Genomic DNA, 72,089 nt, shown 5'->3' with positions numbered 1-72,089 from the left:
TATTGCCGGAATCGGAAATATTGCCGGAAACGGAAATATTGTCAGAATCGGAAATATTATCGGAATCGGAAAATAATTCCGGAAACGGAAATGTTAAATATTTGTTCGAAACGGAAATTGATTCCGGAATCGGAAATATTGAATATTGTTCGTATCGGAAATGAATTCCGGAATCGGGAAATTAATCGGAAGCGTATCGTACGAATTAGCATCGGACGAGGCCTGCCAGACGAAGGCCCAGCACGAAGCCGGGCCATCGCCCAGCAAGCCAGCGCGCCACAAACGCACCAGCCAAGGCTGCGCCAGGCCCACCGCAAGGCAGGCCCAGCGCGCGCCAAGGCTGCGGCAGCGTGTGGGCTTGCGGCAGTGGGCTGCGAGCTCGCGGGCTACGCGCGCGCGCGCATGGCGCCCCTCGTGGGCTGCTGTGCGTGCGTGTGTGTTTGTGTGCTACTCGAATCCTAAAGCTACCGGGATTTGTCATATGATTAAATCTAATCCTAAAAGATTTAGTTTCTTTAATTAGAGTCCTAGTAGGATTATAATTAAATAAATTAGTATCCTAATAGGATTCCAAATCCTTTTCCATAACTCTATAAATAGGTGCCTAGGGTCACATATTTACATAGAGTATTCAAGTATTCAAAGTGAGTTTTTGAGAGCAAAATTCAGTCATACAATTGCCTATAAAGTGCCGAAAATTCAGAGTACCTTAAGGGCGATTCTAGTTGGTCAATCTTAAGGCGGATCCGGACGTGCTGTGGACTATCTACGGAGGGACGACACTTGGAGTCCTAAAGACTTGTTCTTGTTCGGTTCGGGCGCAGCTAGGGAAGGCACGCAACAAAGAGTATGCATCTAAACTATGCTAAATGATTATGTGTAAATAATATGTTTTCCTGGCTTTATGGTTTTTCCGCATGATTTATGAATTGTCATATGTATCATAACCTAACAGTGGTATCACGAGCCTCTTATTATTTTCATAATCTAAATTGCATGAACTGGTTAAATATTACAAAATTGCAAGAATTAAAAGGGGTGATTAATTTTCGTAATTGTTAATTAATTGCAAATTGCGTTTATTTAATTATACGTACGCAGTTTTTCGGCAGTTTCTTCGTTACTCATCCAAATCGAGTGATTTTTGTGTCAATTCCGCATGTAAAAGGCATTCTAAAATTTTGACAAAAATAAGTATTTTTCTGCCGAACCCAGAATTCTCAAATTCGAAGCCTAACTATGACTTTTCGGAGGTTTTAGTTTTTCGAATGCAAAATTTCGTAAATTTAAGATGTTAAATTAAATATTTGCGATTCTTGTTGATAAATCTTGAATTTTTGATTGACCTACTGTATATGTTTAACAAGTTTGAATGCCTAGCCTTGTTAATTATGCAATCTAATTTGTAATTATGATTAATTTGTTGAAAATTAGAATAATTTAGAATTAATTTGATTTTCATAATTAATTATAATTTAATTAGATACCTATGATTAAAAACCACCATAAAAATTGTAAATTTATGTTAAATTTTAAATTTTTATGACCTAGACTTGAATCCATGTTAATCGGAAATCAATTGAATAATAAATTTTCGATTTTTCGCCATAAAATTATGAAATTAATATTATTTATTAATTTGTCATTAATTTTAAATATAAATTTTTTAAATTTTACGCGATTCGCTCATATAATTGCACGCACAAAGCAATGGACGCTACGTGTTACCCTTAAGGGGTGTTGTATAGTGCGGGCATGTGACGACGAGCAAGGGAGCTCGTCGCCCATGCGGCACGAAAGCAATAAGCAAGGCCATGGTGCACGAGCACAAGGCAGCAGCCCTGCCTTGTGTCGTGGGCTGTGAGCAATGGACGAATGGGCGAGGGCGAAAGCAAGGCAAAGCAGTCGCGTGTGGGCAGCAAGCGAGCTGCGCCACAGCGCGCACTACCTCGCGTAAGCGTGCGGAGCCTCGCGCGCAGCGAGCGCAAGCTCGCGTGCCACGAGTGCTACGCCTAGCGTCGATGCCTCGCGCAGCGAGCGATGGCTCGCAGGATCGAGCGCTGGCAAGCGCGCGCAGCGAGCAATGGCCCGCATAAAGCGAGCGCTGGCGAGCGCTGGCTCGCATGAAGCGAGCGCTGGCGAGCGAGCGCAGCGAGCGATGGCTCGCGTGCATCGAGCGCTGGCGCGCGCAGCGAGCACCATGCGTGAAGCTTTGCGATGGTGAGCAGCAGCGATGCAAGGCAGCGCATGGGCTGCGCGCACATGGCCAGCGATGGCTGTGTGCGTGTGGCCCATGGGCGAGCGATGCGTAAGGTTGTTGCGTTGCGATTAGATCGTTTTGAAATTTTAATTTGAAATTTTCAGTTTACGTAATTTTAATTAATTTTAAAATTAATAATTTAAATTATTTTCTTGGATTTTAATTTTGAATATTGTAATTATAATAAATTTTATTTATTCTAATTATTTTACTAAAATTAAAATCATGAATTAATTTAAATACGACTGAAATTAAATTAAACTTTTGGATTCAATTATAAATTTATATGAGCTTTAAATTTTAATTAAATTTGTATGTTTCCGGTTAGACTAGAAATACATTTTTATTTTTAAAATTAGTAAAGCATATGAATTTATTGGTTTAAGTGGGAGCCCTTTTAGTCATAAACTCTTGATTAGGTCTACAAATCCTTAAGGTTAAAACAACTTGATTAGAATTAATAAGGACTCAATAATTGGTAGATTATTGGTGCCCTTGATTAATTGCTGCAAATGTTTACGTGATGCATAATGTGTTTTACTAACCAGCTATGTGGGCCATTCATGATAATGAATGGGTGAATGGTATATATTGTATATGTACTGTTTTGCAGGTTATGAAGTGACTAGTATGGCCCAAATAGGATAGAAAATATGGTCTGCGTACCATTAATTTGAATGTAATTGGTCTAAAGTACCAAAGTTGTTTTTCAATTCAAATATGGTCTGCGTACCCTCAAATAGTTGTAATTAGTTTTAATTATAGCTTATCCTATTTGAAGAAAATGGTGCCTCCCACGGAGATTTTCAAGACGGACTTTGAAGTTAAAGCTTCAAGATGAAGTCGGGCCATACTAGATCACATTTATCTTATGCATGTTTTAAGTTATTTATTGCTTTTAAATATGTCTTAAAATGCATGAGATCAAAAGCTTGATTATGTTGCATGATTAAGGATTTTAGTTCACTTAAAATCTAACCAACATAGTAAGAGCCTTAAGTTCCAAACTTAAAAATTGAGTGAAAAGGTGCCATGCCAAAATATACACTTGCTTGGATATCCTTTACATCAATCTAGTAATAGTTTTCTCTTAGCGAGGTGTTACTTATTGGTCCTAAAGGGGCAAGGTACACAAATAATTGTGAGTACATGTTAGTTTTGGTGAAACTCAACGATATAAGTAAGGAGTCCTTTTATGTCGTGGCAAAATCGATAGGTTTAACTAATAAGTTCTTAGACGTACCTATCAACCAAGAATAGTTTCGAGACTATTAGCAAAAGGCTTTTGCTTACCTAAGATGTTTTAGGATTAAGTCGACAAACTGTGCTTAATTCTTCAATGATTTTAGGATCTTGGAATCATTTTATTCACACTTGCCGGAACAATAAATTCGAATAAAATGCTAATAACTTGTTGAAATTGCATGATTGCTTTAATTTTCAAGTTATTACTCATGATAAATGTTTAGACTTTGCATGCTTCAATGTATGTTTTAATTATTGTTTATAATTAAATATCTTGCACTGCGGTAAATCCTTTTAGAAAGGTAACAGTAAATTTCCTCGATTGGTAGTATAGTGAATCCAAGAACGATTCACGGAAATGAGAGAAAGTGAGCAATTTAAAATGTACGTTTCTTATAGCGACTTTTATGGTTGTTTTCGAACATCAAAGTCGAATGGCAAACCAATTGGTGCTTGTGAATTCAAAATACACTGATGTTTTGAGATCATAAAGCATTGAGTTTAATACGCTCAGCTTTACCAATGGTTAACAACCTAATATCTTTGTCCATTTAATTCTCGAATGAGTCTAGTCCCTAGACATTCGAATAGATCGATGCTTAGAGAACTTTAGAAGCTTCTGGTAAGATCATCTAGTTGAAACTTAATATTCAACATAAATTAAATGGTAAGAACCTTGTTGGGGTGACATTGGACATGTCTAACAAAGTATAAAAGTCAACACTAAAGAATTCAATTCTTAAGACTATAAGAAAGGGTACAAGAAATAGGAAAACGAGGAACAAATGAAAGGAATTTACGATTCCGTTTCTACCTATAAGTTTATGTTTAAAGAGAAGTGACCTAGCAATCAAACTTCCTTGGTATCATATACCGCTTGAGGTTCTTACTTCGGTAATAACTCAAACAATGGAAGCTAGGATACACTAATGACCTACAAGTGGGAAATGAAGCATGGCATTGCTACATTAATTGTAGGGTCATCTAAGTTTGTTTTAAGTCCTTTCAAAGGCTGGAACTTAATGGCTATTTTGTTCCATAATCAACATACCTAAATTTCTGCTTCAAACACAGAAAGACTCACATTCAAGAAAAACAAAAACAATGTTTGTTTGTTTATTTGAATGAAATGGTCAATTACAGGTTGAGTCAATATGCTTGATTAAAACAAACAACTCTTTAAAGAACTTTACTAGGTTCAAATCAACCCCTTGATTTGAGTTCCACTAATCTTTGGCATTGTTGCTTAGACCATATCAACAAGTTAACATTCATAAGCTCTATTTTGATGGACTTTTGAAAGTTGATTGATTTCTAGATCATTTTAAGACAACTAGTCTTACTTGTTGAAAGTAACAAAAGATATGAACTATTATTAGAATGCCTAGACAATAGAGTTCAAAGCTAAAGAAAGATTTTATGACTTTATTATTTCACATGGATTTGAGTGAATATAGGTTTATTTACTCAATGTGATATAAGTTGAATCTGTTTGGCTAGTTCAAAGATTCAGAAGTATAAAATCCACTTGGCAAGAAATCATAAAGATCTAGGTTAGATCATGTTGATGATTACTTGAGACCAAATATGATCATCAATGATTGTGTGTTGTAATTTCACAATCTAGGTCCATAAGATATGGCATATCTTAGTTGGAATAATCGAAGTCAATTAGTACTTGATTCGATCAATGATGGATCATAAAGACTTTTCCTATCATTTCTAAAACAAAATGCTCAACTACCACCAAACTAAACCAAATTCGTCAAAGCTATTGAAAAGTAATTTCAGAATAACTTATTCATAAAATATATCTAGAGAGTTGCAAAACTCAGTGGGAGCTTAGTGTTTGTCATTCGACAAACTAAGGCTCAAGTATAGATATATGTTTCATTATGATTTATTCAAATGAAACACAAGGGTATTGTTTCTACCACGAATTTTTGAGAACATAATGTTTGTTTGCTCGAAATAATGTCCTTTTGGAAATTCGTTTCCAAAATGACAAGTGGGAGAAAATAGACCTCGAAAGTTTTCGAGGCGAACAACAAACATAAACGGACATTCCGGAGGCTTTTCGAAGTGCTTCAGAAAATCCGAACTTATTCTTTAAGGACTTTAGAAGTGGCTTTAAAGAATAGACATCTCTTAGAAGACTTTACAAGTGCTTCAAAGAGAATAGAATATTCAAAGGACTCTCAAAGTGCCTGTTGATATTCTATTGTTTGATGTTCTATACCCAAGTAGGCATAGAATTCAAGTCACTGAAACTATGAGATTCTTCTATTAGATAGTGAAGAAACATAGAGATCAGGTCAATGAAACTATGAGATTCTTCTATTAAATAGTGAAGAAACCTACAACTTGCAGTCAAACTATTATCATATAGATTAATGAGTTTGTGACTTGTAAGAAAGCTATGACGAAATATAGATTCCCTAAAATGGTTAGAGGCCATATATAGACTATATGTTTAATTGGTTAAAGGCCATAAAACATACTCAATGTTTTGATGACAAAATTGAAATTTTGTTGATTTGCAAGAATAGTTTCACACCTATTGGTTGCAAGTTTGTTTTAAGGATAAAAACCATCAAACATGGAATTGTGTTCACACACAAAGCTAGATTAGTTGCTAAAGGTTACAAGCAAATTCATGGTGTGAATTGTGTTGAAACCTCATGCATAATCGTAATGCTCAAGTCTATAATTCAAGCAATGATTGCATATTGGTACATATAGCAATTGGATGACAAAACGTATTCCTCAATCAAATGTTGGAATAAACTATGTACATGGTATGTCATAGGATATGTGGATCCAAATAAATGCTTGAAAGAGAAAGCTAGCTTATAAAATCTAAGTACAGATTTAAGCAAGCAATTGGGAATTGGAATTATATTTTAATGAAGCTAATAAGTATTTTAGTTTCATAAAATATACATGATTCTTATAGATATATAAGAAGTTTAGTGGGAGTACTTAAAACTTAATTGGTCCTATGTGTATTACACACATATCTCTCTATTGTGAAATAACATTCAAATGCTAATGACTTAGATTTGAAATTATTCATCAATGATGGACCATGGAGAAACTTAGTACATACTGGGTATTAAGATCTATTTACAAAGATCTTATGATATTGTTTTGGATTAAGTAATGGCATTTACTAAATCAAACACGAAAGTCTCCATTGGAGATATTTGACCCATGTGAATAAATCTAAGTAAAGGATGTTTGAACTATGTATAAGCATTTACTAAGTTAAACATCAAAGAGTCTAAATGAGATTCTTAACCTATATTATATGTCAAAGAATTTAGCTGAATTTAGTATCTACTGAAACTAGATAAGCTAAAGTTACATGAATAGAATTCAATCGGGAATTATTCTGCAAAAGAATTTATCATGTATGATATAATATGAGGATCGCCAAAAACGTATCGTATGACTTTAGGCATGACGAACATATACCAATCTCTATTGATCTAAGTAAAGATCAACTAGATTGAGATCAAGAAAAACTTATGGTACTTAAAAAGGTACATAGGAATAGTTCTTGATTCAAGGAAATAAAGATATGCTAAATATTGATGCTACACGCATAAACACTGGCAAAGGATCAAGCAAGATTCCCTTGGAGTAAACCATTGATAAGGACGAGCTATAGAGCATCGTGTTTTGAAATGGCAACATGGGTTGGAGACCATGAGTTGTTGCGTGGGAAATTAAAATATTAATTTCTATGTTCTAAGATACAGCTGGAAAGTCTTCCACATGTCTGTGAACTGCTTGGATAAGTAAATCCAAACAAAGCATCACTAGCAACCTAAACAGTTGAAGTAAAAGTACTTATTGCCTAAGAAGCAATAAAACAGAGTTGTTTATATTAATGAGTTCTTCATTGAACTTTGGTGGATCACATGTCTGCTAACTTGATGGCTCTTCATTGCAAAATGCGTAGAACCACTATCGAAGTAAGAAAGACTAGATCACATAATAAACAAACTCAAAAGATCTTATCATCCTATCTCGAATATCATTCGATGAAAAAGATATTAAGATTGGCAAAGCATGATAACTAAACCTATGCAACAAGTGAGAAAGCAACACTCACATTGTAGCACTAGAAATCAAGCATAGCTTTGAATTCCATGAAATGTTTTAAAGATGGGTTTGAGGCCCATGGTTGTAAAACATTGGGGTTGAACATTTATCATATATGAAATGAATTTTCATATTCCATTTAATCTTGGTTTAGTATTAAATGATGAGTCCCTTCAATTTGACGATATATTCAAGATAGACTGTCAGGACCAGTCCTGTGACTAAGAAATGTCTATCAAGTGAACTTGAATGTCAAAGGTTGAAAATGGTCCCTAGTCGGAGTTTTCTATAAAATTGGACGCATAGAAAACGTTAGACGATTAGAATGCAAGATGACTAGTAGTTCTGTTTCTTAGACTATGTGGACATGGCAATGTCATAATCATTTGCATAGATACTTACTTTGGGAAGACTAGTATCGGACAAGACCTATGAAACTTTACTGTAAGAGATGAAAATCTGTCATAAGTAAATTTCATTAAAATTATTAGACACTAAATCCTCAATACCTGAGTGATTTGAGATTACTTGTTTGAGAACTGGTTGCTTTGACGTTGACCAACCGTCGCACCGTAAAAGGAGGCTATAAAGGCAACGCTCAGGTAATCACCTATCAAACGAAGTCTAATCTCAAGATCGCAAGATTGGGATTGTCCTCCCATAAATCGGGATGAGATGCTTAAAAGTTGTACAAGGCCACTCGGAGAGCTAGAAACTGTGAAATGCATGGCCGTGCTCGGATGAATCATAGGCTATGATTATCTGTTTATTTGATCAGTTGAACTCTGAAACCGAGAAACACCTCTGGACATAATAAGGATGACAACTCTTACCTTATGTTCAAGAGCAAGCATCGAGCGACAAAGGAATTAGGAAATGCACACTTGTCCCTAAGGACAAGTGGGAGACTGAATGAAATAATGCCCTTGGTCCAAGTATGCATTCAATGTTAAGTCTAATAAATGCGGTTCAGTATTAATTAACAAGTTAATAATTCAGTGAGATCAAGTGAGCTGAATGCCTAGCTAGAAGCCGCTTCAGTTCAAGTCGAATTAATGATATTAATCCACAGCTTACTCTTGACTGAACCCGTAGGGTCACACAAATAGTAAGTAAACGGATCAAGTATTTAATGGCATTAAATACTCCATCTATGGATATTCGGAATCGACGGATCTTGGTTTCAGTGGGAGCTGAGATCGTCACAGGCAAGAAATGAATACTCCGGAAACGATGATATTGCCGGAAACGGAAATATGGATCGTATCGGAAATATAAATATTATCCAAGTCGTAGATGTTGCCGGAAACGGAAACATGGTACGTATCGGAAAATATTATCGGAAATGGAAATATTGCCGGAATCGGAAATATTGCCGGAATCGGAAATATTGCCGGAAACGGAAATATTGTCAGAATCGGAAATATTATCAGAATCGGAAAATAATTCCGGAAACGGAAATGTTAAATATTTGTTCGAAACGGAAATTGATTCCGGAATCGGAAATATTGAATATTGTTCGTATCGGAAATGAATTCCGGAATCGGGAAATTAATCGGAAGCGTATCGTACGAATTAGCATCGGACGAGGCCTGCCTGACGAAGGCCCAGCACGAAGCCGGGCCATCGCCCAGCAAGCCAGCGCGCCACAAACGCACCAGCCAAGGCTGCGCCAGGCCCACCGCAAGGCAGGCCCAGCGCGCGCCAAGGCTGCGGAAGCGTGTGGGCTTGCGGCAGTGGGCTGCGAGCTCGCGGGCTACGCGCGCGCGCGCATGGCGCCCCTCGTGGGCTGCTGTGCGTGCGTGTGTGTTTGTGTGCTACTCGAATCCTAAATCTACCGGGATTTGTCATATGATTAAATCTAATCCTAAAAGATTTAGTTTATTTAATTAGAGTCCTAGTAGGATTATAATTAAATAAATTAGTGTCCTAATAGGATTCCATATCCTTTTCCATAACTCTATAAATAGGTGCCTAGGGTCACATATTTACATAGAGTATTCAAGTATTCAAAGTGAGTTTTTGAGAGCAAAATTCAGTCATACAATTGCCTATAAAGTGCCGAAAATTCAGAGTACCTTAAGGGCGATTCTAGTTGGTCAACCTTAAGCCGGATCCGGACGTGCTGTGGACTATCTACGGAGGGACGACACTTGGAGTCCTAAAGACTTGTTCTTGTTCGGTTCGGGCGCAGCTAGGGAAGGCACGCAACAAAGAGTATGCATCTAAACTATGCTAAATGATTATGTGTAAATAATATGTTTTCGTGGCTTTATGGTTTTTCCGCATGATTTATGAATTGTCATATGTATCATAACCTAACAAATAGTATCGTCATCATCCCATTAGGGGAGACAGGATTTAAGTGTCTATAGAAGCCCCCACTTTGACTGAGCGTTCGGTTAGGAAAGGGATAGTCAAAGTTTTCGAATAGGGACGGAGAACGGTCAAGATATTGTGCAATCAAGACCATTATTTGTACGCCGGTAGCTGCACAAGACAAGCGTTAGAATAAAGGACAAAGTCTACCTCCGTGCGGTTGTGACGACTCTGATTTGTACTTGTACTGCTTTTCCGCCTTTGGTTTACAACGGAGCTTGGCATCGAAAATTTTGAATCTTGAATTTTTGAATTTTGAATTTTCGAATTTTTGAATACCCGGAGTTCATCCGCTGGGGATATGTCCACTAGGGGAAGAGTTTTTTATTGACTCTTAAAATCTTGAAATTTTGGCTGATTTTGCTGGGGCTTGGGTTCGTTTGGAGTCGAACGCCTGAGCCCTTGTATTTTTTTGACTTTGTGTTCTTGAGATATTTATCTGTTAATGTTGGAGAAACGGATGTATACCAGTATTCATCGGAAGGTAGCATGATTTGATGTTTGATGCATGGTGCAGAAAACCGTAGCAGCAAAGTACGTGCAATCTGCACGGAGGATCGCACGTAGATAGTTCCGTGCATGGTCAGGGGGGTTGCGGCTGGCACAAGGGCCCGCGCCCATCGCAGTGCTGGGCTATATACACCCCCTCGACGTGCCCTTGTAACAGCACATTCACTTGTTCTTGCTTTCTCAAAGGTCGATTACTCTCTCCCCTTCATTTCGTTGCTATTGCCTTGTCTATGTAAGTATTTCATGTTTTGATTATGAAATAACTTTTAGGATTGCACGTAGTTTCAATTTTTGCACTTAAAATATTCCGGTACTTGTTGATGTGGTACTTGTATGGTAGTAGGCTTCTTGTATCTCGTAGGAAGAAAATTGTTTGGTAGCCACTTGAACTTGAACTGTTGGAACTTTGTAGAATTTTGAACATTGCTTATTTTTTTTTGAATTTTGTACTTGGCATTTGTAGGTAGTGAATCCATTGGTGACCTTGTTGGGTCTTGTAGGAGAGTAGACTAGGATAGCCTAGACGTTGCTGTAGGATTTTTAAATACTTGCTTCGGCATAGATAGCCTGGGCGTCGGTGTAGAATTTGAATACCTGCTTCGGCATGGATAGCCTAGGCGTTGGTGTAGAACTGGAATACCTGCTTCGGCGTGGATAGCCTAGGCGTTGGTGTAGAATTATCTATTGAAGTATAGGTCCCTGACTAAACTTGTATTGCCACTGGGGATTTTTTAGAACCTTGATTTTTGTACGGTCTAGTATAAGATAGCCCACAGGTTTGGATGTTGATTTTTTGTATTTTGAATGCTTTAGCATGCCTTGTCATACTCGGAGGAAGCTCGCTGAACGTTCGACTGTTCGAGCGGCTATGGAGGATGCTTCAGACAATGAAGCGGCTGGGGCGGATGTACCACCGCCTGGCATGGTACCACGGAAAACACCCGCTATCGAGGGGGACGGCTGGCGGTCCTCAGATCATGCATTTCATCCCGAGTTTCATATGTCTCAGCGGCCACGCGCTGGCTTGGTAGGTTTTGTACTGTGTTTTGAACTTGCTTCTTGAACTTGTATAGGTTTGAACTGATCCATCCTTTTTGTAGGTTGATGGGGAGGCGATGCGTACCTATTGGTCCTTGAAGGATCTTTGGACCATTTATCCGACTGTTTTCGACGCCGAGGAGACTCGAGCAATTTGGAGTCAGACGGGCTTGGTTCCTTTCTGGGAGGCTATGAGAGGCTTTTGAGGGGAGGTGGGCGTCAAAGCCCTGACACAGACCCTGCTGGAGCGGTGGTGGGATACCACAAACACATTTCACATGGTCTGGGGGGAGATCACCATCACTCCTTTCGAGTTTGCTCTGATTACGGGCCTCCCATTTTCTGAGAGGGAGGTAACTTTTTGATCCCGACTTGAAATGACAGTCGGAGGGCGTCAGGGACTTGATTTTCCCTGTCGTTGATTTGAGTACGGAGGGCACCCATACCTCTATGGAGGTGATTATGGCTGGGCTAACATATCAGCGGAGCAGAGAGTTCGACTCTTCCTTCTGGCTCTTGTAGGCAGGATGATGGCCCCGAGTAGGAATAGCCGCGTGCTGGTGGGACTTCTAAGGTCTTTGAGTGACTTGAGGGTTGTTTCAGACCTCAACTGGGGTGGTCTGGCATACGGCCACCTTTTGTACGAGATGAAGAACGCCTCTCGGACAGCACTGGAGAGCGCGGCGAGTGTAGCTGGCTTATGGACAGTGATGGAGGTATTTGGGACTCCTTGTATTTTGTATTTTGTACTTGCATGTTTGCATGTTGAATTTTGTATGTATAAGACATATTGATGCCTTGCTTGCTTTTGAAGATTTGGGCGTATGAGCACTTTCCGAGCTTGGCGCCGGATCGCCCCAGGGTTGCGGCTTACCCGTTTGCTACCTCTTGGGAAGGAGCGGAGCGCAAGGATGTGTCTTTGGCGACTTTCCGCAGAGCTTTGCGGGTCTTGCCTGTTAGAGAGGTATTCCTTTGTACTGTTCAGGATCTTTATCTCCGTTGTATTTGTATATTTGTCTGAGCTATCTGTCTTGTAGGTGGTCTGGCGCCCTTTTGATAATGCGCCTACACCTGCTTCGGTCATGCGGGCCTATCACTTGTCTGGACGGCAGGTGTTGTTCACGGGGGTGTACCATCCCATGTGGTATCTGGGTGAGTGGGTGACTCCTCATCATAGTGTGAGAGGCAGGTTCGTCCCAATGGATCCTCCGGAGTCCATGCTTGCGAAGATTGCTGATGTTGCCCGACTTTATGCGGATGCCATGGAGGCTGGGGGTGAGTCCATTTGTCTCCCATAGGAGAACTTTGTGGATAAGAGGAGCCGCTATGATGACCTCTTGGCGAGGCTTGCTCCACCTGTTCGCTTTGTGCCGTCGGTGAGTTTTTGGATTTGAATCTTGTATTCTTGCATTCTTGTATTCTTGTATTTTTGTATTCTTGTATTCTTGTATTCTTGTATAATCGGATCAGTGTATGTGTGCTTGTAGGAGGAGGCGATTGACCCTAAGGATTTTCCCTATGCTGACAGAGTTCTCCGCTATGTGGAATTATATGGAAAGCAGGTGGAGGTTACTGTTCCAATGGCCTCTCCTCCACATCCGATAGCAACTGATGCCCTTCCGGGGTATTATGCAGCTGTAAGTGCCTTTGTATTTTCTGAACTTAGTTGTAGTTTTGTATCTTGAAATTGATGTTGATTTTGTATGCAGGCACCTCGGGCGAGGGTGCGTCGCTGGATGCTTGTGATTGACTCCTTGAAGAGGCATTGTGTCAATCTAACCAAGAACTTGCTGGTCGAGACAGAGAGGTGCATTCATTGACTGTGAGGGGTTTGTATTCTTGAAAATTGTACATGGATATCTAATGCTTGAATTTTGAATCTTGTATAGGAGCGTCGTCGAGGTCGCAGGGATTCCGTGGACAGGGGTCCCCCGGTGGATGTTTTGAGAGAGCAGATCGGGCGGAGCTTAGGACAGGACCAGAGTATTGAATTGGAATCCGTGGAAATAGTAAGCGTAAAGAACATTAAGGAACGGAGGTAGTAGTAATTATTAAATACTCCCTCCGTTCCATAATGTTCCTCACTTTTCCATTATGTGCGATCTCCAATGCACTACTTTGACCGCTAATAGTTTTAATTTCGCATTAGTAAAAATTATAAAAAATTTATATTTAGAAAATTTATATTGAAACGAATCCAATGATATCCCACAAGTTAATATTTATACTCTTAATCATACTATTAATTACGGTCAAAGTTTTTAAATTTTGACCATATGAATAGTAAACTTGAGGAACATTATGGAACAGAGGGAGTACTCAATAGTAAATAGTACTCCGTAATTAGTAATTAGTAAAAAATAGATAATAGATAATAGATAATAGATAATAAACAATAAACAATAAACAATAAACAATAACTAATAAATAATAAATAATAACTAATAAATAATAAATAATAAATAATAAATAATAAAATAATAAATAATAAGTAATAAGTAATAAATAATAAGTAATAAGTAATAAGTAATAAGTAATAAGTAATAAGTAATAAGTAATAAGTAATAAATAATAAATAATAAATAATAAATAATAAATAATAATAATAATAATAATAATAATAAATAATAAATAATAAATAATAAATAATAAATAATAAATAATAAATAATAAATAATAAATAATAAATAATAAATATAAATAATAAATATAATAATAAATAATAAATAAATAATAAATAATAAATAATAAATAATAAATAATAAATAATAATAATAATAATAAATAATAAATAATAATAATAAATAATAAATAATAAATAATAAATAATAAATAATAAATAATAAATAATAAATAATAAATAATAAATAATAAATAATAAATAATAAATAATAAATAATAAATAATAAATAATAAATAATAAATAATAAATAATAAATAATAAATAATAAATAATAAATAATAAATAATAAATAATAAATAATAAATAATAAATAATAAATAATAAATAATAAATAATAAATAATAAATAATAAATAATAAATAATAAATAATAAATAATAAATAATAAATAATAAATAATAAATAATAAATAATAAATAATAAATAATAAATAATAAATAATAAATAATAAATTTTTATTTCCTTTTAATGATATCTGGTACTCTTTCGTTTTTAAAATTTTATTTACAAAATGATTTTCAAAACCATGATTTGTATGTGAGACTTCACTCTTGAAAATTCTCTTTACAACAATCATTATACAATTTTCCAAAATCTAACTTTTCAAATGTTTAAGGATGTTTGAAGATGTGCAAGCCCATCTTCAAACTAGAACTCGTGAACTTAAGTTTCATGATCAAGTTTTAAAGTTCCAAGATGTTTAAAGAAGAGAGAACTCTCTTTGAACTAGAATATTTTCTACATTTGGAGCATTAAAGTTAGAGTTTTTCATGCTTGAATTAATTCTTGTTTAAACCCCTAAGCCTCCAAATTTTAAGTTCGATATCAAGTCCGATTTCAAGTTCAATTTACAATATCAATTTCAAAATCGATGATACTTTTTAGAGAGAAACATCCCTTTAAAGTTAGATTCACTCGAACTTTGGTATAATTCAAGGGAAAATATGGCATGCTTGAACACTACTTTTCCCTTTGAATTCCATGTCTCCAAACATGCACATTTCAATTTTCTTTCCAGTTTCGATTATTTATGCTCTAGCTTTCTTATTTAATCGTTTTTCGCACCTTTACAATTCACTCTTCTGTTGCACCTAGTCCTTCTAGCTAGTTTATATTTTCTTTATGCGCCATTTGCAATATTTTTGTAATGCTTTCTTACTTGCTTTATTGCTTTCATCACCAGCCATGCTAATACAAAACCTACAAAAATTAATTAGATCACACTTAACAAGACGATGTGTGGACAAACTGACCTAGGTTCCCATTAATTTCACTAAAGCGAAACGATCACCAATTTCTAGCAATTCTATGTTCTCATATGCATGCAAACCCACCAAAGAAGTATCATACTAGGATTATCTATACTAAAACGATCCTTGTATTGAATATTTTCCAAGCTAAATTGAATTTAAATGTCTCGTTCCTAAATCTGGATCTCTATTTGGTTTTCAATACCAAAGCCTTATCCATGAGTCATGTTCTTTCCAAAATAACCCTTAAATGTTTGGTGGTGACTCCATCGAAATTTAATGTTCAAATCCGTACGGACATCCCTTTTGAATTTCAATTTTTCAATATTCAAAAACTAATTAACAACACTAAGTATGATTCTCTAGTTGGCTTTCCTTGGGTGTGTTATTGTCAAAAATCAAGTCAACTCTTGTCAATCACACTTTTTGGTATATTAGTCAAAGTTTGATGTGTTTAGCAATTTTTAATCGAATTTTGTTAAACCATTAAAACATGCATTAAAAAAACCGATTTTTCCAGGAAAACCCCAACTCCGGAAAAAGGGCAAAATCATTAGTCCCTACAACGCATAATATGCTCGAAAGCCGTCATCAGCTCGACACGAGACCAAAACCCCCGCATGGGGACTGTGTCAACCTGCATCAAAACAAAGTCAGCGCGACCAAGCATGGTCCAAAACAAAATAGCAAAAATTCAAGAAGCATACCACACTCAATAAAGACGGTGAGAAAGATGACGTCCACGGTTATACACCAAGTCCATCAGCCCCCAGCTCGCAACATGGAAATGGTCCCTAGTACAAGGACCATGGTTATAAAAGTCGCGATTCAAATCATAGAATCTTACGATTTTACGATTGAAATATGTTTTACGATTCGATTTACGATTCTACACGATTGTACACTTTTTTCTCGACTAGCAAAAACCTCGTAAATTTGAATCACGTAGAGAAAGTAATTAATAGAAAAATATTGTTAATTATTTCTTATATAACTATTAAACAACTATATATTTCAATTATTAAGTTTTTTCCTATAATATAAGCACTTTAAATGAAATTTGAGAATAAAATCTTGATTATATTTGTTTGTAGAAACTTACCATTCTACGATTCCATTTTACGATTCGATTCTAACAGTCCCTTCCGATTCAAAATAGAATCACGATTTTGATAACCTTGACAAGGACCATGTCCGAAAGTAAGGACCTGCTGTAACTCTTTAAGCTCGTCGTCTGAAGCATCCTCAGCCATTGCCCTACTAGTAAAGCCGTCAACAATCTTCCTCTTGGAACAAAGAGGAGCCATACTGGATATATGAAAAGTACAACATTAAAACTCAGTTCAAATGTCTAAGGATTATTTCCCCAACATTAAAAAACAAACCGATCTACCCTATGTCTTCAAAATCAAGCTGGGGGCTATGTTATAATTGCCCGCGCATCTCAAAAAGCCAAAACCACATCCCCAGGGGAAGGATGGGTCCTATAAAAATTTGACTAGCCAAAGTCAATTCAAACCAAGACTATCATAAGTCTACTTCAAGAAATCAAGCATCCCCCAATCCCTAGTGGAAGGGCGGTTCCAATACAAATTTGACTAGCTTAAGTCTATTGTCAAAATTCATAAATCATATTCAAGTGATTTCTCAGAGTCAACACGAACACCTAGGCTATTCAAGCCTAATTTCCCTAGTGAGACCCCTGGAGGTATATATGCAAGATGTGACCGCTGAAGGTTCCAATACAAATTCAAATCCTACAAACTCCTACCGAGCAAGGTTATGCCTAGCAAGACATCTACAATTCAACATTCAAATTCCATAATTTCAAGTTATGAGATTTTACAAGTTAAAACAGTTCAATGTTCAAGGTGGCTACCATATAATTTTCAATTCAAGTTCAAAAGGCCTAGCACCTACTATTGTCAACATTCTGACATGTAAAATACAACAAGCATCATCAACAATATCCATCATGCCAATTCCTTGGGCATATATGACTTGTCCCCAAAAGTGGTAGAAAATTCAGATTTTTTGGAATCAACATGCAAAATCAAGAGCCTCTCAACATATCTACCAAAGGGATCAACGATTCTAAGCCTCGGTCTACTAATGTAAAATCAAAACATACAAATTAAAGTGCAACAAAATTCATCCTACACATGCTCCTAAGATAACTTCAAACGCAAAACTTGAAATACTTCCACGGATTTGTGTAGAGGAAGCACAAAGAAAGACCAAGAGCAGGAGAAAAGAGAATCAAGAGCAAAGGCTACATTAGTTGTAGGGTCATCTAGTTTGTTTTAAGTCCTTTCAAAGGCTGGAACTTAATGGCTATTTTGTTCCATAATCAACATACCTAAATTTCTGTTTTCAAACACAGAAAGACTCACATTCAAGAAAAACAAAAACAATGTTTGTTTTGTTTATTTGAATGAAATGGTCAATTACAAGTTGAGTCAATATGCTTGATTAAAACAAACAACTCTTTAAAGAACTTTACTAGGTTCAAATCAAGCCCTTGATTTGAGTTCCACTAATCTTTGGCATTGTTGCTTAGACCATGTCAACAAGTTAACATTCACAAGCTCTATTTTAATGGACTTTTGAAAGTTGATTGATTTCTAGATCATTTTAAGACAACTAGTCTTACTTGTTGAAAGTAACAAAAGATATGAACTATTGTTAGAACGCCTAGACAATAGAGTTCAAAGCTAAAGAAAGATTTTATGACTTTATTATTTCACATGGATTTGAGTGAATATAGGTTTATTTACTCAAATGTGATATAAGTTGAAACTGTTTGGCTAGTTCAAAGATTCAGAAGTATAAAATCCACTTGGCAAGAAATCATAAAGATCTAGGTTAGATCATATTGATGATTACTTGAGACCAAATATGATCATCAATGATTGTGTGTTGTAATTTCACAATCTAGGTCCATAAGATATGGCATATCTTAGTTGGAATAATCGAAGTCAATTAGTACTTGATTCGATCAATGATGGATCATAAAGACTTTTCCTATAATTTCTAAAACAAAATGCTCAACTACCACCAAACTAAACCAAATTCGTCAAAGCTATTGAAAAGTAATTTCAGAATAACTTTTCATAAAATATATCTAGAGAGTTGCAAAACTCAGTGGGAGCTTAGTGTTTGTCATTCGACAAACTAAGGCTCAAGTATAGATATATGTTTCATTATGATTTATTCAAATGAAACACAAGGGTATTGTTTCTACCACGAATTTTTGAGAACATAATGATTGTTTGCTCGAAATAATGTCCTTTTTGGAAATTCGTTTCCAAAATGACAAGTGGGAGAAAATAGACCTCGAAAGTCTTCGAGGCGAACAACAAACATAAACGGACATTCCGGAGGCTTTTCGAAGTGCTTCAGAAAATCCGAACTTATTCTTTAAGGACTTTAGAAGTGGCTTTAGAGAATAGACATCTCTTAGAAGACTTTACAAGTGCTTCAAGGAGAATAGAATATTCAAAGGACTTTCAAGTGGCTATTGATATTCTATTGTTTGATGTTCTATACCCAAGTAGGCATAGAGTTCAAGTCACTGAAACTATGAGATTCTTCTATTAGATAGTGAAGAAACATAGAGTTCAGGTCACTGAAACTATGCAATTCTTCTATTAGATAGTAAAGAAACCTACAACTTGCAGTCAAACTATTAGAAGTGACTTGTAAGAAAGCTATGACGAAACCCAGATTCCCTAAAATGGTTAGAGGCCATATATAGACTCAAATGTTTTAAATGGTTAGAGGCCATAAAACATACTCAATGTTTTGATGACAAAATTGAAATTTTGTTGATTTGCAAGAATAGTTTCACACCTATTGGTTGCAAGTTTGTTTTAAGGATAAAAACCATCAAACATGGAATTGTGTTCACACACAAAGCTAGATTAGTTGCTAAAGGTTACAAGCAAATTCATGGCATGGATTGTGTTGAAACCTCATGCAAAATCGTAATGCTTAAGTCTATAATTCAAGCAATGATTGCATATTGGTACATATGGCAATTGGATGACAAAACGTATTCCTCAATCAAATGTTGGAATATAATATGTACATGGTATGTCATAGAATTTGTGGATCCAAATAAATGCTTGAAAAGGAAAGCTAGCTTATAAAATCTAAGTACAGATTTAAGCGAACCTAATAAGCATTTTAGTTTCATAAAATATACATGATTCTTATAGATGTATAAGAAGTTTAGTGGGAGTACGTAAAACTTAATTGGTCCTATGGGTATCACACACATATCTCTCTATTGTGAAATAACATTCAAATGCTAATGACTTAGATTTGAAATTATTCATCAATGATGGACCATGGCGAAACTTAGTACATACTGGGTATTAAGATCTATTTACAAAGATCTTATGATATTGTTTTGGATTAAGTAATGGCATTTACTAAATCAAACACGAAAGACTCCATTGGAGATATTCGACCCATATGAATAAATCTAAGTAAAGGATGTTTGAACTATGTATAAGCATTTACTAAGTTAAACATCAAAGGATCTAAATAAGATTCTTAACCTATATTATATGTCAAAGAATTTAGCTGAATTTAGTATCTACTGAAACTAGATAAGCTAAAGTTACATGAATAGAATTCAATTGGGAATTATTCTGCAAAAGAATTTATCATGTATGATATAATATGAGGATCGCCAAGAACGTATCGTATGACTTTAGCCATGACGAACATATACCAATCTCTATTGATCTAAGTAAAGATCAACTAGATTGAGATCAAGAATACTTATGGTACTTGAAAAGGTACATAGGAATAGTTCTTGATTTAAGGAAATAAAGATATGCTAAATATTGATGCTACACGCATAAACACTGGCAAAGGATCAAGCAAGACCCTTTGGAGTTAACCATTGACAAGGACGAGCTAAAGAGCATCATGTTTCGAAATGGCAACATGGATTGGAGACCATGCGTTGTTGCGTGGGAAATTAAAATATTAATTTCTATGTTCTAAGATACAGCTGGAAAGTCTTCCACATATCTGTGAACTGCTTGGATAAGCAAATCCAAACAAAGCATCACTAGCAACCTAAACAGGGTTGTTTATGTTAAAGAGTTCTTCACTGAACTTGGGAAGATCACCTATCTGTTGGCTTGATGGTTCTTCATTGAAAAATGCGTAGAACCACTCTTGAAGCAAGAAAAAGGTCTGCTAACTTGATGATTCTTCATTGAGAAATGCGTAGAACCACCATTGTAGCGAGAAAGACTAGATCACAAAATAAACATACTCAAAAGATCTTATCATCTATCTCGAAGAACATTCGATGAAAAGGATATTAAGATTGGCAAAGCATGATAACTAAACCTATGCAACAAGTGAGAAGCAACACTCACGTTGTAGCACTGGAAATCAAGCATAGCTTTGAATTCCATGAAATGTTTTAAAGATGGGTTAGAGGCCCATGGTTGTAAAACATTGGGGTTGAACATTTATCATATATGAAATGTATTTTCATATTCCATTTAATCTTGGTTTAGTATTAAATGATGAGTCCCTTCAAATTTGACAAAATATTCAAGATAGACTGTCAGGACCAGTCCTGTGACTAAGAAATGTCTATCAAGTGAACTTGAATGTCAAAGGTTGAAAATGGTCCCTAGTCGGAGTTTTCTATAAAATTGGACGAATAGAAAACGTTAGACGACTAGAATGCAAGATGACTAGTAGTTCTGTTTCTTGAACTATGTGGACATGGCAATGTCATAATCATTTGCATAGATACTTACTTTGGGAAGACTAGTATCGGACAAGACCTATGAAACTTTACTGTAAGAGATGAAAATCTGTCATAAGTAAATTTCATTAAAATTATTAGACACTAAATCCTCAATACCTGAGTGATTTGAGATTACTTGTTTGAGAACTGGTTGCTTTGACGTTGACCAACCGTCGCACCGTAAAAGGAGGCTATAAAGGCAACGCTCAGGTAATCACCTATCAAACGAAGTCTAATCTCAAGATCGCAAGATTGGGATTGTCCTCCCATAAATCGGGATGAGATGCTTAAAAGTTGTACAAGGCCACTCGGAGAGCTAGAAACTGTGAAATGCATGGCCGTGCTCGGATGAATCATAGGCTATGATTATCTGTTTATTTGATCAGTTGAACTCTGAAACCGAGGAACACCTCTGGACATAATAAGGATGACAACTCTTACCTTATGTTCAAGAGCAAGCATCGAGCGACAAAGGAATTAAGAAATGCACACTTGTCCCTAAGGACAAGTGGGAGACTGAAGGAAATAATGCCCTTGGTCCAAGTATGCATTCAATGTTAAGTCTAATAAATGCGGTTCAATATTAATTAACAAGTTAATAATTCAGTGAGATCAAGTGAGCTGAATGCCTAGCTAGAGGCCGCTTCAGTTCAAGTGGAATTAATGATATTAATCCACAGCTTACTCTTGACTGAACCCGTAGGGTCACACAAATAGTACGTAAACGGATCAAGTATTTAATAGCATTAAATACTCCAACTATGGATATTCGGAATCTACGAATCTTGGTTTCAGTGGGAGCTGAGATCGTCACAGGGAAGAAATGAATACTCCGGAAACGATGATATTGCCGGAAACGGAAATATGGATCGTATCGGAAATATAAATATTATCCAAGTCGTAGATGTTGCCGGAAACGGAAACATGGTACGTATCGGAAAATATTATCGGAAATAGAAATATTGCCGGAATCGGAAATATTGCCGGAAACGGAAATATTGTCTGAATCGGAAATATTATCGGAATCGGAAAATAATTCCGGAAACGGAAATATTAAATATTTGTTCGAAACGGAAATTAATTCCGGAATCGGAAATGTTAAATATTGTTCGTATCGGAAATGAATTCCGGAATCGGAAAATTAATCGGAAGCGCGTCGTACGAATTAGCATCGGACGAGCTTGCTAGACGAAGGCCCAGCACGAAGCCAGGCCCACGTCCAGCAAGGGAAACGCACGCCACAACACGCCAGCCCAAGGCTGCGCCAGGCCGACCGCAAGGCAGGCCCAGCGCGCGCCCAAGGCTGCGGCAGTCGTGGGCTGCGTTGCTCGGGCTGTGCGCGCGCGCGCATGGCGCCCCTCGTGGGCTGCTGTGCGTGCGTGTGTGTTTGTGTTCACATACGAAACCTAAAACGCACAGGATTCGTTTAATGATTAAATTCCTAAAAGATAAATTAATTAAATAAGAGTTTCACTAGGATTCTAATTTAATTAATTCGTATCCTAGTAGGATTCCAATTCTCTTTCCATACCCCTATAAATATGTGGCCTGGGTTCACAATTTATAACGAGTTTTCAAGTATTCAAAGTGAGTTTTTGAGAGAAAAATTCAGTCACATACCTTGCCTAAAAGTGCCGAAATTATAAGTACCTTAAGGGCGATTCTAGTTGGTCAATCTTAAGGCGGATCCGGACGTGCTGTGGACTATCTACGGAGGGACGACACTTGGAGTCCTAAAGACTTGTTCTTGTTCGGTTCGGGCGCAGCTAGGGAAGGCACGCAACAAAGAGTATGCATCTAAACTATGCTATATGATTATGTGTAAATAATATGTATTCCTGGCTAAATGGTTTTTCCGCATGATTTATGAATTGTCATATGTATCATAACCTAACACAATATCGTAAAGCGGATGACATGACCCATCTTCGAGACACGTTTCCACTAAAAATCATACAAGGCAAAGCATTTTCGGGCGCCGACCCACAAAATCGAGCATCCTAGGCGCCGACCCACAAAACCGAGCAACACGGCAAATTCCTTAAAGTCGTTTCGGAATCGCACATTTCCTTAACATTGTCGCTTTTAAAGACGCCAACCTTTGTCTCATGCCTTTATCACTAAGTAAGACAATAATACTAAGCATTTAATGCAAAATCTCTTAGTCACCCAACAAAGCCTAAACGTGATTTTTTTTTCCGAGAATCGTGCAGGTCTTGCTCCCAGCGCAGCTGGAGCCCTTGGTGCACCTGCTTGCGCCAGGAGCAAGGCTTATGCCATTTTCCCTCATCAAATATTATATAAATACCCCCGTTTTTTTAGCCAAAATAGAGGACTTCAGTGATAAAATAGTAGCAAAACTCTACCAAAATACTCTCTCATATTTACAAAAATTTACAAACTCTTCACTCATAAAAACTACAAAATTTGAAGTACTAATCTCAAAATTAAATTACTAGCTAATCTCAAGTTCAATTATTAAGCAACTAGTCTTATTTTCACGTGATGCATGCCTGCGAAATTATTAAAAAACTTAAAATTGTGTTGTTACAACTAATGTATCACAAAAACATAAGTACTAAAGTAAAGTAATTAAACATATAAAATAGTCTGTTTCACTTTTTTCTCTTGCTCGCTATATACTTTGTTAACCACATACACTCCTTGCGCCCGATTGATCATAATATGCAAGATAAATTTAATGTTACTTGATTCGATTCCTCCGCGCTTACCGCATACAATTTTTCTTCCGCCGCTGATGGTGGTAGTGTCTACTCTTTGATCACTACCCAATTAAATAAGACATGCATGATCAAGTATCTCCTCTAAATCTTCTTATTCAGGCTAACCGTTATTGGGGTTTTCAACATCTTTCTGCCGCCGATGGCGATGGTGATGTCTAATGGTATTTATCTGTTAAATTTGAGAATTGTACTTTATCACGATATTCTTTTGATTTTTAATAGAGTAATACGTATAAATATAATATATGCAATTGCTTCCTGAAGGAAAATGAGAGAGAAATTGCGGGCGTGATTTGCAACTGTAGTTAAGTAGTATCTTTGATCATTACCCAATTAATTGTTGTTTACTTGTTTGCTGTAAATTTTCACAATTGATTGATTATATACGTTATAATTTGTGATTGATGATTATAACTAAATAGTAAGTTTTCTAAATTAATTCAATTTTATTAAAAAAAATAATGTTAGTTGTAGGGATTATATTGGTTGAATTCTTTGCTATAAATTGTCAATTGATTGATTATATACGAGTGATTGATTAGTAGCATTAAATTAAAATAGTCAGTTTTCTAATTTAATTTAATTCTTATTTTTTTTAATAATTTATTTCTTAATTACCAAGGGTATAATAGACTATTCCATAGGGGGACACCAAAAATGCAAGTCTTAAAATTTCCCTCGGGTGTTCCCTTATATAATAGAGATTGGAGCTCAAGCAAAGAAGCTTCAACCTAGAAGACCTAGGTTAGCTTCTAAGGCTCTGATCTCAACTATAATCTCAACTCTAATCTTCTTCCTTTCTTTTTATTCAACTCATACTATTTTGCAAAATTTCGAAGATGTTCATGTACATCCATACTTACATGAACTAGGGACATGGCCTAAAAAGACTAATTTTTTGAGGGATTTCACTCTTGAAATTCCCTTCAAATGATCTTCCATATACTTCTTTCAATTTCAAATTTCGATTTTACAAAATCCTTTTCAAAATTATGATTAGTAAGTGAGATTTTACTCTTGAAATTTCTCTTTACACAATCATCATAAAACTTTCAAATAAAATTTTGTAAATGTCTAAGGATGTTTGAAGATGTGCAAACCCTTCTTCAAACTAGAAATCATGAACTTCAAGTTTCATGTTCAAGCTTTCAAGTTCAAGGATGTTTAAAGAACAACTTCTCTTTAAACTAGAACATTTTCAACATGTGGAGCATATATACTAAAGTTAGATCTTTTCATGCTTGAATCAACTCTTATTATAAACATTTATCCTCCTAATTTTAAGTTCTAGGATCAAGTTTTACATATAATTTCAATTTTCGAGTTAAATTTTCAATTACAAGCACAAAATAGATGAAACGTTTTAGTGAGTAACCTCACTTTAAAGTTGAATTACCATACAATTTTGGTAAAATTCAAAGGAAATATGTCATACTTGACCATTCTTGTTTCCTTTGAATTCCAAGTCTCCAAACTATGACTTTTCAATTACTCATGCAACTTCAATTATTTATGTTTTAACATGCTTATTTAATCACTTATCTCAATTCTTGCACCTTTACAAATCATTTGGTTGCACCTAGTCCCGCTATGTGGTGAATAATTTTGTGCACCTTTATTTTATTTTTGTGATGCTTGCTTTTAGTTGTTTTCATAACCTTTCCACAAGACATACCAAAATTTGATCATGCTTAATAAGATGTTTTTGGACAAACCAACCTAAGTTCCCATTAATTTGATTAATACAAAGTAATCACCAAATCTAGAATACAATATTCTAATGGAGCATGCATGCTGAACAACACAATTAGAATTGAACCATGCTAGGGTCTTCCACACGAAAACGCTCCCTCTATTGAATTTCTCCATGCCAAAATCAATCCAAATAAGTGTCTCGTTCCCGAATTCGTATCTCTATTCGGTTTTCGATCCTAATGCCTTACCCATGAATCATGGCGTTTCCAAACGACCCTTAAATGTTTGGTGGCGACTCGTTTCGAAATTCAATGTTCAAAGCCGTAGGGGCACCCCTTGTTGAATTTCGATTTTATAATGTTCAAAAACTAATAGCATCTTCAAATATGATTCTCGTAGTTTTCTGCCCTTGAGGGTGGGATTGTAAAAAATCAAGTCAACTCTTGTAAATCATGTTTTTTAGATAAATTAGTCAAAGTTTGGTGTGTGTGAGAATTTTCGAACAAATTTTTGTTAAACCATTAAAACATGTATTTCAAAAGTGCTTTTCCCAGAAACTCGGCCGTAAGGAAATATCAGCCCCATACAGTTAGGGTTTTATTGGATCGGATTAATCGGTAGAGGGTTGTAATATATCCGGGTCGGGTCATTTCACATCCAAATCATATTTCAATACGATTACAATTATATTATAGATGACTTAATTAGGGGACAAAGACAATAACAACTTTCTAAAGTGCTAAGAATTTAAGATCAGTAATAGAAGTTAGTGATTATTTATGTATAATTTGGTTTAATAATCAATAAAGATGAAATAATAACTAATAAAGTTTATTATTACGTATTTCCCCCGTCCCAAATTATTTGCACCAATTTGAAATTTTGCAATGTTCATACAATTTCACTTTGACAATATTTTACCTCTAGTCCAACCTTAGTCCTGGAAAGTTCTTCGCCTTGGAATATGTGTTCAAAATATGAAAACTTTAACTTAAAATTCTCACTATCAAAACGTTATAACGTAAGATGTGATTAGATTGATCTCGGTATGTATTTTCAGTTAATTAACTTATTAATATTTTTTCACATACGAAATTGGATATATTAGTGGTTAAATATCGCATTGGAGTGAGTGCAAATAGTAAGCGTAAAGAACTTTAAGGATACGAAGGTAGTATATAAATACAAATGTTACTATGTAATATATTGTTGGCTTCATCTGAATATATAATTTGAAAATATTACCATTTTATAAGTTGTATATTATATAATTAACGATACTGGTGGTCAAAGTTGTGCATTGGTTGGCAAGCATGTTCAGTCAAAGTAGGGAAACTAATTTGGGACAAATAGAATATTAACTAAACATTAATTAATTAATTAATTAATTAATAATCGATAAGGGTAAGTGTAAACAAGACTCGATAAGTTTAGTTGACACTTGACTATATAATGTACCCAAAATTTTTACTTTTTTAAAAAAATGTGGAAATGTGGTTAGAGATTGATTTTTTCTTCCTTTTTCTCTATCAAGGGATCCCAAGAAGTATCTTAAAAGAAAAAATCAAGAGACAAATAATAAAAAGGGTAATTGGTGGTAAATGGTTTAGGTTTAAAGGATTAGGTGATAAACAACTCGGGTTTTATAGGTTACAAGTTATAAACAGTTCGAATTAAATGAGTTACGGGTTTAAACAGTTCGGTTTAAATAGGTGACTGGTTGAACGGTTCGGATTAAACGGGTCACGCGTTGCAAACGGGCCGAATAAACGGATTTTTATTGGGTTGGAACATATCAGATAAAAGAAATTTCCTTGTGTTGGAACGGATCAGGTCATCAACGGGTTTTGGACATCTGATTGAACGGATTCAGATTGTCATTGATCGGTACGTTATCGAACTGCGAATCTTAATGGGATCAATATGAACTGGTTGGGTAGGATTTTGGTTGAATATAATACAAACTTTTATATAAGGCGGTCTTACATAAAAGACCACATTGGTGTTATATAAGTTAATCACTGAAACTAATTAGTTAATTACTGAAACTAACACTACAAGAAAGTGTACTATTAATGACGGGAAATCCCGTCGTGAAAGGCCAATAATCGTTGATTAACGACGGGATTTCCCGTCGCGAACCCGTCATAAAAGGAGGCCGTCGTTAATAGAAAATCCCGTCGTTAACCCGTCGTAAAAGACATTTAAGACGGTTATTCCAGTCATTGTGTGGTTGTTAGCCCCTTCGTAAAAGGCTTTTGCGACGAGATTTTTGACCCGTCGTAATTAGGTTGTCGTTAAAGATACAAATTCTTGTAGTGTAATTAGTTAATTACTGAAACTAATTAGTTAAATATTGAAACCAAATAGTTAAGCAATGCAAATAATTAGTTAAACACTAAAACTAGTTAGTTAAGCAATGTAACACATTAGTTAAGTAGTGGAACCAATTAGTTAACCAATCAAAGTGGGCTTTCCGATAAGGCGGTCTCACACAAAAATTGTCGTGAATATAATTGGATCAGTTCGGATTTCATGTTCTAACTAGCAAATTCTAAACAGTTAGATAAACCCATCAAATTTAACGAGTCGATTGAGAATTGATACCCTAAGATTCCCCTCGTGATAAGTTTAGACGTAAGTCAAATATAACAAATTGAACCACATAGAGACTTAATATAATGAATTTATCTTTTAGTGTAAAGACGGTGAAACACAAAACATTTACACTATACTAAACCGGGTCCATGCTATGGACCAGGGTATTATTGTCTTTGTGGTTTCGTATGTGAGAAGTTGCGTGTTGCTGAAATGTAACTGCCACGTGATTTCTTAATTATATATATGTTTTTTTTTTAATTTCCTTTTTCCCGGCTTTTGAACTTCTCACTCAACTTCTCTCTCTAAACTGCTTTCGAACTTCTCTCTGAATTTCTCTTTTCATTTCAAATTTAATTTCAGTGATTATTTTCATCCATTTGCATCAAATTACTCTTCCGATCTTCTTTTTTCTAAAAAATGGTGAAGAAAGCGGCACCGAAGAATCCGGCACCGAAGAAACCGGCAGCGAAGAAACCTGAAATCGACAATTCCGTCGCTGAAATGGCTGTTGAAGCTCCTCGAAGGCGAGGAAGAAGGCCAAATGCTGTTTCTGAAGAAATTCCTGGTAATTCGAACTTATTTTTTGTTTGATTTTGAATTATTGAAATGTTTGTGGTTTTTGCTGAAATTAGGTTTAGTGTTTCATGAAGTTAATGTTTCAAAGATATAGTTACCTTTTATTTGTTGTTTCTGAAGAAATTTTTAGTAATTCGAACTTATTTTTTGTTTGATTTTGAATTATTGAAATGTATGTGGTTTTTGCTGAAATTAGGGTTAGTGTTTCATGAAGTTACTGTTTCAAAGATATAGTTACCTTTTATTTTATGTTACGAAGTTTTTAAGTGTTTTTATTAGTGACTGATTTGTTCGTAGTGCTAGTAGTTTTTCAGAGTAATTATATTTTTAAAAGGTTACTATATTTCTAAAACAGTAACTATGTTTTAAAAATAGTTAATGTCTTTTTAGAAAGTAAATTAACTTTAAAATAGTAACTATGTGTTATAATTAGTTACTATCTTTTTTAGAAAGTAAATATAACTTTAAAACAGTAAATATGTGTTATAAATAGTTACTGTCTTTTTAGAAAGTAAATAAACTTTAAAATAGGAACTATGTGTTATAAATAGTTACTATCGTTTTTAGAAAGTAAATATAACTTTAAAACAGTAACTATGTGTTATAAATAGTTACTATCTTTCTTAAATGTTATTATAAAATTAAACAGTTACTATGTCTAATAAATAGTTACTATCTGATTTAAATGGATACTCTATGTTTATGTATTTATTATATTATTTGAAAGGTTACTATATGATTTTATTGGTTACTATGTGATTGTAATGGTTACTATATAGTAATATTTTGTTTTATTATTGTTTTGTTTCAGTTGCTAAGGAATCTGTGTCTATAAAGAAGAACAAAAAGGCTGGCAATTCGAAAACAAAAGCAATTGAGCTTGTACCTGAAAAAGAACCAATTGAAGAAGAAGAACCTAATCAACTAGTTTTACAAAATTCTTCTCTGGTTGACGTTCCACAGCCCGAATCTCATCAACTTCATTCACAAGTTTTGAAAGAAGTTGGCGCTGATGGCCTGCCTATCGTGTAAGTGTTAGTTTAATTTAGTTAACTGTTCTAAATAGTTACTATATGTTCAAAATAGTTACTATGTTCTAAATAGTTACTATATTTTTTTAAATAGTTACTATATGTTGTAAACAGTTACTATATGATTCCAAAGGTTACTACATGTTTTAAATAGTTACTATATGATTCCAAAGGTTACTATATGTTTTTAAATATGTTCTAAATAGGTTCTATGTGTACTATATTTACAATAGTTACTATATGATTCCAAAGGTTACTATATGTTCTAAACAGTTACTATATGTTTTAAATAGTTCCTATATGTTTCAAACAGTTACTATATGTTTAAATAGTTTCTATGTGTACTATAGTTACTATATTATTTGAAAGGTTACTATATATTGGTAACAGTTACTATATCTTCTACATAGTTACTATGTGTTTTTAATAGTTACTGTATGTTTTAAACAGTTACTATGTGTTCTAAATAGTTACTATATGTTTGAAATACCTGACTTACTTTCATTATTCATTAATTTCAGGTTTAATTTTGATACACAATGTTCAGGAGGATCATTGTGTAAATTAATTAAAGACTTCTCTCCTAAACAAAAGGCAGCTGTTCAAGAGATAGGCTTTGGAGGATTGTTATGCCTTCAATTAAGTCGAAAGAACACTCAAATGATGTACTGGTGCATCAAATGCTTTGATGGAGTGAGTTCTTTGTTCACTATCAGTGATTCCAAGCAGTTTGAAATCACTGATTATGATGTGTACGATTTGTTTATGCTCCCCCTTTCTGAGCTGGAGGTTGAAGGGGTTAAACGCGGGCGCAATTCTACTAATCCTGATTTGGATTTGGAGGTCAAGTGGAGAAAAGAGTTTGGATTTGAAGAAGTCAATGCTCAAATTCCTTTGAGGTTGCTTGAGGAAAAGATCAAATTGTTGACAGACGGTGGTGATCTGTTTAAACAATTGTTTGTTTTTGTTGCTTTTTCTACATTTTTGACTCCTACAGCCAATAGGACTGTAGATTTACGATTGACTAAGGCTTTGGAAGATCCTAAAATGATTCCCCAATACAATTGGTGTAAATACGTTCTTGACGTATTATGTGAGGAAACTGTGAAATTTAAAAATTGTTTATTGAAAGGCAAAGATCAAAAGACATTTGGAGGCTGTGTTGTGTTTTTGCAACTTGTTTATTTTCAGAGGATTAAGTTTAGGAATTCCAGTAGTATTCCTGATCAATTACCTCTTATTCAACATTGGACATCGAAGATGGTAACTGATCGGATTCATGCTGAAAATGCAAATATGAGTGCATTATATGGTTCTGGAATTTTGGAGAAGGAGAAGTATCCAATTTCCAAAAAAATTGTTTTTGTTGATGGTCAAATAGATTTGAGACAAATAAAATCTATTTCCAAAGAAGGTGAACCTGACAGCAGTGGGAGAAGTGCTGAACAGCCCTCTGTTGGCCGTCGGCGTCCTAGGATTCTTCAGTTTGAGCTCCCTGATTCTCATCCTAGTGATGAAGAAATTCTCTCCAAAGCCACTGATGTAAGTTTACTTTATGGTTGATATATTTGGATGTCGTTTCGGCCATCCATGCTGACGAGCTGTTCAAAATACAGGCTTCGATGGCAGCACATGCTTCGATGGTGATGATATTTTGGAGAATTCCACTTATCAAAAGATGGTTGATGAGTTGGTGGATTTTCATCAAATGGTGAAGAATCTACCAAATGGTTGGGATGCTCTTTTTGATGATAGTAACAATCATGTTGTTACCGTTGCCCCTCAACCTTCTGCTGTTGTTCCAACTGAGCCTGCAGTTTTGTCTACTGCTGCCGTTGTTGATCCAACAACATCTACTGAAGCAGTTGGTAATCCAGCTCAAGCTACCTCTCAAATATATGAAGTTCTTGATGATTTGAATGCCAAAATTAAAAGAACTACAGAGGATGATGATGATGAAATGGATGAATGTGAGCACGTGTGGGCTGCATTCCAAAAATGCATCATTAACAACAATGCTGTATCCAATGTGGATGTGAGTGTCTATTGCATAGAGGAGAACTTGTTGTTCATGTCTCCGTTTATGATTGCATTTGAAGATTTAATGAGACATCTTCCAGCATTTGTTCAAGAAGTTGTGGATTTTGCTGCTTTGTCTGATGGAGAGGGTATTTTAACTGAGTAAGTTGAAGTTTTTTCATTTCATAATTTATTGTTTCTGTATATGTGTTATAGTAACTTTATATTTGATATAGTATCTCTATATTTGTTATAGTAACTTTATAATTTGATATAGTATCTTTATATCTGATATAGTTACTTATTATATACTATAGTTTCTTTCTATACTTTATAGTTTCCTTTTTATATTTTGTAGTTACCTTTTATACTTTATAGTTATCTTTTATATATATTAGTTACCTTTTATACTGTATAGTTACCATTTGAATACTATAGTTACCTCTGTATTTTATAGTAACTTCATATACTATAGTTATGTTTTGTATACTATAGTTTCTCTATACTTTATAGTTACCTTCTATATAATGTAGTACCCTTTTATTTACTATAGTATCCTTTTATATTCTATTGTTAATTTTTATTTATTATAGTAATCTTTATAATATTTCTAACCTAGTTATTGTTTCTTTTTTATGTTTTTCAGTGATAAAGTTCTTGAATACAATCCGTTTATTGCGGTAGCAAGAGATGACATGTGACAGTTCCTTCTACCTTTGATATTCTTTTGATTCATATTGAAGATTGGGCTTTCTTATTGAATGAAAATGAAAGGAATTCTACTGGTTGTCCTCAAAACCTGTTTTTAGGTGGCACATACTGTGTAAGTTATATTTTTAATAATATAGAATGTTAATAATTTTAATTTTTTTGGCCTTTGTTTAATTTTTCTTCTAATATTCATTTGCAGAAATATGTTGCTGCATTGATTGAGAAACCAGACGATGCAAAAGTTCTGTCTGAATTGTCTGTTTGTCTTTCTTATGGTGTGAAAGATGTTAATGCAGTTCAATCTTTGAAAGATTGTAATATGGTATGATTTATATTTTCTTTATATAACTATATTATTTTCTTTTTTTTTTCTACTTTTTGTAGTTGTAATCTGTTGTTTTTCTTTTTTATATAGATTTTTGCTCCTGTTCTGATTGAAGATCTGAAGCATTACTATCTGTTTGTGGTTAGTATGGAAGACAAAAGTGTCTATTTCATTGATAATATGCTTCTTGAACCCAAAGAGATTGAAGGAAGGAAGAAATCTTTTTCTGTCTTGGTAAGTTTTTATATAGTTACCTTATATTTATTGTAGTTACTTTATAAATTTTATAGTTACCCTTATACTAGTCTGAGTTTTTTAGAGGAACTATATTTTTAAAAAGGCTACTATTTTTTTTAAACAGTGACTATGTTTTTAAAATAGTTACTATCTTTTTTAGAAAGTAATTTTAACTTTAAAACAGTATAAATAGTTAGTGTCTGATTTAATAGGATACCCTATGTGTACTATAGTTACTATATTATATGAAAGGTTACTATATGGTGTGCAATAGTTACTATACTCTTTTAGAAATAATTATGTGTACAATATTTACTCTATGATTCCAAAGGTTACTATATGTTGTTAATAGTTACTATATGATTTTAATGGTTACTATATGATTTTAATAGTTAATCCTGTCCTTATTGAATACAAATGCTTTGTTTTGTACAGTGTTCTCCATTGGAAAAACTATTGAAAGAGATGGATAACATTCATCATGAAGATATTAGAAGCTTCAGATTTATCCCAGTTGGTGGTAATTGGAAGCGAGGAGCTTATGACAAAGACTGTTATGTCTATTTGATGATGTTTATGATGGTTTTTCATGGTGTTGAAACTATCCAAGATGGTGTTGGGATTTTTGACTTTGATCCCTTGGCAGATGTAAGTTTATGTGTTTAAATTAATTAATGTTATTTTTATTTTCTCATCATAGTTATTGTTTTTTTTATTATAGTTACTGTTTTTATTCTAATAGTTTCTGTTCAAATATTTGCAGGAAGATTCCAGGAAGTTTCTCAGAGCTTGTTTGTGTAGCACCATTGTGTTGTCAAATTTGAATGTTTACAGGGATGAATTTCCGAAACAAATGGTTGCATTTAGGGGAAACAGGAAACAAGATGTTTTGGATGCCTTAATTAAACAAAGGGAAGAGTTGACGCAGAAATACATGAATGACCCTTCAAAAATTGTAATTGTTGCAAAAAATAGTTCAGCAAGGAAATCCAAATATGTTGAAACAGAAGATGAAGCTGAGACAGACGTCATTGTCGAAGAGAAAGGACGTGGCAAAGGTGGGAGACGCGCTAGAGGAGGCAAACGCGGTAAGGGACGTGGACGAGGTGCTTCACGTGGTTAATAATGATTGTTGGTGAAAAAACAATTTAATTTTTTGTGTTAGTGTATAGTCAAATTACTGTTTAGAAAATACAATTAATTCTAGTTTTGATATAGTTACTTTCAGTGATTTTTAATTGTTTGATATATGAGAGTAATTATGACTTTTACAGTATTTGTGTCATATTGTTCAATTACTAAGTACGAATATAGTTTCTATTTCAATGAAATAGTTACCTTTTTAAAAATATAGTTACTCTTATAAATTTGTAAGTTATATGATTGCATAACGAAAGTTACTATATTGTCAAAATAGTAACTATATTTTATAAACAGTTACTATATGTAAAGAAGGGTGACCAGTAAATGTGAAGAGTTAGTATATATAAATAGTGAATAATTTGGTGTATAAATCTAAATAGTTACTATCTTACAGATATAGTTATCTTTAATAAGATATAGTTACTCTCTTTTTTATGGTATTTTATTATTTGATGAATATATAGTTACTATATTGTATGATATAGTAACTGTATTGTATTAAGAGTTACTATATTGTCAAAATAGTAACTATATTTTATAAAGAGATAATTTTCAGAATAGTAACTATTGTATTAAGAGTTACTATATTGTCAAAATAGTAACTATATTTTATAAAGAGATAATTTTCAGAATAGTAACTATTGTATTAAGAGTTACTATATTGTCAAAATAGTAACTATAAAGAGTTACTATATTGTCAATATAGTAACTATATTGTATTAAGAGTTACTATATTATCAAAATAGTAAACTATATTGTATTAAGAGTTACTATATTTTCAGAATATTAACTATATTGTATTAAGAGTTACTATATTGTCAAAATAGTAAACTATATTGTATTAAGAGTTACTATATTTTCAGAATAGTAATTTATAAAGAGTTACTATATTTTCAGAATAGTAACTATATTGTATTAGGAGTTACTATATTGTCAAAATTGTAACTATATTTTATAAAGAGTTACTATATTTTCTAAATAGTAACTATATTGTACTAAGAGTAACTATATTGTCAAAACTATAATATAAAACAAGAACATCACTAAAATAGTTGTTCTTTAGGTGTAAATAATTGAATATTTGGTGTCTTGGATCCAAATTCTTTGTGTTTCTTTTTTCCTTTCTTTGATGGCTGTTTGTAATTGTCATATTGACCCTTTATTCTCTTCTTAATCTTTCCTTTAGTATTAGCACGATCAGGATCAAGCACAATTGTTATTTCAGAATTAGTTGATTCTTCGTCTTGTGTTTGTCGTTGTGCTTCAGCTTTTGCCTTTTCTTGTTCTGCTATCTTTGCAGCTTCTTCTTTTGCCTTCCTTTCTTCTTCCTTTTTTATGATTTTATCAACTGCTTTATTATCCGTTTTAAACTTCTCCTCGATAAATTTTCTGGCCTTTGCTATCTTATGCCCTTTCAAAATTAAGTTATAGTATATGTGGTATAAAGTTTAAGCATGAAGTCAAATATCTACTGTAATTGTAACTATATGAAAATGAACTAATGTATATTGAAAAATTACCTTCTGATCATATGTAATCTCCAACCAGTAAAATTGTTGATTTCACCTTTCTCCCTTTTTATTGTATCAACCATTTCCCATATCTGTTTCTTTGCATATCTAGTCCATCTTGTTGTTATGTAACGATCTGGAATTGTATTGATTGAATGTAAATGCAATATTCTCAAACAATGGAAGCACAACCATCCAGATTCTTCAAAGTTTTTGCATGTGCAAGTGACGGTTGAATCTTCCATTTTGTATTGAACTTCTTGCCTTGATCCTGTTAGATTATTTACATATAATATAATATTATTCAAAAGAACATCTACTCCAAATATTAAATAAAGATTTATAGTTTTTTTACCTGTTATTCCTTCTATCCACACTTCAAAAAACACTGTTCTTCCAACACTTCCCTTGAACATTGTACTACTTGCCACAGAAAGCTTGAATTATTCTTCAAAATCACGGAAAAGTGTTATCGTGTATACATTTGCTTCCTGTTTTAATATAGCACTCATACTTAGCTCTGAAGTAGGTATTCCCCTTGTACAGTCAAAGTCGTCTTTTTCTTCGATTTTTCTCCATCGATTTATTGTAGCTTGAAAAATACTATAGAACTCTGTTAATGTTGTACTTTTATTTGCTTTAAATCCAACAGCATGGTTTGTACTTTCACTCCTTTGTGAAGAAAGTATACCGGCAGAAAAAAAATCTTTACTTAAAGTTGTACACCATTTTTCTTTAAGACCATACAATCTGTTGAACCAGTCATCTTTTTCCAGCTTAAAAGTGTTGATCATAGATTTCCAAGTTTCTTCAAAATCATTTGGTGTTATACACCCACTTAAACACTTGTAGAATGCGTTTTTGAAATTTTTATCAGACTTCAATAAACCAAACCTACTGTTTGCATTTTTACTCAAGTGCCACAAGCATAACCTGTGTCTTGAAGAAGGAAAAACCTGAAAAACAATAAAGAATATATATAGTTCCACAAAATAGTTACTATATTTTATAAAGAATTACTATATTGTCAAAATAGTAACTATATTGTATTAAGAGTTTCTATATTGTCAACAGAGTAACTATATTTTATAAAGAGTTACTATATTGTCAAAATAGTAACTATAATTTATAAAGTGTTACTATAATATCAGAATAGTAACTATATTGTATTAAAAGTTACTATATTGTCAACATAGTAACTATAATTTATAAAGAGTTACTATATTGTCAAAATAGTAACAATATTTTATAAAGAGCTACTATATTGTCAAAATAGTAACTATATTTTATAAAGAGTTACTATATTGTAAAAATAGTAACTATATTTTATAAAGAGTTACTATATTGTCAAAATAGTAACTTTTTTTACAAAGAGTTACTATATTGTCAACATAGTAACTATAATATATGAAGAGGTACCTGTTCTATTCCAGCAGCAATAGCTGCATCTTGATCAGTGAAAATTGATATAGGGTGCTTTCCTCCCATAGCCTTCAGAAAAGTTTCAAACACCCAAACAAAAGATTATGTGGTTTCATCCCCATTGAAAGCACAAGCAAACATTGTGTTTTTCCAATGGTTATTTATACCAACAAATGGAGCACATATGAGATTGTACTTATTGGTTCTAAATGTAGTATCAAAAACTAGAACATCTCCATATATTTTGTAATCTTCTCTCATCATAGAATCCTTCCAAAATAGGCACTCAATTTTTCCTTCAGCATTGAGTCTTACTCTGAAAAAGAACTCGGGATCTATTGATTGTATGTCATACAGTTTGTTCACTAGTGTTTGTGAATCCTTGCTATCAATTTGCTTAATTTTTAACTTGTAGCAGTAGTTTAGATGATCAATCATCGTATGACCAACACAGTCGTCTCCGCCATTTTCTGTTGACATATACCTATAAGACTCCATTGGTCTTAGACCACATTCTGACTTTGCCTCAATAGCTTCTTTTTTAGGTTCTGTCATTTGTCGTTCCGATCGGTGGAGATAAATTCTTATTTCTCTTGTCAATGGGTGATTATGTACCACTACATGCTTTTCTATTTCAAAATCTCCATTTTCATTCTTCTTTGCAAATATTTGAGCTTCACATTTTGTTCTTGTTATCATAACCCTCTTTCTCCTTTCTTTCTTCTTTGCATCTGATTGATCATCTTCATTTTTGAGTTCTTTGTTTTTAGGAGGGTCTCTTATTCCAGCAGCAGAACAGTAGAAGTATTTTCCATTAACAATTGTAGTTCCTTCTTTATATCTATTCTTCCCTTTTCGTACACTAAAACCAATAATAGCAGCATGTTTGCAATATAGATCATAAATCTCATCGGTTGTTTTCCTTGCTTCTCCAATTAAACTGCCATCTAATTCTTTATCAATGTTTTCTTCCTGCTCATCATTTGGATTTTCAAAGATGTTGTGGTTTGTATCAATTGAATGTATTATTAAACCTGTACAAATACAAATATAGTTATCATTAAATGTGATAGTTACTCTTCATTTATATATAGTTATTCTTTATATGTTATACTTATTATGTATTTAACATGGTTACTTAAGACCTATTGATTGTTATAGTTACTCTACAGTTCATATAGTTACTCTTTATATGTTATAGTTACTCTATATTTAACATACTTACTTAGGATCTATTATTTGTTATAGTTACTCTACAGTTACTATAGTTATTCTTTACATGTTATAGTTACTATAAGTTAAATGTAGTTTATTTCTTATATAGATTATTTCGTTATGTGAAGTTACTTTATAATTAATATAGTTACCTTTCTTAAATTATAGTTACTTTATTTTAAATATAGTTATCATTATATGTGATAGTTACTCTTCATTTTATACAGTTACTGTTTATATATTATAGTTACTCACAGTTAATATAACTCCTTTTTATATGTGATAGTTACTCTACAGTATATAGTTCCTCTTTATATGTGATAGTTACTCTTCATTTTATATAGTTACTTTTTATATGTTATAGTTACTCTATATTTAACATTGTTACTTAAGATCTATTGATTGTTATAGTTACTCTACAGTTCATATAGTTACTCTTAATATGTTATAGTTACTCTATATTTAACATACTTACTTAGGATCTATTATTTGTTATAGTTACTCTACAGTTACTATAGTTATTCTTTATATCTTATAGTTACTATAAGTTAAATGTAGTTTATTTCTTATATAGATTACTTCGTTATGTGAAGTTACTTTATAATTAATATAGTTACCTTTCATAAATTATAGTTACTTTATTTTAAAAATAGTTATCATTATATGTGATAGTTACTTTTCATTTTATACAGTTACTGTTTATATATTATAGTTACTCACAGTTAATATAACTCCTTTTTATATGTGATAGTTACTCTACAGTATATAGTTCCTCTTTATATGTGATAGTTACTCTTCATTTTATATAGTTACGTTTTATATGTTATAGTTACTCTATATTTAACATTGTTACTTAAGATCTATTGATTGTTATAGTTACTCTACAGTTCATATAGTTACTCTTTATATGTTATAGTTACTCTTCATGTTATATAGTTAGTCTCTATAGTTTATAGTTACTCTTAAGTCCTGTCTATATGAGATAGTTACTCTACATTAAACATAGTTTCTCTTTGTATGTTATAGTTACTCTACGTTAAATATAATTCCTCTTTATATGTTAGTTACACTAATGCAATTATAATATGTTAACTATATCAACATAACAGTTACTATATATATATTAAGAGATACTATATCATACCTTCTTCAATACATTGATTTGCAACCATAACTTGCTGAGATGTGCCTTCATCTTCATCTTCAACGTCAAATACTTCTCTATGATTCTCTAAATTTTCTAAAATAATAATAATTACTCAATGAGTATGAAAGTTACTATAATTCTTCGTAGTTAGTTATTAGGATTCGAATATTACCGTCATAATTATACAATTTTTCTTCTATTGCGCGATTTAAATCGATATTCAAATCGATTAAATCGTCGTCCATTGTTGAAGCTCGAAGAGAGAGAAGCTGTTGGAGGAGAGAGAAGCTGCTGGAGGAGAGAGAAGCTGCTGGAGATTAGTGATTTTAGGGTTTAGTTGGGTCGCGCATTCTGTTTTTTTGGATCACGTGATTTCCTAACGGTATATGCGCTGCAAATTACCTAATTACTCTGGTCCATGGTAACCTTATGGTGGACCGGGTCCATGCAAGCGGAATTGAACACAAAATATGTTTCCTGATTTTTGTTGCATCCATCTGATATCTTTCTATGGAAATAGATAACGATGATTTGTTTCCTGATTTTTGTAGCTTCCATAGTTCAATCTGATATCTTTCTATGCAAATAGATAATGATGATTTATCATTTATTACAAAATATATCATATATGTTACTAATCGTGAATTATTTTGTATTTATATCATTATATGTCCTTTATTGTATTGATACGGATTTGGATAAATTAAATTGTAAATTTGGCTTACGTAGACCCCCTCAAAGTATTAATTAAAATATTTCTTTTCTATAACAAGCTAACGTTTTTTTTATTTTGAGGGACTATAACAAGTTAACATTATTTCACTTTCTGGGTCGCATTGTTATCGGTTCCGAAATAAATTAAACGAAGCATTATATTTTGTTTTTATCGCAATGTTTAAGGTCATATTTGCTATTTTGATCTCAAATTTGTTAACTGGAGTCTATGGAAATTCGATTTCTAACTCATCTTTGTTTTGCTGATGACCTCATCTTGTGTTGTAAAGGGGATTATCCTTCCATTTATTCCCTTCTTCAAGCTTTTGCCCTGTTTTCAAAGTCATCTGGTCTGTTGGCTAATAAAAGCAAATCTGCTGTCTATTGTCATGGCATGGCTGATGCTGATGTGACAAGAGTGGTGGGAGCTTCTGGGTTTGTTAGAAGTGTTCTGCCTTTCAAGTACTTAGGGGTACCTATTTGCTTTAAAAAGATTTCTGCAGGCCAATGTGATGTTTTGGTGGATAAAATGACAGCAAGGATTAAAATGTGGAGCACTAGGAATCTATCCAACACTGCAAGAATGCAGCTGATTAATTCAGTATTATTGAGCTTGCATATGTATTGGGCTCAGGTTTACATTTTTCCTAAGAGTGTACTCCTTGATATTACCAGAATCTGTAGGGCCTTCTTATGGAGTGGACAAGCATACAGTAATAAGCCAAGTAACATAGCTTGGGAAAGGGTTTGCTCTCCTAAGCAAGAGGGTGGTTTGGGGTTTAGGGATGTGCTCACTTGGAATGTAGCTAGTATGGGGAAATATGTGTGGGCTATCACCAATAATAGACCTGATCAAATGGCGGGTCGGGCCGGGTTCGGGCCGGGCTTGAGCGTAAAAAATCAGCCCGCTATGTGCCCAAACCCGTTATTTTCGGGTCGGGCCTACCGGGCTTTTCGAGCCATTTTCGGGCCGGGCCAAATTTATAACTAAAAAGTCTATTTTTGTGTTTCCCAAACCCGCCCAAAAAAATAAAATTTCCTGGCCGGGCCCGGAAATCGGGCCGGAAAATTCTGCCCAAACCCGCAAAAATTTCGGGCGGGCCGGGCCGGGCTTATCTTGATCAGGTATAACCAATAAGCAGGATAACATATGGATTAAGTGGATTAATTCAGTGTATCTTAAGGATGGGGATTGGTGGGAATACCAACCTAATGCTTCTGCAAGTTAGTACTGGAGAAGAATTTGTGCAACAAGGGATCAGTTGAAGCAAGTGTATTTTCAGGATGATCTTAAAAACATGACACACTATTCTGTGAAGCAGGTATATGGCAAGCTAACTGGTGATAAACCTCATATTCAGTGGGATAAGGTGGTCTGGAATAGATTGAATGTGCCAAAACATAGGTTTATTTGTTGGCTGGCTATGCAAGGTAGATTACAGACTACAGCAAATCTAGCAAAACTGGGGATTAGCACTTCTGCTGAGTGTTTAATATGCAAGCAAGGTGATGAAGTTCATTGGTTTCTCAGTTTGTAATTGTTGTGTAGTTGTGTGTAGCTAGTTTGTTAGCTGCTAGGTGTTGTGTTGGTTGCTGTAGCAGTTAGTTGTGTTTGTTGCCTGCTCAGTTTGAGTTGGCTAGGTTTGTATTTGACCTTGTTTGGTATTAATTATAATGCTTGCTTACCAAAAAAAAATAAAAATCAATTTCTGAGCACCAAGAAATAGTTGCTACTATTGAGGCAATGTTTTCCTAATCACTTATGTTTATATTTTATTTACGCTCATTTAATTTGACGAAAAATAAGTTTAGTGGAAAATGATCGTTCAATGAAATTGCAATTTTTAAAAAAAATTGTTTTAATCAATTTAATTTCAAACCAAAAAAAGTCATAGTGAGATGATTGAGTGAGGCTTGTGAGTGGATCGTTTCCCTTACATAATTATATGCATATTGTTTTCTAAAAATCACATGCGTTTTGTTGTTGTGGTATCTTCGTTACTAAATGATTTTTACGATTACTATTTGCACGATTATTAGAAAATCTTGGTAAACATGTGATTGTAAGGGTAACAAGCTAGTGGGGAAATGAGTTGCTACAAATTACCTAACAATTTAAATAGAAGGAAATTAATATTAAAGTATTGTGAGTGGGTAAAATATGTTGGACTTCTATAATAAATATTGCAAGTTATATGTTGTGATGGGTCAAGTAAGGGTATAAATGTAAATTTTTTTGTCAAAAATTGAATAAAACAGAGTGTAAATAATTTTCAGGAATAAGGTTGAAACTTAAAAGTAAAAAAAAAATGTTAGAGAGAGAGAGGGAAGGAGAGAATGAGAGAACCCAAAACACAGAACCACCACCACCACCTGTACCGCCGGAGAAACCACCAGAGACAGCCATTGGGAGTCACCAGGACAAAACGGGTCAAAGGCAAGGGCAAGGCAGCGGAAGTCAGCAGCAAACAACCCCAGGTAACCAGAAATCCTACCTTCACTCCCTCATCCCCTCAATCCAAACCCTCCCTACCATTACCAACATATGCTCCACACAACCCATCTGTTCGTTGAACCCACCCCCAACCTTCAACCCCCTCTCAGATCTGTTCCTTTCTCTACCGGAGGAGGAAGCATCGCCCCTCTGTTCGAAATGGAGTAACACCCTTATTATTAAGGTGGTTGGAAAATTATTTTCAATGGATTACTTGAAATCCTCCCTCCAAAGAATCTGGAAATGCTCAAAATCCATACAATTAATTGCATTAGGGAAAGGATTTTACAATGCCTCGATTATATCGGAGACAGAGAGTAACGCTATTCTGTCTGAGGGACCGTGGTTCATTAACCAGTTTATGGTACTAGTCCAACAATGGGTGGCCGGATTCCGGCCGTCGGAAGCGGTCATTTCGAAGATCCAAGTCTGGATTTCACTTCCAGAGCTCCCGATAGAGTTTCACTCAATTGCAGTGCTGAAAAAAATTGGGGATTCGATAGGCACCTTCCTAAAATCAGACGTTAGAGAAATTGAGCAAAACCGGATGCGGTTCGCAAAAATCCTTGTCCTAATTGATTTGCTCGGCGCATTGAAGGATAACATCTGGATTGGTGCATTCAAACAAAAGCATGATTTCAGTGAAATCCCTTCCTTTTGCTCATTATGTAGTTCAATTGGACATTCATCCCAGATGTGCCAAAAATCGAGCCAAAAAGGAACATTGGAAACCAGTAAGAGTCAGCAAAACTCAACCACCGTGGATATGGAGGTGGACGGAAAAAAAGTGACGGAAAAACCACCGGCGGAACAGGAATGGCAACAAGTCAAAGGGAGAAAGTCGTGGAAACCAAATGCCCAGTCAAAGGATGTGGGCGGGAAACAGTACGGTGCAGCTACTAAAAATATTTCAAATCCACCAGTAGTCACTGGATCCACCCAATCCCGTTTTTGGGCCAGCCCAATAAGGGAAAGGTACCAAGCAGAACACGCCTCTCAACCAAAATCCATAATCAAACCCACAAAAAAACCCAGACCTCCTACCTTGGATTTACCAACCCACTCCATACCGGTGAACGCAAACCAGAACCCTAAATCTAATCCCGACAAAGTGCAGACTGTATTTGCCTCCCCCCAAAAAGAGAAACCACCACCACCAAAAAAGCCGATCTCCACCACTGCTACAAACAAAACCAACCCCCACCAAAAACTAAATGTCTTCCAGCAGCTTGGAAAGTTGCCCCTCCAAATGGGATTGGGAGTCGGAATCGGAGGAGGAACACCACAATTTTCCGGACGTCCACAAACTCAAATTCACCTTTTCAACCCCAAACCCAAAGTTCACCATGCCCTTCCAATTTCCCCCACTACCACCGCCATCACCGGTGCTACTCACCCACAACCAATCTCTAACCCAAGTAACCTTCAACTCCACACCGATCCCAACCCACCCGGAAATCAACTTCAAAAACATAAACTACTACCTCCAAACCCCGTCCCGATGGTTTTCGGTGCCTCCAAAGCAGATCAGAGCCTTCATCCTAACACCGGAAGTGGTAGATCCACCATACCTGGAGATTGTCATGTCCCCGAAGTCGGGAGGGGAGTTTCAACCAGCTCTTATACCGGACATCAGAGACCTCAAGGCAATCTGCCCGGAGGCGGCAACCTATCTGTGTTGGTGGCTAAGAAAGGAGAGGGGCTCGAACTCGAGCCTTATAATACCGGAGGAGCCGACATTCATGGTGGATCCAGTACCGACTCTCCCTCAATTGAGGACATAATATATGTTGAGCTCAAAATCACTCAGGGCGACATTTGCCTACTCAAGCCCCGGAGTATGGGTGGTATCCACGGTGGACCGGATACCCCAGGTGGAGATCATGGCAAAAGCCGGCTCGAAAGTGGAGAGTCAGGACTGGGAAACAACCATAACAATCACTCCGAGGATCAGGGAGTTGTTCTCAGTAGACTCGTGGGAGTTTATGGACCATCTGCGGGTCACCAACTCTGATACTTTTTCCGTTAACTCGGTGTTATGCCCAACCCCTTTCCCGATGATTGTTATAGCCTGGAATGCGAGAGGGATTGTCCGGAGTAGGTTTAAGGAGAACATTAAGCATTTGGTGAAGGAGCATTCCCCTGATATTCTGATCCTTACGGAAATAAAAACGTCAAAGAACCATGCCCAAAAGATCGCTGCCAAGCTCCCCTTTGACCGGTTTGTTCTGGCTGAACCAAATGGCTCCTCGGGTGGTATTCTGTTGCTGTGGAACTCAGCACATGTTGACTTTCAATCAATAGGGGCTGATCTCCACGCAATCCACGGTATTGTACAGGTAAATTCCCTTCCCTTTCCTGTTTTTTTGTCTGCAATTTATGCAAGTCCTAAGTTTAAGAGTCGTGTTGAAACTTGGTGTGAATTAGAGAGGCTAGCTGAACATATGCATCTTCCTTGGTTAGTAATAGGGGATTTTAATGATGTTACTGGGAAATCTGAAAAATTGGGGGGAAGACCGGTACGGGCAAAAAGGGTGGACAGATATATTGATTGTATGAATAAATGTGGTCTCCATGATGTTGGTTTTTTCGGTAGTCGCTTCACTTGGACTAACCTATTGTGGCTCCAAAAATTTTCGGACTCCCATTTTCCAGAGGCTTGTCAGGGCCTTGGCTAACCTATTGTGGCTCCAAAAATTTCCGGACTCCCTTTTAAATCACTTAACTAGAGACTCCTCGGACCACTGCCTTATTAAGTTGTCGTGTTTCAAGCCCAAACCAGTGGTTAAGGGAAAAAAGCCATTTAGAATAGAGTCGGATTGGTATTCTCACCCAGACTTTCCCCTGTTTATTGATCATGAATGGAATAGACGTGCCTTACCGTTTGCTAGTAAACTTTGTTCCCTGGCTCCAAAAATATTGTCATGGGCTAAGGAGAATGTCAGGAATATTTTTCATGAAAGGAAGTCCATTATGGCCAGATTAGATGGAGTCCATTCTTCCCTTGAGTCTCGTCTGAAGGAAATATGTCCTTCACCCAAGGTGCATTAAGCCTAATACCAAGGTTCAGATTAATTGCGAACAATTAATTCAGTGAGATAAAGTGATCGGAACAGCTAGCTGGAGCAATGCTTCCGATCAGTTAGTTCTAATGGATATTGAACTCACAACTTACTCTTGACTGAACCTACAAGGTCACACCAATGACACGTAACAGATCACCGGATTAAATGAATCAGAAATTCATTTAATAGCTTTTCGGGAATTAGTTGGAAACGTATTATACGATACGACCTTTGTCGGAATCGTATATCGTATCGCGAATATTTGTAAACTGGGCGACACGAATGAATTGTATCGTACGACGGTGATTCGTCGTATACGAAACGATAAATAATATATCGGAAATATATTAAATCGCGAATACGAAGGGCATCGGAGTTGTCGGCCCGTCGAGCCAAGCACGTAAGCGTGCAAGGCCCAACGAGCCAGCAAGCGCGCGAGCAAGCAAGGCAAGCCCATTGGGCGCGAGCACGCAACATCAAGCATTAGCGCACAACAGCGACGAGCGAGCAAGGCCCACGGCCCAGCTGCTCGGCGCGAGCGCTGTGGGCTTCGGCCTGTAGTGTGTTGCTGGGCACGCGGGCGTGTGTCCGTTGCTTGGCTCGCACGGCTTGCTAGCCGGCCTTGCTTCTTGCTTGGTCGGTTAGTAAGGTTAATGATATAACCTTACAACCTAGTTTCCAACACACACACAATTCATACACTCAAACCCTAGAGACACAGAGAACCCTAATTCTCTCTGTGCCTCCAAAGTGAGTTCTTCCCAAAAGCAAAGTATCTTGGTCAATTGTCTAAGCTACGGTTATCAAGACGGATTTGATCATGTCGGTGAACCAAGTAGAGGAACGACAAGTGGAGTTCTTTGTTCGTGTTCGTTGACAGATTATTGTGGAAAACACGCTTCGAATGTAAGTTTGCTCAATCTGTGCTTTATACATGTTTCCTGGCTTTGGGGATTGTTCCGCACATGTTATTATGTTTAACTGTATTCCACTATAGTGGTATCATGAGCCTTATGTATTCAAAGAATGAATTAGCATGATTATTATTGTTTTTGCATTGTCGAAATTTTTGGAATTTTTGTTGATTTTTCGGAATTTTTTCGAATTATGGGATTAATTGCGAAATTGGCAGTTCCGAAATCAAAAATATTCGCTTTTTCAATTTTTAAAACCCTAATCTGATGGAAAAAGATTTTCTAAGATCAACTCATGCGAATAGAATTGCGAAAACAGGCCTCGAAGTATCGTTTTTTGGGCGTTTTTGTTAATTTTTCATTAAAAATTAAAAGTGTCGGCCCTAAACTACTCGGAATTGCTTGAAATTATGACACAGTGTTGCTGGGTACATGCTTGATCTATTGTAAAAATTTCAGATTTTTGCGATAAGTATAAACCCTAATTTTGACTTTCCCCAATTCGTAAAATTTGCAACCCTAATTGAATTTAATTAATTTTGGTTTAAGAATTCGGTTAATTTGGGAAGGGGGTATAATTTCATGGGTCAGTGGCTAATTTTAAAAATTATTGGATTAAAATTTTGAATGGTTTCGTTAATTTTAATCGCACTTAAACCAAATTATTAATAATCTGAAATTTAATTGTTTATGAACGATAAAAAGTTTCGGATTTTTTAATTAAAAGTTCAAACTTTAAAATTGATTCGATCGTTCTTGAAAGTTTGAACATTGTTAGCCCTTGATTTATTATTTTTACGAAATTGGATTGTCGTTATTGGTTATTAAATTGTCAAAAATCGTTGTTTTTCGAAAATTAAATCGTAACTTTTTTTGAAAAATAAAATTAATGCAAGTTCGTGAATTAAATTTAATTTTAATTAAGTTGGTCCGTTTTACGAACCAAAAACACGAACATGGGCATGATGGAAGTATGGCTCGTCGAGCCATACGAGGCCATTGTGCTCGACCGAGCCATGCGACACGGGCAGCAGCAGCGATGCTGCGTGCCTCGTGCGCGCTGGGCGAGGGAAGGGCAGGCGAGGTAGTTTGCGGGGCTGCGACGAAGCGAGGCACAAGCCTTGCGACGTCGAGCGCTCACGATGCACAACACGCAGCGTAGGGCAGCATCGCTGCGGGGACGCGCGCGCGCGAGCGATGGGGCGGGGTGCGCGAGCTCTTGCTCGTGTGCTCTTGGGCCTCACGCGAGGCGGGGCTGGGCGGAAGCCTAGCCCAATCAAGCAATTGGACTTTTCATTTAAATCGTTTAATTCGTTGGGCTTCGTATATTTGCATTAATTTGGGCTAACAGGATATTTAATTTAATATTTTATTTGCTTGGGCCGGGCCGCGAGTTTTAATTTAATATTTCATAATTAATTATCCGGAATAATTATTGGTTTGAGTGGGAGACACTAAATGAAATTAAAGTCTAAGGATTAATAATTTGGAAATTGATTAATCTTTTAGGACGCGTTTATGTGAACGTGAATTTTAATTAATTCACGTAAATACTTGCATATTAACATGGGCCATTCGTTTTAGCATACGAATGGGTGAATGCGTAGAATATATATTTTATGCAATATAGGTACTCCAAGTGACTAGTATGGCCAATTTAGGATAGTTAAATACGGTCTGCGCACGTATCTTTGAATGTAAAGTTTTAAATATGGTCTGCGTACCATGGAAGTTTTGATGTAATTTTATTATTTCAAGTATTTCTAAGTTTAGAACTTTTAAGTTAGCATTTGAACGAAGATTCAAGACGATGCCAAGCTAACAAGGAGGTGATGAAGATTGGATGCTTCAAGACAAGAAGTTTTGGGCCATACTAGATCACCAATTATTTATGCAATTTAATATATATATTATGCGTGAATGTATGAATGCATGTATGCTTTGCATGAACAGGTTGTTTCCTATGAATCGATTAGTTTTAAGTTCACTTAATAATCGAACCAACATAGAAACAACTAGGTCCAAGTAATATTGAGTTTTAAAAATTGCCTTCCAAATCAACACTTACAAAAATCTTGGGATCTAAGATAGTAGGTTTACGCTAAAGCGAGGTGCTATTTTAGTTGACTTAGGTGGTAAGGCGTCCTAAAGGAGCACGTTGATTGTGGTTGCAACTCAAACAACAATGGCATTAAGTTGTGGCAATGGGATAAATTATGGCATTAATTTATTAACCAAGAGTAATTTGGAGATTACTAGCAATAGGTTTTGCTTACCTAAAATCTTGAACTACTTAAGACATGCTAAAGCTGCTTAAGGATTTAGGACTTTTGGGGTCTTGGAATCGTTTCATTCATTTTGGACCATGTTTTTACTTTTTGCATGAATAAAATGTTTTAATAGCTTTAATGATTGCTCGTTTGCTTTTATTTCAAAGTTATTGAATTGTATGAATGGTTATTTATTGCAAATTCTTTTCGATTGTAGTAATGAAAATGGTCGCAAACATAACGACAATCATATCATCTGAAATTCTGGATGTCGAGTTAGACTTGACTAATTTTCTTGAATGGAAAGAGAAACTTGTCGAAGTTTTGAAAGTTAATGGCATACACTATGTCATTGAACAACCTTTCCCTAGCTATGATGCGCGAGGCATGACTCCTGAAAGGTACAGAAGTTGGGCACTTCACAAGTACCTTGTCACGGAGTTCATCCTTAAGTCTATCCTTGAGAGTTGGAGAGGGAGGTTCATTACTGTTCCGGTGTTGAAGTGGATGAAACAATGGGCTTCGAATGAAGGCCCTTTTTGTATGTGTTGAAGATCTTGCTAGCTCGAATGTGTTGTGTCCAAATCAACCTGCACAATAAACAAGTTACTAGCCTCGGGGGTGTTTCCGAGGAAAGCCCCTCCGATGCCTAAGTAAGAACGATGCTCGGATTCTAGAGAGAGAAGTTCTCTAGAAGAGTAGTCTTAAGGCGTGAAATGGACGTACCTTGGTATGTGAGCCATGAAGGCTTATTTATAGTGTTCGTGCAATGATTGCCTTTAGGTCATTTATTGCAAGTGGGCCTTGGGCCTTGATTGGCGGCTGAATAGCCTTTTGGACTGTAGTGCTTGTGGGTTTAATGTTTGTTATATTTAGCCATTGGGCTTTGGACTTAGTGGCCCAATTGATGGTCAATTGGGAGCCCAAACAACATGCCCCCCAGACCCGGTCCATTTAGGAATAAATGGGCGGGTTTCCATATGTTAGAAGTTGGAAAGATTTACCCCCCCTTTTTTTCAAAAAAGGGGGTGTTTGAATCCGTGCGTTAGTGGGACAGGTGTCCAAAGGACGTTTCAGACACGTTGTCCATCGTACGGTCCAGAATGTGGCGGAAGTTGGGCGGTTTTTTGTACCAAGGTCTATAAATACTCGACCCAAACCACATTTTAAAACTTTATTCACCCAAATCTCTCTCAAGCTTTCCCAGAAATCCGGTGACATTTCTTGTGAGTTTTCTTCAGATCTTCGTGAATTCGTCGAGAATCAGCTTCGGATTTCCACTCAGTTCGACTTATCGGCTGTTTCCGCTCCGAGAAAGGTAATTTGTTTCCCTTTTTGTTGCTTTCATCTCCCCACTTTATATCTCCGGCATACTTCCCTCTTTGAAGTTCTCGCCATGGCTGGAGGAAGGTGGAAGAGGAAATTCAACACCGCGTCCTCCTCTAGTAGTTCGGAGGAAGATGTAAGGGACGTTCCCTCCGAGGTTGAGGAACGTGCAGGAAGTGGAGCCCAAGCCGGGTCGAGCCAACGAACTGGGGCCACCGGTCGATTTGTGGTTCGCCCTTTCTTCCCGAGGAGGTGGGAGGAAGCGGATCCCGAGGGTAAGCTCGCGGCTCTGTTCAACGACCCTACTGAGATTGCTGGTCCTGATGGCACTGCTGTTGAGGGGGAGTGGTTGGTTATTGCTCGGCGGGAGCGTTATGATCGGCTCGCCGAGGATCTATACGACATTCAGTATGCCTTGGGCCACTGGTGCGAGCTTCCTCTTCAGCCACATGCTCGGGTGATGAGGCCGCCTCCAGGCAGGATAGCGGTGTATCTCCACCACTTTGATTACGGGCTTAGGTTCCCTTTGGACCCCTTCGTGTCCCGCGTGCTGGAGGAGTACAACATCTCTTTGGCTCAGTTGACGCCGAAGTCCATGCGTCTCATAATCTCTTTCCGTTGGACGTGCGATTTCCTCAGTTACCCTCCCTCTATCGAGGTTTTCAAGGAAATGCACGAGCTGGCGAGGAACCAAAACGCGGAGCATGGTTGGTAGGCGATCAGCAACAAAAGGCTTCGGAATGGGGATTCGCAGTACATAACTGTGTTTCCTTATGTCTCCTCGGTTCACAACTGGAAGAAGAAGTGGCTTCTGGTGCGAGTGCCGGTGGATCCGAAGCATCCTCACTACTATTCTCCGCCGAAGTGGTTCGTGAGGGTGGACCCGGAGATGTCGAGGGTTGGTCCCGTGGATCTGGGGAATCCAGATCATGTAGCTCTGCTGAAGTGGTTCCGAGCGAAGACAACTAGGGAGCCTATGCACTGGCTTCCTAATTTTCATTATATCACTCGTGAGGCTATCCTTGCTGCTGCCGGTCTCAGTAGGATCTACGATAGGGATGAGAATTCTCGTGCTGAGATCGTGCTTTGGCGGAGGTGTTCGCCTCTCTATTGGCCTGTTTGTGACTGACCCTTTTCTTTTTTTCTGTGCAGCATTTGGTGAGGCCGCTCTTGATCCCGAGGTGTTGGGGTACAAGTTGGAAGGTGGGGAGATTCTTTCTAACTGCCCTCCTTACGATTTTAAGGCTAGCAACCCTCGGCAAACGAGGTTAGAGAACGCCTGGTTTTCGGCTCACGGCTTGGCCCATATTGACGACGTTCGGGCCGACCCTTGGTCTGCTGATCGTCCTGGTGACGCGGTTCCGAGACAGACTGTTTTCCCTGAACTGGTAACTACTTCTGATCCGGTAACTTCCTTGCTGATTGTTTGCGTGGTACTCTGCCTTTTTCCCGATGTGGGGGCTCACCTCGTTTTATCTTCGTGCAGGGTCCCGAAACAACAGTTGCTGTCCCTGTTGTTTCATCTGTCTCGTCTCCTCCTTCCTTCGCTGTTCCCGAGGTGAGTGCACTTCTCTTTTCTCGTTCTTCAGCTCGGTTTTTCTTGCGTTCTTACTTTCCTGTGTTCTCCAGGAGCCGCAGAGGTTAAAAAAGCGGAAGTCTTCGGAGGACGAGGCTTCTCGGAAGGGGAAGTCGGCTGCTAGGGAGAAGTCTCCGAGGAGGAAGAAGAAGAAGTCTTCTAACTTCTCTAAGGTAACCCCCCGCCCCGAGGTTCTCGAGTTTCTGAGTCAACGTCCCTTTTTGACTAAGGAGAGGGTTCAACAGGTTGTTGCCTCGGATCCTAGTCTCGCCGAAGCAGGGGAGCGGTATCTTGCTCGGCAAGAGAAAGAGATGGTTCTTCCTGAAGGTCTGCGTCGCTTCATCCCTGCTCCGGGCCAGAAGCTGAAGAGTGTCGCTGTGTTGGTGCCCAATGAGCAGGTGGACCAACCGTTGGCTGAGGAGGCAATCATTCCCTCGCCGCTGAAGCCTTTGGGGGTGATCGTTGAGGACATCACCCTTGAAGTGGAAAGGGAGGAGGAGGATATTCTGATGGCCTCCTCCGAGGTGCATGCTTCTGAGGGGGCTGATGCAGTGGGTTTGGAGGAGGATCTGAAGACTCCTCCAAGGGTGCTCGTAGATCTCACCGCCTCAGATGCTGCTGAGGATGTCCCTTCGGCGGCGGAGGGTGCTGAACAGCCCTCAGTTCTGGTTTATTCTGAAGGGGGTGCTTCAGAGAGGCGCGGTACGAAGCGGGTCCGTGAGACCTTGGGCTCCACCTCCACCTCTGTTTTGGAGGGGTTGGTTCATGGTGACCCGTGTTCCGAAGTTCCTTTAAAAAGGATTCCTTTGGAGGTTCGGGAGACTATGGCCCGCTATGCTCGCCCTGCTGTCCTGGGTGAAGACCCTGCTTCCCATGCGACCTCTATGATCGGCCCCGAGGCGGCCCATGAGAACTTGCTGCGCGGGGTCCCGTAGTTTCGCATTCCTGGGGAAGTGTCGAACCACCCCACCAAGATGGCTCAGTACCATCTCAACGAGGTAATTTTTGCTTATTTTTGCTTTATTGCTTTTCCTTCTTCTGTTTTTGTCGTCAGCTAAGTTCGTTTCCTCTTTTAGGTCGCCTATTGGAGCTCTTTATCTGCTGTATGCCAATCTCATGATGAGAGAAGGCTCCAAAGGTTCGAGGCACTCTACGCTCGGGACATTCCCAACCTTGACCAAAAGTTCAGTTTGGTCGTCTCCGAACATGCGAAGGCAAGGGAGGAGGTTGCCGAGTTCACCAAGGAAGGGGGGAATGCCCTGATGGAGATTGGAAAGGAGGTTGGCATTCTCTCTTTCCAGGTAGAGGAAGATGCTGAGAGGTACAAGGTCGAGTCGCAGAAGCATGCTGCTGAGAAGGCTGACTTGGAGAGCAAGCTCCAAGGTAAAGACACCACGATTGTCGGCCTTCTGGAGAGCAACACGAAACTTCAGGCCTCTGTCGACCGAGTTCCAGTTCTTGAAGATGACATCAGGCGTCTGAAGGAGCAGGTTCGTGACCTTGAGCAGAGGGGCTCCAACATGTACACTGTCGAGCAGTGTCAGGACATGTACTGGGAGGGGATCCTCGGCTGCCGCAGGATGTTCGCTAAGAACATGCCTGATTTTAAGTGGGCGGAGAATGTGCCCAAGTGGCTCACAGCCGAGGACAACCAAGTGGAGTGCCAAGCTGACAGGGATGACGCTGCCCAAGCTCAGGAGGCAGCTGCTAAAGAGGCGCAAGCTCGGAAGGTTGCTTCGGAAGGTGACACCACTGCTGGTGGTGCTTCCCAAGCTACTCCTCAGGGGCCTGCTGGCAAAGTCCCTTAGGAATTCGGGCAGCCGTCTTCTTCAGAGTCGGTTGGCTCCAGTTGAGGGTCCCCGAACTTGTGCTTAACACTCTCCCCTTTTGCCTCGGTGCTGCGTCGTACTTTTAATAATTTTTGCTTTCTGTGTACTTCGGTAGGCCGATTTTAATCTGTTGATGGCTGCCGATTTTAGCTTTAAGTTATTTTTCTTTCAATTTTTTTGAGGATTCCTCGGTTTGATCCGAGCTTTAGTTGGTGTAATTGTATTTGCTCCCCAAACGTTGAATGAAAATGACTTCGCTGTTTCGTTTTATCTCTTTTGCACTTCCGAAGTATTTAACTTGTTTTGGGATCCCTGGATTCTGTTTGCGTCCTCGGATCTCTTTTAGTCTTTCCGAGCTCCTCAGATCTATGGATTTGTTTAGAGACTCGTTCTTTTGTTGGCTTTATCAGGGCCTTGCTGAATCAGGGACTGAACATTCGTTCAGAGTCCGCTTTTGAGCTTCTTATCGTTAGTAGATATGTTCAGAGTCTGCTTTTGAGCTCTTCAGATCCGTGGATCTGTTGATTCTGCTTTTGAGCTCTTTTGACATGTAGATGTTCAGAGTCTGCTTTTGAGCTCTTCAGATCCGTGGATCCGTTGAGTCTGCTTTTGAGCTCTTTTGGAGTTTGACATTAGAGTCTGCTTTTGAGCTCTCCAGATCCGTAGATCTGTTAAGAGTCTTCTTTTGAGCTCTTTGTCGTTTGTAGACAAGTATAGAGTCTACTTTTGAGCTCATCAGATCCGTTGATCTGTTGAGTCTACTTTTGAGCTCTTTCAGTGTCTACTTCCGTTCTTCCGAGTTCTTGTGGTTCGGAAACCTGGGCAAGAAATCGCGAGTCATCTCTTAGTTATTAGCTTCGGGAATCCGTGGATTTGAGCCGTACTTGCTATAACCGTATTCGAGAGACTTTGTTGCGAACGGAGTATCCCTGGGTACCGCGAATCCGAAGGTTCTGGACGGTACCTTGCGGGTTGTTTTTGAGTTAGCTATTTCATGGGCCTTCGGAGCCCAAGGAATGGCTACTTCGGGTTGATTTTAGCTTCGGATTGATCAGCTCCGAAGTTGCATGCATAGTGATAAAATAGAAAGACATAAGGATATGTTTAATGAAACACATGGTGCCAGTGGCATTCCTCTTTTCATTAAACGACTTACTTGGATTACAAAAGGAAGGAAGTTAGATCATACAAAATATTTCTTGAGAACATCGGCATTCCAATGGTTCTTCAAGATGGTTCCATCTAATTGTTTAAGCATAAAGGTGCCAGTCCTCTTTTCAGAGTGGATGATGTATGGTCCTTCCCATGTTGCCGAGAGTTTTCCATGGATCTTTCCCTTCTGAACTGTCGCAGCGTTTCTGAGCACTAGGTCTCCGACCTTTAAAGGCCTGGCATTGACTCTTCGGTTGTAGTGCTTGTTGACTCTCTGCTGATACGCTGCGTTCAGAGTTCTAGCCTCGTCCCGAACCTCATCTAGTAGATTCAGTCATTCGGACAGAAGTTGGTCGTTGCTTTGACCATGGACTCCATCATACCTGTTGTATGCCTGGACCCTTAAGCTCTCTGTTCCGATCTCTACAGGGATGACAACCTCGGAACCGTAGACCAGGTGGAAGGGTGTTTGTCCTGTGGCTTCCTTCTCAGTGGTCCGAAGGGACCAAAGTGTTCCTGGGAGCTCTTCTAGCCATTTGCTTTTTTCGTCCTCGACTCTCTTCTTAAGTGCATTGAGGATGAGCTTGTTCGCGGCTTCGGCTTGGTCGTTGCTCTGAGGATGGCACACTGCTGAGTAGGCGAGGTGGATACCGAACTGTTTGCACCATCTTTGTAGTGGTGTGTTGTCAAATTGTTTCCCATGGTCGAAGACCAATAGCCTCGGTATCCCGAACCTTGTAATGATATTTTGCCAGATGAACTTGCGGACCTGCTGCTCCGTCATGGAGGAGACTGCTTCGGCCTCTATCCATTTACTGAAGTAGTCCACCCCCACAATCAGCCACTTCTTCTGGTTTACATCCGAAGGGAATGGACCAATGATATCCAAACCCCATTGTGCAAACGGTAAGGGGTACAGTGTTGCTTGCAAGGTTTGAGCTGGCTGGTGGATTGTAGGTGCGAACTTCTGGCACTTCTCGCATTTTCTTGTCAGCGCCTTTGCTTCGGAAACCATGGTGGGCCACCAAAATCCGGCTCTTAGTGCCTTGTGCGCCAGTGCCCTGCCTCCAATATGATTTCCACATACGCCGAGGTGGATTTCCCTTAGGATATAATCAGCATCGGTTGGGCCTACACATTTCAGCAGTGGGGCTGAGAATGACCTTCTCATGAGTTCTCCGTTGGCGTCGATGATGAACCACCGGTTGAACCTTTTCAGCTTCCTTGCTTGCAGCTTGTCTTCGGGAAGTTCCCCCCTCTCTTTGTATGCAATGACTGCGTCCATCCAACTCGGCTCGGGACGTGCATTGCAAACTTTAGGGGGTGGCATGTTGATGCTCCTTTCTTGGTGTACTTCCACATGGACTGACTTGTTTAGGTCAGAGAGCGTTGAGCTTGCAAATTTGGACAGCGCATCTGCTTGTGCGTTTTGACCTCGGGGAATGAGTATGACTTCGAAGGATCTCAACTTTGACGTTAAGGATTTGATTTTTGCTAGGTAAGCTGTCATGCTTGGCCATTTGGCCTCGTACTCCCCTCGGATCTGGTTGGCTACGAGCTGAGAATCAGTCTTGAGGCAAACATGTTCGGCTTCAAGAGATAAGCACAGCTCTATCCCTGCGATTGTTGCCTCTTATTCGGCTTCATTGTTGGTTGCTTTGAAACCGAATTTTAGGGCGTACTCTATGCTTTTTCCCACTGGGGGAATCAATACTACTCCGGCTCCCAAGCCGTTCACTGTGGAAGATCCGTCAGTGTAGACCTCCCATGTTCTCTTGGTGTCATCTAGCACCTCTTGATATGAACATTCGGCCAAGAAGTCTGCGAGTGCCTGTGCTTTGATGGCCGTCCTCGGCTGGTACTTGATTCCGAACTCAGACAACTCGAAAGCCCAAGCAGCCAACCTTCCCGACCTTTTTATCTTGTCTAGCACTTTCTCCAGTGGCTGGTCAGTTAGCACTACTATTTGATGGGAGTCAAAATAGGGCCTTAATTTCCGAGCTGCTACCACCACTGCGTATGCTACTTTCTCAATGAGCGGATACCGAGTTTCGACGTCTGTCAGGGTTCGGCTTGTAAAGTAGATTGGCTGTTGCCTCTTTTCCTCTTCTCGGAGGAGCACTGCGCTTACGGTCCCGGGGCTGACTGCGACGTATAAGTATAGAGCTTCCCCCTCTTTGGGCCTGGCTAGCGTCGGCAGTTGAGCTAGGTGAGCTCTGAGCTGCTAGAATGCATCTTTTTGCTCCTGTTCCCATGTCAGCTCGGGGTCCACTTTCCTCGGGACGCCTTTTTGTTTGATGGGTTATGCTTCTCCTCCGGGGAGGGTTTTGGGTTTGAGGGCTTTGAAGAAGGGTGCCCCTTTATCCGAAGCTTTCGATATGAATCTTGACAGTGCGGCCAACCTGCCCGTTAGCCTTTGCACGTCTCTTTTTGTCTTCGGTTCGGGTAGATCTAGCGCAGCCTGGACCTTGTCCGGGTTCGCGTCTATTCCCCTTTCGCTTACCATGAATCCGAGGAACTTCCCTGACTTCACCCCGAAGACACACTTCTTCGGGTTCAGTTTCATGTTGTATTTCCTCAGGTTGGCGAAGGTTTCGGCCAGGTCTTTGATGTGATCCTCCTCCTTCACGCTTTTTACTATAGAATCGTCCACATAAACCTCGACGTTCCTTCCCTTTTGATCGGCGAAGACGTGATCAACTAGTCTCTGGTAGGTGGCTCCGGCATTTTTCAATCCGAAGGGCATCATTCTGTAGTTGAACACTCCCGCGCTCGTGATGAAGGCGGTCTTCGCCCTATCGTCGGGGTGCATGAATACTTTATGGTACCCTGAAAAGGCGTCCATGAAGCTCAGCAATGCGTGGCCACTGGTAGAGTCTACCAGCTGATCTATCCTCGGGAGGGTATAGCAATCTTTTGGGCAGGCTCGATTCAGATCTGTGAAATCGACACACATGCGCCATGAGCCGTTCTCTTTCTTGACCATGACCACATTGGCCAACCAATTGGGGTACATGCACGGCTCGATGAAGCCTGCCTCTTGCAATTTCTTCACCTCTTCGGCGATAGCTTTGTTTTTCTCCGAGGAGTAGTTCCTTTTCTTCTGCTTGATCGGCCGAGCCTCGGGACTGACATCCAGCTTGTGACATATCATCTTTGGATCTATCCCTGGCATGTCAGCCGCCGACCATGCGAAGATGTCTTTGTGATCCCTCAGCAGCTGGATCAACTCTATTCGAAGTCCCGAGCCTAGGCCTTTGCCTATTCGGACACTTCTGTCTGACTCGTCCTCTAGGGGAATGTCTTCCATCTCTTGGTCTGATTCGGGAGAAAGGGTCTCTGGTCGAGCATCAACTTCTGCGGGCTTTACCAGGTTGCTCGGTCCTGCCTTTCTCCTCTTGGCATCTTTTTCTCCACCTGGGAGAGAACTCTTCTCATCTTCGTCCTCGGGACTGTCTCCTAGCCTCGGCTTTCGGATGGCCGTGTGACAGGTTGACCTTGCCACCTCTTGATCGCCCTTTATCCGTTCGGCGAAGCCAGCATCCGAGACATACATCATCATCTGATGGTATGTGGATGGAACTGCTTATATCTTGTGGATCATGGTTCGTCCCATGATGACGTTATACACTGAGTCGCAGTCCATCACCAAGAATTCCTCTCGGGCGTTTCTTGCCGCCAGGCCTTGGCCGATTGTAACGGGTAGGGTGATCTTTCCTCGGGGAATAGCTGCGGATCCGTTGAATCCGATCAATGGGTAACTGACCTTGGTCAGTGACTCTTCTCCCTCTTCGAGGATGAGTTGCTCGAAGCAGTTCCTGAAGATGATGTTGACGGCGCTCCCTCCATCGACTAGTACTCTGTGGACTTTGTGGTTGTTGAGATCCATTTCGATCACCAACGGGTGGTCATGTTTGTACTGGGTCCCGAGGCAGTCATCAGCAGTGAATGTCATGTTCGGGGGGGGGGGGGGGGGTAGGCTGATTCTCCCCAACATTGTTGAAGTTGACTCGGTGGGAGAGATCTCTTAGATGTTTCTTGCTGGCGTGGCCGGACCTTTGTCCTCCGAACACCACTAGAATTGGTTTTTTCTTTTGCCCTTCGGTCTCATGGACCCTTTTCTGGGCTTGCTCTTGTAGCTTACCAGATTTTGCTTTTTCTTTTTCTTCTCTTTCCGCCCTATGGTCAAGCAGGTAACTCTTGAGGTAGCCTCGTTGTATGAGGTCTTCGATGTTATCTTTCAGCGAGTTACACTCCTCCGTAGTATGGCCGAAGTCATCGTGGAATGCACACCACTTGTTCCTGTTGCGGTGGCGGGGGTTTGACCTGAGCTTGTCTGGAAGCTTCCACTTTTCATCGTCCTTGTGGAGGTTGAAGATTTCTCTTCGGGGTATGGTGAGTGGGGTGTAGTTGGTGTACTTGGGTTGAAATTCACCCTTCTTCCCATCTCTCTTGGGACTCGCTTCTCTCGCACCCACCTTCTCTTTCCCCTTTCTTGAGTTGCCCTCGGGTTTACTCTGGTTTTTTCTGTTATCTTTCGGATATGAGGAACCTCTTAGCCTTGCTGCTGCCTTGTTGAACTCTTCGGTTCTGATGAACGCATCTGCCATTTGGAGCACGTCCGCTATTTTGGAGGGGTTTTTCATTGTCAGTTTGTCTCGAAATTTCCCCTCCCGTAGCGCGTGCTTCAAGGCCAAGATTGCTACATCTGGCTGCAGGTTCGGAATGTTGGTAGATTCCTTCATGAATCTGGCCATGAAGTCTCGCAGGCTCTCATCTCTTTCTTGCTGTATAGAGGTTAGCTCGGCAGTGGTTCGTTCTGGGCGATTGTTGCTCACGAATTGTACGCAAAACCTCTTCTTCAGCTTCTTCCAACTTTTGATCGATCCCTTTGGCAGCGATCTGAACCATTCCCCAGCAACTCCTGTCAGCGTGGTTGGGAAGTATTTGCACCAGCAGGCTTCGGAGTAGGGGCTCAGAAACATCTGCTGTTCGTAAGAGATGACATGATCCCTCGGATCCGTGATTCCGCTGTACATCAGGTGCGCTGGTAGTCTCACTTAGGGAATCGTCTCCATGACAATATCATCCGAGAATGGAGAAGATGCTGGAGTCATGATTCTCTTTCCTAGCCTCGCCCTGATACCTTCGCTTCTCGAGTTTCCTCTAAGGGACTGCTCGGGGGCGTGTAGGGGGCTAGGAGTTCGGTCACTTCTCCTTCTCGACTGGCCACTGCCCTCGGATTGTCTATTGGATCCACAGTGGCTACCCAGCCTGTCATGAACCGAAGGTCGTAGTCTGCTATGGACTGAGCTTTAGATCCGAGTGGGATCACTTGCTCCACTTTGGAGAGCTTGCGGTGTTGGAGATGGTGTTGCGAACCACTCTGGTTGCTGTGCAGCTCTCTACTGCGTATCCCACGTGCTCTCTCACCACCTTGTCATTAGGTGTGTTCCTGACATTGTGGAGAGATCTTGCTCGGGTCTCACATTGTCCTCGTCAGTCGAGGGCATGTTCAGCAATACCTGTCGCCTGGCTCTCCTCGCCTCTCGTCGTGCTGCTGTCTGGTCTTGTTCTTTCTCGTTGAAGAGGAAGTTCTGCATGATGGTCATGGCCGCGGCGAGCTCTTCTCGAGAGGGGAGTGGTCTGCTAGTCGTGGTGGTGGCCCTTGTTGGCTGCGACCTCGCCACTAAGTGTAGCTGTTCGCCTCCATCGGATTCCGAATCCGTTTGGACGAGGACATCTCCCACCTGGTTGTTATTGTTGGGCATTTCGATTTTTTACGTGGAAAGCGAAGTGTTTTTTCGGAGCTTTCAAGTGTTCCTCCCCACAGACGGCGCCAAATTGTTCCGGTGTTGAAGTGGATGAAACAATGGGCTTCGAATGTGTTGTGTCCAAATCAACCTGCATAATAAACAAGTTACTAGCCTCGGGGGTGTTTCCGAGGAAAGCCCCTCCGATGCCTAAGTAAGAACGATGCTCGGATTCTAGAGAGAGAAGTTCTCTAGAAGAATAGTCTTAAGGCGTGAAATGGACGTACCTTGGTATGTGAGCCATGACGGCTTATTTATAGTGTTCGTGCAATGATTGCCTTTAGGTCATTTATTACAAGTGGGCCTTGGGCCTTGATTGGCGGCTGAATAGCCTTTTGGACTGTAGTGCTTGTGGGTTTAATGTTTGTTATATTGAGCCATTGGGCTTTGGACTTAGTGGCCCAATTGATGGTCAATTGGGAGCCCAAACAATTACTTTTGAACCTCAAGCTCTCCTAAGTAGCCTCGAGGATAAGTGTGCGGGTTTTCGACCCTTGTGCCAAACTGGTGATAATGGGGTTGACGAATTGGCTAATTCGATGAGCAATCTCAAGCTCGTAACCCCACGCAAGTCGTGCCTAGAAATCGAACTTCTGGAGGCACAAAGGCGCATCTACTCTGTCAAGATGGACAAAAACACATCAATTCGGTCTCATGTGGATATGTTGTCTGGATTATTTTTCACAATTGAGAGACTTGGTGGTTCCATCAAAGAGTCGGTAGCTATTGCACTAGTGTTGAATTCTCTTCTTAAGGATTATGAGGGTTTTAAGATGCACTATCTCTTTCATCAGAAAGAGAGCACATTCTGTGAACTTGTGGAATTACTCATGAAATGCGAGAAAATCCTTAAGTTCAATCAAGACCCTTTGAATGTGAGGTGCACTAAATTCAAGAAAGTAGGCAAGGGGACGAAAAGCAAGGCTGCATCTTCGTCCACTCCCGGAGCGCATCTGGAGCCTTCTAAGATCAAGATGAAGAGGAATGCTTCTCCTTCCACATCGCAATGCTTCAATTGTAATGAAATTGGTCATTACAAGCGAGATTGCCCCAAACTAAAGGAAGAGAAGAAGGACGGAAACGTTGCTTCTCCTTCAAGTATGTATGTTATACATTGTAATCTTGCTAATTCTACTTCTTGGGTATTAGATACTGGTTGTGGCTTACACTTATGTTCCAATTCACAGGGACTAAGGAGAAGTAGAAAGCTTGATAAAGGCGAGATGGATCTACGCGTGGGAAATGGAGCACGGATTGCTGCATTAGCCGTAGGATCTTATTTTATTTCTTTGCCTAGTGGGTTTGTTTTGGAACTAGAAAACTGTTACTATGTTCCTAGTATCACCAGAAACATCATTTCCGTTTCAAGTTTGGATTCTAAAGGTTTTAGTTTTCAATTTAAAGACAATAGTTGTTCTTTTTCTTTGAATGGAATGTTTTATGGTTCAGCACAACAAGAAAACGGTCTTTATGTGCTAGATACGAGAAAACACATTTATAACATAAATACCAAAAAGGCTAAAACTGGTGATTCGGATCTCACATTTCTGTGGCATTGTCAATTAGGCCATATAAACATAAAGCGCATGGAATTACTTCAACGGAAAGGAATTCTAGAATCATTCGACGTAGAGAAGATTGATCAATGCGAATCTTGTTTACTTGGCAAAATGACAAAGCAACCTTTCTCAAAAGTGGGAGAAAGAGCAAGCGAACTACTAGGGCTAATACATACGGACGTATGTGGGCCTATGAGTACGAAAGCTAGAGGTGAGTTCAGCTATTTCATAACGTTTACCGACGACATCAGTAGATATGGATATATTTACTTAATGAAGCACAAGTCTGAATCGTTTGAGAAATTCAGAGAATTTCAAAATGAAGTAGAGAATCAACATGGCAAGAAAATCAAAGCTCTAAGATCGGATCGAGGAGGTGAATATCTTAGCCACGTGTTTGATGACCACCTAAAAGAATGCGGTATTCTTTCTGAATTGACTGCTCCGGGGACACCTCAATGGAATGGAGTGTCGGAACGGAGAAACAGGACCTTACTCAATATGGTCAGGTCAATGATGGGTCAGGCCGAACTTCCTTTACAGTTCTGGGGACATGCGTTGCAAACTGCAGAACTCACACTGAATCGTGCTCCGTCAAAAGCTGTTGAAAAGACTCCATACGAATTATGGACTGGGAAACTTCCAAAGTTGTTTTTTCTGAAGATTTGGGGTTGCGAAGCATATGTCAAACGATTAATTTTGGACAAGCTACAACCTAAATCTGACAAATGTTTCTTCGTTGGGTATCCAAAAGAAACTATGGGGTATTACTTCTACAACAAGTCAGCCAACAAAGTATTCGTTGCTCGCGACGGTGTCTTTTTGGAAAGAAATCATATTTCCAAATTGACAAGTGGGAGAATAATAGACCTCGAAGAGATTCGAGACGAACAACGAACTCAGAACTCTTTAGAATCAGTTCAAGTTGATGAACCTCCAAGGTCTTTAGAAGAGCCAGTGGGAGTAGTTCCTCAAAACGTTGTTGCCCCTCGTAGGTCAAATAGAACTATTTTTCTGCCGGACAGATGGACAGGCGTCCTCTTGACTGAAAACTTAGATGTTCTCATATTGGATAGTGATGAACCTTTGACTTACAAGCAAGCTATGAAGAGCCCAAGCTCCATTAAATGGTTAGAGGCCATGCAATCTGAAATAGACTCCATGTCTGAAAATCAAGTCTGGGATTTGGTTGATTTGCCGGATGGGTTCACACCTATCGGATGCAAATGGGTCTTCAAATTGAAGAGAGACAAAGATGGAATTGTATACATATACAAGGCTAGATTGGTAGCAAAATGTTACAGGCAAGTTCACGGCATTGACTACGATGAAACCTTTTCTCCAGTCGCGATGCTTAAGTCTATTCGGATAATCCTTGCGATTGCCGCTTTTCATGACTATGAAATATGGCAAATGGATGTCAAAACTGCCTTCTTGAACGGTGTTCTTGAAGATACTGTGTTCATGACACAGCCGGAGGGTTTTGTCGATCAAAAGAACCAAGGAAAGGTATGCAAGCTTAAGAAGTCCATCTACGGACTAAAGCAGGCATCAAGGAGTTGGAATAAACGATTTGATGAAGCAGTCAATAAGTTTGGCTTCATCAAGAATCAGGACGAATCTTGTGTATACAAGAAGGTCAGTGGGAGTAAAATTGCATTCCTAGTCTTGTATGTTGACGACATACTGCTTATTGGAAACGACATTCCTATGTTGGAGTCTGTAAAGACTTGGCTCGGGAAGTGTTTCTCAATGAAGGCACAGTACATATTGGGCATCAAGATCTATAGGGATAGATCTAAGAGGATGATTGGACTAAGCCAAAGCACTTACATTGACAAAGTGCTAGCTAGGTTCAATATGATGGAAGCCAAGAGAGGCCATCTACCCATGTCACATGGCGTATATCTAAGCAAGAATCAATGTCCCAAAAACATCTGATGAGCGTATAAAGATGAGTGGAATTCCATACGCTTCGGCTATTGGATCCATCATGTATGCTATGATTTGTACTAGGCCGGATGTTTCGTTCGCACTTAGTGCAACGAGCAGGTACCAGTCAGAACCAGGTGAGGCGCATTGGACTGCTGCCAAGAACATCCTAAAGTACCTGAAATGGACTAAGGATCAGTTTCTGGTTTATGGTGGTACAGATAAGTTGATTGTTAAGGGCTATACGGACGCAAGCTTTCAAACCGACATAGATGATTTCAGATCACAGTCTGGGTTTGTGTTCTGCCTCAACGGCGGAGCAGTAAGCTGGAAAAGTGCTAAGCAAAGCACTATTGCGGATTCTACAACTGAAGCCGAGTACATTGCTGCCTCAGAAGCAGCAAAGGAAGCTGTTTGGATTCGGGAGTTCATCGAAGAACTTGGTGTTGTCCCCTCCATTAAAGGACCAGTGGCTTTGTATTGCGACAATAGCGGAGCCATTGCCAAGGCAAAGGAGCCTAGGAGCCACCAGAAGTCCAAGCACGTACTGCGGTGATTTCACGTACTTCGAGAGATCGTTGAAAGAAAGGAAATCGAGATTTGCAAGGTTGGAACTGACGACAACGTCGCGGATCCATTGACTAAACCGTTGCCACAAGTGAAACACAACGCACATGTAGCAACCATGGGAATTAAGCATGTTGGAGAATGGCATTGATTTTCTAAGTATTGTTTTAGAACATCTGTTAGATCTATGTTTAAAACAATTGGTTTAACCATTTCATATTTATGAAATTTATTTATTTCATATTCATTTAATTGTGGTTTAGAATTAAATGATAAGTCCATGTGATTCAAATCATTCAAATGGGATGTCAAGATGGATTCTTTGACAAATAAACACCCATAAGTGAACTTGAATATTGAAGTCACAAAGGATCCCTAATCCAGGTCATTGAAAGGTGGACGACCAATGACTAATGAAGATTAGATTGCAAGTAGATTACTTAGTTCTGTTTCTTGAACTAGAGTGACTGGATGTCAGAATCTTTTGCATAGATACTTATTGGATCTTGTATCGGATTGACCATGAGAACGCTTTAAGAGATTAAAGTCATGTCATAGGTAGTTCTCATTAATGGTGATTAGAAACCGTTCCTCAGTACATGAGCGATTATGTCTGCTCGTTTGAGAATTAGTTCGCTTTGATACTAGCTAAACGTTGCACCGTAAAAGGAGGCTATAAAAGAAGTTATTGGGCGTACTATGAATCAAAGTGAGTGTTCATAGATTGCAAGAATGGATTGTCCTCCTATCTTTGATAGGATATGGTGTTGTTGTGTAACAAGGCCTCTCGGAGAGTTAGATACTGTAAAATGCATGGCCGTGCTCAGAATGGTTAGGCTTAACCTTCTGCAAAAGTTTGACAGTTGAACACTGTAATCCGAGAAACACTTCTGGACCTAATAAGGATGGCTTGGATCTTACCTTATGTTCAGTAAATAACACTAAGTGACAAAGGAATGTGGATGCACACTTGTCTGAATGACAATTGGGAGATTGAAGGAAATATGTCCTTCACCCAAGGTGCATTAAGTCTAATACCAAGGTTCAGATTAATTGCGAACAATTAATTCAGTGAGATCAAGTGATCGGAACACCTAGCTGGAGCAATGCTTCCGATCAGTGAGTTCTAATGGATATTGAACTCACAACTTACTCTTGACTGAACCTACAAGGACACACCAATGACACGTAACAGATCACCGGATTAAATGAATCGGAAATTCATTTAATAGGTTTTCGGGAATTAGTTGGAAACGTATTATACGATACGACCTTTGTCGGAATCGTATATCGTATCGCGAATATTCGTAAGCTGGGCGACACGAATAAATCGTATCGTACGACGGTGATTCGTCGTATACGAAACGATAAATACTATATCGGAAATATATTAAATCGCGAATACGAAGGGCATCGGAGTTGCCGGCCCGTCGAGCCAAGCACGTAAGCGTGCAAGGCCCAACGAGCCAGCAAGCTCGCGAGCAAGCAAGGCAAGCCCATTGGGCGCGAGCACGTTTACAACAAGCATTAGCGCACAGCAGCGACGAGCGAGCAAGGCCCACGGCCCAGCTGCTCGCCGCGCGCGCTGTGGGCTTCGGCCTGCAGTGTGTCGCTGGGCACGCGGGCGTGTGTCCGTTGCTTGGCTCGCACGGCTTGCTAGCCGGCCTTGCTTCTTGCTTGGTCGGTTAGTAAGATTAATGATATAACCTTACAACCTAGTTTCCAACACACACACAATTCATACACTCAAACCCTAGAGACATAGAGAACCCTAATTCTCTTTGTGCCTCCAAAGTGAGTTCTTCCCAAAAGCAAAGTATCTTGATCAATTGTCTAAGCTACGATTATCAAGACGGATCTGATCGTGTCGGTGAACCAAGTAGAGGAACGACAAGTGGAGTTCTTTGTTCGTGTTCGTTGACAGATTATTGTGGAAAACACGCTTCGAATGTAAGTTTGCTTAATCTGTGCTTTATACATGTTTCCTGGCTTTGGGGATTGTTCCGCACATGTTATTATGTTTAACTGTATTCCCCTACATCGTCCTAGATGTCAGCATCTCCATGAATTGGTGGAAAGCCTGTCCAATCAACTTCAAACCCTCTATCAGAAGGAGGAATCTTATTGGATGATAAGAGCCAGGTCAAACTGGTTAACTGAAGGGGATAGGAACACAAAATTCTTCCAAACCTCTGTGTTGTTAAGAAGGAAAAGGAATAAAATCAAAAATCTGCTCTCTGATGTCGGTGAGGAAATCTCAAGTGATCAAACTCCGGACCATATTGTTAAATACTTCAAAAAGTTGTTCTCCTCTGAGTCTGATCCGTGTCCCCCTCCCGTGTCCTATGGGAATTCCATATGCATTGCCTTTCCTCCCTCCCTTGCTGAAGTTCACTCTGCCTTGTTTGCTATAGGGCACTTGAAAGCCCCGGGAGTGGATGGGTTCCATGCCCAATTTTTTCAGTCTCAATGGGGTTGTATGTGGCCTGATATTCTGTTGTATGTCACTAAATGCTTTGCTGATAAAAAGTTCCCGGAGAATGTGAATGACACCTCTATATGCCTTATCCCCAAGACTGACCACCCTCAGAGTGTCAAACAATTTAGGCCAATTAGTCTTTGCAACACGAGCTACAAAATTGTTTCCAAAGTTCTTGTCCACCGGCTTCGCCCCCTCCTTGATTCCCTGATTTCCCCGAACCAAAATAGTTTTCCCGGGAAGGGGGTGTGATACCAATTATATAGCGGCCTCGAAAATTCTCCACTCCATGAAAACTAAAAAAGGGAAAAAGGGTTGGTTTGCGCTTAAAATTGACCTAGAAAAGGCTTATGATAGGATAGAGTGGAGTTTCATTCGTTTTTGTCTTAATAGACATGGTTTTGATAAGGACTCTACGGATCTCATCATGCATTGTGTGTCGTCTACCTCCTCTAGAATTTGCATTAATGGGGTTCTCACGGATAAATTTAAAGCCTCTAGAGGTCTCCGCCAAGGTGACCCAATTTCCCCGTACTTGTTCATTATCTGTATGGAGTATTTGTCCACCCTGGTAGGAAAAGCCCAGATTCATGGCCTTTGGAAACCTTTTTTCCTCAAAAAAACCAGCACACCAATTTCCCATCTCTTGTTTGCCGATGACCTCCTTCTTTTTGGAGAGGCAACGCAAGAAACCCTCGAAGGCATGTCTAACACTCTCGATGTCTTTTGGGATTGTTCGGGGTAGAAAATGAATCCGGAAAAAAGCAAGATGTACTTCTCTACGAATACCCCAGGGTTGAGTAAGGAGTTGTTTACCTCCTTTTTAAAAGTGCCAGAGAGTCCAAACCTTGGTATATACCTAGGGTTTCCATTGACTGATAAGAGACCAACTGCAACCCAAGTAAGCCACATAGCTAAGAAAATTCGTAGCAAGCTGGCGAATTGGAAAGCTAAGTGCCTTACTAAGGCCGGAAGGCTTACCCTCATAAAATCCACTCTCTCTTCTGTGGCTGCATATTCGATGCAATCTTTATCCCTGCCAAAAAAAGTCTTGAGTGAAATTGATAATCTGTGTGCCAATTTTCTTTGGGATTCCTCCCCTGAGCATCATAGAACCCATCTGGTTTCTTGGGATAGGGTGTGTGCTCCGGCTAATCTGGGTGGGCTGGGGGTGAGGAAAGCAACCATTCTTAATAGGATTGCCATGGTCAAAATGTGTTGGAGGTTAAATAGTTCTAAAAACTTGGCGGCAACCTTGATTAAAGAAAAGTATGTTGATAATAGATGCTACCCAGCCAGCTTTAAAATAGGATCGCATATTTGGCAGGATGTTGGTAAGGGTTGGGATACCTTTTCCTCTTTCACAGAATGGTGCATCGGTAACGGGGAAAACATTAGCTTGTGGGAGGATAATTGGACCGGTAAGGGGACCCTTAGATCCATGATTCATGGCCCCCTTACTGAGGAGGAGGGAAATCTCAAAGTTAGTAGTATAATCATTAATAACCAATGGTGTCTAGACAAACTCTCCATAAATGTTCCGAGGTATCTCATCCAATGGATTAGGGCCATACCCATTCCCGCTGAGGGGAATGATATCCCTATTTGTTCCCTTGGAAAGGGAAAGTTCTTTGACGCTAAGTCGGCTTACCTCCACCTTTGGAATATTGACCTGGCCCATCTAGGGAACAACAATCTGGAATGGACATTACCTTGGGAGGTAGGGTGTAGCCCGAAGCTGAAAATTTTTGTTTGGTTAATTATGTGGGATAGGATTCCGTGTGCCGCGCACTTGGCTCATAGACACGTCATCCCCAATGGGCACTGCCTGTTCTGCCCCTCAACTGAGGAAGACATGAACCACATTTTTCGGGAGTGTCCTAGAGCAATAGAGTTTTGGAAAGAGGCCAACATTAGTTATACTCCTTTAGGGTCTGTAGGGTCTGCTGCCCCCTTTGAATCTTGGTTTAACATGAACATTAGCCTGAAAGACCCCCCTAACCATGTAGGTATGCCAAGCTCCACTCTTTTTGTCTACTCCTTATGGGGTATTTGGCTCAGGAGGAATCTGTGGGTGTTTAAAAAGGAGTCCAACCCGATTAAGAATGTGTGGAAAAAAACTCAATGGTTAGCCAAAGAATTCCATTCAGCAGCCCCTGTCAAAAAAAATCAGCCTAACTATGTTGTCCTGGATTAGGTTTCTTCTAACCTTTGTGTTCAGGTTGATGCCTCCTATTGTCAAAATTCTCTTGCCACAGGTTATGCAGCAATATGCAGGTACGCGGATGGTAAATGGCACTCGGGAATTGCTGGGAAAACTACAGCCATAGATGCTCTTAGTGCGGAATCAATGGCCATCTACCACTACCTGAAGTGGTGCCATACCAACGCATGGAGGGATGTCACTATAGTTTCGGATTGTCAGAACGCGGTCTTGGGGATAAACAATGTAAACTACCCGCCGGATAAGATGACTAATATTTATGCTATTTGTAGGGAGTACCTCGGGAAAATAGAAGGGGGATCCTTAGGTGTGGATCCAAAGCTTAAAGGTAACTCTAAAATGAATCTTATATGTGATTGTCGTTTAATTTTTGTGTTACTTGATATATATATTATAAGTTACTTTTGGTCTATTTGAGATGTTACTTCTTGTATATGCTAGATGTTACCTTTTTTTAACAATGTGTTACTTCATATTCATATTACAAGTTACATTTTCTGTATTGTAGATGTTACTTTGTTCTATTCTTTATGTTACTTTTGTTTATTGAATTTGTTACTTCATGTTAACTTTTTTATGAAATTGTTACTTTATATGCATGTTAGAAGTTACCTTAGCTCTATTGAACATGTTACTTTGTATACATAATAGAAGTTTTTGCAAATGTGATGATTCATATGCATTTTTTGTTTTGTTACCTTTATTTATTTGACATGTTACTTTTCGTCGTCGTTCTAATTACTTTCTTTTTATATAACATTTTTGTTGTGTTTTGTAGGTGATGATCCAGTTGTTGATACTCAAGTTAAAGATGTGGATCCAAAGCTTAAAGGTAATTCTAAAATGAATCTTATATTTTATTGTTGTTTAATTTTTATGTTACTTGATATATATATATTATAAGTTACTTTTGCTCTATTTGAGATGTTACTTTGTTTTATAGAAATTGTTACTTTATATGCATGTTAGAAGTTACCTTACCTCTATTGAAGATGTTACTTTGTGTACATAATAGAAGTTACTTTGTGATGTTTGATATGTATTTTAATCACTTTTTCTGTATTAAAGATGTTACTTCTTATATGTGATGTTTGATATGCTACATGTTACCTCTGTTGTATTGATAATGTTACTTGATATGCCTGTTAGAAGTTATCTTAGCTGAATTGATGATGTTACCTTATATGCACTATACATGTTATCTAGCCTTATTGATGATGTTACTTTTATATAGTTATCTTATATTCAAATTCACATTATATTTGTTGTATTTAAGATGATACTTCACATTCATGCTACATGTTAATTGGTCTTATGACTGTGTTACTTAACATTCATTTCCATGTTAGTTGTTTTAGTGTTTTCAATGGTTACTTGTAAGGATTATATTAGTTACCTTTAGTGTAATGAAGATGTTACTTGTTATTGTTCTTGCAGAAATTTCTCAAAAGGAGGCTAAAAAGAAAGCCCAGGAGAACATTGCAAATGTTGTATCAGATATTCTAATGAGTTTACACAATTCCAAAGGAGATGGCAAACCCAAATCTGATGTTGTTGCTGATGATCTTGAGATTGATAATGTGGTTAATAATGATGTTCCCGAGGATAATAATGAGAATAATGATGATGGAAAGTGTCCCCGTCCTCGCCCTCTTTTGAAGTCCCTTCCAAAACAAATTCGTTCGAAGAAGGTAACCCGGGCAAATAAAAGTCCTCAGTCTGCAAATCCTGAGGAATCCAAGAAGCAGTTCCAATCTTTTTATGGTGTTACTTTTTCTGCTTTTTAATAGTACTGTTCCTGTATATTTATGTTAGTATTTAATAAATATTGTATTACTTTTCATAATAATGGTATTCTTCTTTTTAAATTTATGTTTTTCCTTCTTTTGCTTTCTACTTTTATTATATTAGTCCTTAGTTTTTGTTTTAAATTGCAGGCAAGATATTGTATTGCGTTGTAGGCCACGAGGGCTTGTTAGCTTGTTCAAAACAATGTCTGATGCTAAGAAGGCTGCTGTCAAAGAACTTGGGTTTGGCGGGTTAATGGAAATCAAAATGACTGAGATGCCACGGAATATGGTACGCTGGTTATGCAAGAGATTTGTATGCAATGCTAGGTTATTGCATATATCTGCTGGGAAGGAATTTCAAGTGACTGAAGAAGATGTCCATGACATGTTTTTGTTACCTCTTGGACCTTTGCCTGTTCCTACTTATAATGTTAAAGAAGACAGTCCTATTAAAGAAACTTGGAGAAATTATTTTGCTGTTGATAAGGAAATCACATTGGCAATGTTGGAAAGGCAACTTACAACTTTGCCAAATGCTGGTAAGACTTGTTTATTTATTTATTTATACTTCTTTAAATGTGTTACTTTTATTTACATCAATTGTTACTTTATATTTGTGTGTCATGTTACTTTTTCCTGTTTTGGAGATGTTACTTCATATATATATTTTTAGTTACTTTTGCTGTATTGGAGATGTAACTTCTGATATATGTTCCTTATCTCTTTTAAAGAATGTGTTACATCATATG

The 72,089-nt window shown here is 38.3% G+C and overlaps 2 protein-coding genes across 2 annotated transcripts; both read right to left on the bottom strand.

The window, feature by feature from the left end:
• Positions 1-36,295: 36,295 nt before the first annotated feature.
• Positions 36,296-37,352, bottom strand: LOC130461764 (protein FAR1-RELATED SEQUENCE 5-like). Its single transcript, XM_056829963.1, has 2 exons — positions 37,272-37,352; positions 36,296-36,808 (listed from the first exon to the last, which is right to left on the bottom strand). Exons 1-2 carry the CDS (start codon positions 37,338-37,340, stop codon positions 36,296-36,298), a joined length of 582 nt encoding a protein of 193 aa, XP_056685941.1. The 5' UTR covers positions 37,341-37,352.
• A 24-nt stretch (positions 37,353-37,376) lies between these two features.
• LOC110799998 (protein FAR1-RELATED SEQUENCE 5-like) lies at positions 37,377-39,881 on the bottom strand. The gene is made up of 4 exons (XM_056829962.1): positions 39,809-39,881; positions 39,634-39,729; positions 38,004-38,308; positions 37,377-37,898 (listed from the first exon to the last, which is right to left on the bottom strand). Exons 1-4 carry the CDS (start codon positions 39,879-39,881, stop codon positions 37,377-37,379), a joined length of 996 nt encoding a protein of 331 aa, XP_056685940.1.
• Positions 39,882-72,089: the final 32,208 nt, after the last annotated feature.

Source organism: Spinacia oleracea, chromosome 5 (genome assembly GCF_020520425.1).
Source record: "Spinacia oleracea cultivar Varoflay chromosome 5, BTI_SOV_V1, whole genome shotgun sequence".
NCBI lineage: Eukaryota > Viridiplantae > Streptophyta > Magnoliopsida > Caryophyllales > Amaranthaceae > Spinacia > Spinacia oleracea.
Note: the sequence above shows the minus strand (reverse complement) of the source record. Positions and strands in the feature narration are given on the sequence as shown.

Bases quoted from the DNA above. Each gene is read 5' to 3' on its own strand.
- LOC130461764 (XM_056829963.1), bottom strand. From the start codon at position 37,340: ATGGGAGGAAAGCACCCTATATCAATTTTCACTGATCAAGATGCAGCT. The intron at 36,809-37,271 runs GTACCTCTTCAT...ATTGTTTTTCAG, and splicing joins TTGCTGCTGGAATAGAACAG to GTTTTTCCTTCTTCAAGACA.
- LOC110799998 (XM_056829962.1), bottom strand. From the start codon at position 39,881: ATGGACGACGATTTAATCGATTTGAATATCGATTTAAATCGCGCAATA. The intron at 39,730-39,808 runs GTAATATTCGAA...TTATTATTTTAG, and splicing joins AAAATTGTATAATTATGACG to AAAATTTAGAGAATCATAGA. The intron at 37,899-38,003 runs GCAAAGAAGAAA...GAAATAGAAAAG, and splicing joins ATGAAGATGATCAATCAGAT to CATGTAGTGGTACATAATCA.